The sequence below is a fragment of the Arachis ipaensis genome, chromosome B5 (assembly GCF_059453495.1).
Source record: "Arachis ipaensis isolate K30076 ecotype BB chromosome B5, ASM5945349v1, whole genome shotgun sequence".
NCBI classification, from domain to species: domain Eukaryota; kingdom Viridiplantae; phylum Streptophyta; class Magnoliopsida; order Fabales; family Fabaceae; genus Arachis; species Arachis ipaensis.
In genome coordinates, this window is record NC_142440.1 from 29499425 (window position 1) to 29571513 (window position 72089).

Below are 72089 nucleotides of genomic sequence, written 5' to 3' on the forward strand. Positions count from 1 at the left end.
GCCAAATGCCGTGTTTAAAAGGGAGGTAAACTTCAAAGCATCAATGCCATGCACTTTTTGGTAATGACACTCCTCACTCCAAATCTTGCTACTCTAGCAGGAGTGTGATACAGACCGGTCATACTCGCTCACTTTTTGAAGTTTTAGACATCAAACTAAGTTACTATTCCTTACCATGTAGAACACAATCAACATATTAGTCTGGTGTGTGGAGTGTCACAATCCAATGGTAGAAAAGAGTAGGGAGTTCGACTCAAGTGTCCAACAAGAATGAGAAGTGTCATTTTTCTTGATAAATAAAAGAAATATTGGAGACATTTTAATACACTCCAAACCCATGCTCCATGCAAAACATTTATTTAAGACAGTTAGATATCGATCAACCTTAGCTCAGTATAAATTGATTCCATTTCCTATTTCTTCAAACGAAGAGGAGAGAAAGGACAGAGTATGTCACAGATCAATATTCCCCAACAGACTACAATGTTAACAAATACTTGTTTTTAAATGCAAAAATGGGGCACTCAAACCCCATGTGAGAGAGCGCATGTTGTACAAACTGAGATATGTACTTTACCATCAACCAAAAAAAAAAAGAGAGAAAAAAGATAAAAAAGTCGAAACAAAAACCAATAACCTGGTGATCCAACCATGTGTTAAAGTTTACTTCATGTAGTAATATCAGTATCACTGTTGACGTTTTGCACGAGGCAAGAGAGCGAGAAGAATTTTCTTTCTTGGACCCTGCAACAGAAGCAAGTTCCATCAGACACACATGACACCACCATATTTCCGTCGTTTACTCACAAGATGCAGCAAGCATACATACCAATATGCATTAGTGAATGAGTGCATGCACACACATATAGGAACATCTACACTAGAACAAATAAAGACGAGCAGAATCTTAAACTAGTAAATCTGCATCAGGTTCAGATTGCAAAATGGTAAGGAATGAATTTAGCCTGGACTGAAATGAACTTCCATATGCTTTTTTGGGAAGATTTTTGTCAGATGTGTAAGATCTAAACAGCATATTTCCCTGAAGTGTGAACGAGGGATGTTCACAGCTTCCTGTGAAATAGCAAGGCATAGAGATTTTTTGGGTTACAAGTCAGTGAACGTTTGAGATTTACATTGAACACAACTGTAAACTATAGATAATATGGTGCAAGCGGGAAATAGTGGGTACGGGAAAAAGCATCTTCGTGAAGGTTACATTGGATATGAGATTGTTTATGTTTTATATGGTCAACAACGAAATACTTGGACATCCGATCTGCAGATGGTAGAGAAAGAACAAGAGAACAAATGGAAATCGATGATATTGGATAAGGCAGATTGCACTGAGAAGATGAATCCTCCAAAAATGAAATTGGCAATACTAAACATTCAAATAAATAAATAATTAAAATAAAAAATTAACAATTCCAAAACATTGGGAAATCCAGCAGCACCATTCCCCTAACAAAGCCCATACAATGTTGTCTGAGATACACACAATATAGCAATGTGTGATCGGAACATATTCTAATAAACGGAACTTAAAAAAGGACAATTACCATAGGAATTCCAAGCTCCTTGAGGTCATGTTCTCCCATCTGCTTCAATGCAGTCATATCTACCTGCATGGACACATCAGTGAAATGCCAATTAGAAACACCCTAATTCACAGACAATGCATCAAAATCATGACGATCTTCAATAATTTGATTAATTCGAATATCTGTACTTATAATGTTAAGATACAATCATTTGAGCACACAACCAAACTGCATTAATGAGGAGTCTGACTACATCAATATTAATATAAGTGAATGGAACTCTCTTAATTGTCAGATATGAGTGGAGCTAAAATCTTATTGAATCGTTTTACGAGAATAAAAGTTTCTCAAATTCTTTCGGGGTTTTGAACCTTTGAAGGTCAATCTAAGAGAGAAGGTAATATATGGGCTAAAAAGTGTATATAATTTTGGCATGATCAATTACTTTTTAAGGGCTAAAATTTTCCTGTATGTTTCTTTATATACACACACACAGACCAAAAAGGAAAACAAAGAAAGAAGAAAACCTTATGTTAACACTCCCAATTTACATAAACGGATGCAGGACATTCCTGGTTACCTAGGATCCAGGGAGGGGCTGCACCCCAAATTTACATACCTTTCTATAAATCAGAATACATATACACTAAATAAGATAGCAATTTGCAGAACCCAAATTCTCAGGTGATCCACCATTTAATAAAACATGAAGCATTATACATGTCAGTAATATTTTGAAACTTGTCTCCCAACCCTAGTAGAAAAAAAGCTGGTTGTTACCATGAAAACAAATCAGAGATAGCTCACTATAATTCAATAATGCAGTGAGAATAAAGAATAAATTGAAGAAGCAGAATAGAAATAAAAGAATTAAGCCAAGTTGCAAAATACTGCGTAAAATGATCACTTCAAAAGATCTCGAGATTTGTATTTAGCATTCACCAACAATTTTCTAGAGTATAATTCTTCTAGCAGCCAATTACCAAATGCTATTAACATTCAAGTTGAACAAATAACATACAACAACAACAAAAAACCACACAATTACATTTGAAAAAGGATACATAAACAAATGAGTTACGTACTTCTTCAGCCTTGAAGAGAATGGCATATTTTCCCAGTCCTAGAGCATGTAACAGGCCATCAACAGTTTGGTGAGATTGCTGTTCGTCACCCTATATGATAACCAACAAAGCACGTATCAGGACAGATTTACAGAGAATCTATTCAGATAATTCAACGGGAAAGGTGAACATTTTTCTGCGACTTTCACACCAAAAGCCGCCCCTTCTTTTTTTTTTTTTTTTAAATAAAACACTATCATTACAATTGAAAGAAGGATAAGACCAAAAAATGGGAAGATAAGAGATCCTCCTTACAAGTTCTAAAAACCAAACAAAAGAAAAAGCTATTTATGACGCAAAGCTTTTAAATATCTCAACATGTTTGAGAGGGAAAGTCCTTTGAAAAGATCATGAGCTTTACAACAGACAGAAATAGAGATGTTTAACACTTAATTTTAGAGTCATGTTAGCAGTGTTTTTAAATGGCGGCGCCATAACGGTATGGCGTGGCGGGTTTTGACCCTGCCGCCATTTACTGGGTGCCGCGATGGGTTGTAACGGGGGGCGCCATGGCGGCCGCAATTGCGGTGGCGCCATGGCGGAACGCGATCTGTATGGCGGAAATAGCGGGGGGGTTTCGGGTTTTCCAAAAAAATCTGAAGGTGGTTTGGGTAATTTAAGAAACCTAAGTCAGATCCCACTAACCACTAACCCTAATAATCAGCCCCTCATTCAAAAACTCCCTCCTCTGCCTCTTCTTCAAAAAAAAAACCCTCTCTTCGTCTCTGTTCTCTCATCTCTGCGACCCAGATTTCTGCACCACGCTGCCATCCATCACCGCCGCTCATCTAGCCGCCCGTCTCTGTTCTCTCATCACTGCTGCTCATCACCTGTTCATCATTGCTGGTTCGTACAACGTGTTTCATCTTCTCTGCTCCTATTTTTTTCTTTTCTCTCTTCCCTACTGCCCCTTCTTTATCAATAATCAGTGTTAAACTTCACTTCTTTCATTTTTGTTCCATTCAGTTCACTATGCCCACTTCTAGACAAGCCCTTGATGTTTTATGTCTTCTATTTTATGTTTTATGTCTTCTATTTTATGGTTTGCTTATGACTTTTGAGTTATGATTTGAACTTGATGTTATGTTTATTTGCTAAATTTGCTACTATATTTGCTATGTTAATTGGATATTTTATGACTAGAAAGTTGCTTATATAGATAGATTTTATAGTTTATTATCTTTGTAATTTTTCTGTATGTTTTTTTGTACAAATATGTGTATTTTTTAGGTAATCCGCCATTTCCGCCATTTTCCGCAACGCCATCCGCTATAACTTTATGGCGGATTTTTGGCTCACCGCCATGAGCCGCCATCCGCAATCAAAAACTATGCATGTTAGAGTGTAGGGGCAGTAAATTCCAACTCTTCCTAAATTACAAATGTCAAGGCCAGAAAATAGTAGTAAATTTACCATCTCAGGAGAGATCATTCTCAAGATATACACACAATCCATTTATCCTCCAAATCCAGCCCCTCACTTACATTACAGAGGCATCTATAACTATACCAACAATCAGGCAAGACAATCATGCAGCCCATACAACGAACTGTTTGATTGTCATTTCGTATTTTTCTTTTTCTTTTGGTTCCATGTTATCAGCTTATCATATCTAAGCATCATGTAAGCTTTTAGAGGAGCATATGAAACCGACTGACCAGAAACAGGTCTGATTAGATATAAAATGGAACAATAATAGCAGTGAATCAGCTAAGTGTTTGAATCGTGAATTAATCGTTGAAACAGGTCCAATTAGATATATGATTCAAATCGCACGGTTCCAACAATTCACAAGCAAGATGTGTTTGTTCTTTGTTGTGTATTTTCAGGTATTTTTTGGGGACAAATTAGATATCAACATTAAAAAAAATTAGGAAATTAATTTAAATAGATCAAAAAGCACCCTCCGCTTCTCAAAACTGCTTCTCTGCCTCCCACTTTCTCATCGTTCTACCACTTCTCTTCACGTTCCCTCTACTCTGCAATCATTGTTCTCTAACCTCTCATCTTCACATTCCCTCTACTCTGCTTCATGTTCTGTCCATGTTCTCTTCGTGCTGTTTTCTGCTGCTCGGTTCTGTTGCTTCTGTGTTTTTCCCACTATTAATGGCTCCTAAGGTGGCTACTGCTCAGCCCAAGAAGACAGGTAAAGAGGATGTTGGTACGGTAATATGGTACTAGCGTCTTGATTTATAATGATTTTTGTAATATTTAAGTGCTTTTTTATGCTTTGGATATATATCTGTTATTTATGGTTTTTATGAATATGGTTGTGTCATACAATTCTAAAATTGGTCAAACAATTCATGTCATGATTAACAATTTGACAACTATGATCAGAAACAGCTAACAACCAGCATATCCATAATTTGTGGTCATCATAGACGGACCAATTTTACAACTATGAACTCAAGGTGTTAACCAAAACTACATTTTACAAACATAGATTCGTTCATTCAAATCCTCACAATGCTACTGCAGATTCGGATTGCAACAAGAGGACTTATGCCCTATCACAATATAATATGCAGATTGCAGAGAAATCACATGTACTGAACTAAAAGATCTCATACCCCTAAATCAGTTCCCCAAGCAGAGAATCATGATTAAGCAATTATATTGAGCCATCCTAAAAAATTATTTTTCTGTTATGATTACTATTAATTGGAATGTTTAAAGAATCTTTTAATATACAACAACCAATTTCACCTGCATAAAGCATTTCTGACTATAATAACACTAAAAATCTTGTGCCATTAAGTCCTGTTTTCATAAACAATCTTTCGCATAAGGAGTAGCCAGCAAGGGCATAAAGGAATCAACCATAGCATCTATCAGATGGTCATGGGGAAAAAAATCTCGAAGACCAAAAGCAGTGTTTTAGGAAATGATATCAAGGGACAGAAGGTAGGTATTACTCACCACATATGAAGCTCTTTGTGCAACACTGCTTGATGGAGGAAGTTGGCCAAGATGAGATGTTACAGGCTTAGCAGTTACAGGAGGCAAAGTGGACATTGTTGAGCGTGCCGCAAAAGATGCAGGTGTAGTGCCAGGAGGCCTTGAAGATTCAACATCCCTAGTTACATAAGGTACCGGTGTAACACTTTCATATGTCCTATTTAGTGGCCTCCTCTGTAGGTCTTCCACATTTCTTTGAGGGGAAATCCTCCTGGAACTACTTGGAAACCCATCTGGTGATCTTCGCCTAATATGGTCCAATGTCCAAGGAGAGTATGAGCTTCTCATGGATTCCATACGCATTAAATCATCAGAACTTCTAGCTGAGGGAATTCGCCTAATCATGCTTGTTTCCCTTGGTTCAAGTTCACGCTGCTTTGAATTAAAACTGGTCATTGGAGAACGAACTGCCTTGGTCAGTTTTTCACGGAGATCTATCTGGCTCTTATCACCATTGCTCTCAGCTCGCTTAGATGCACTTTTGCGCATAAGCTTCAACCGAAGATCATCTTTGTCAATACGCCCATCTAAGTAAATTTAGCCAAAAGATATCAGAAATGCAGAAACGATGAAGCTATGTAAAGATGCAAGAGTAAGTTCACTGCTGAGAGAGCCTAAATACCGTCAAACCCATTTTGTATGCTATTATCTCCTCTGTGTCTGCAGGGAATATTAAAAACACAAAAGTAACAAACAAAATCAAATTTCAATTGAAATTGAATTATACAGACGAGACATCCTAATATGCCTCTGTTACTGAAATAAAAAGTTATATACCACAGAAGCAGCAGTAAACACACCGTTTGTTGTTGCTGTGTCCATAACCATCTACATTATTTCCAATTCTGTCTCTTACAGACCGCTTAGTTCCAGCCAAGGAAAGAGAAGAAGCATACGATACGTCAGCTGAAGATAAATCCCTCTTGACAACCTAAAACTCAAATGGCACAATACAAAAATGAACACAATCATTCATAATATCTTGGAATAGGACCCTATTCAGTGCTCAAAAGTCAAACTTAAGTAAATGGAGGCGAAACAACAAAAATCGCATTCCTGCATTCCCCAAAGCAGAAATTTAACAAAATAGCACTTGCAGAAAATCAATCCGAAAATTTTTAGCATGTAAAATTTATTGGAAAGCACAACAGAAACAAGCAAGTAAAAACAAGGAAATCCCAAAACAAAAACATAAATCAAAGCAGCAGAAATCACACAAACAAGTTCCTTTGAACAGAAAATATTAAAATTATAAATAATAAAATGAACAACGTGATTTTGAATTAGAAGACGTATCGAATTACCTGACCACTACGGCCAAGAGTAATGGTAACTCGACCACTATCGGACATGACGAAACCCCAAACTTTAACCTATCAATGGAGCAAAAATTTCGGAATTCACAACATGAATACGCCAGCAACTCGCAAGCCAGGCATCAGAAGAACTGAGCGAGTAGGAGAAGAACGAAGGGTTGCCCTAACCCTAACCCTAGTTCCATTGGCGCGACCCGAAGCAGAGACGGAAAAACAACCAATAACAACACCTTCGTTGGTTCAGAAGCGAAACGCGTTTCGAGATAGAAGTTCAGAGATAATTTAGCTCACAATTTGGAAAGTCTAGAATCAGAATTAGAAAAGACAGGGTAGCGAGGGTTATTGCGCGGTGCTTTTGCGTAGGAGGAGAAGCCGTGGAGCTCCGAGGTGGTGGTAGTGCTGCGGTGCTAGACAGTGGGGGCGCACAGGGGATTATGCTTCATTCCTGATCGAACTGGGGCCGTTGGATCAGATTACCTTTTTTGTTTTAGATCAGATTACCTTAAGAACCCAGTAGCCCACTAAGGAGACAACAAAATATTTTTAACCCAGAAAGAGCCAAGACCCAAAAAAATAAAGAAAGAGGTGTGGGGTCCAGCCCATACTTAAGTACAAAAGAAAACAAGCCGCCACCAAATACAAACTCCAAAGCGAGAAAAAAAAAAAAAAAAAAAAAACCGCTGAAGCTTCGGTGGGAATTTTGATGTTTTTAATGTTTTTAAATGTTATATGAATACTGTGTTTGGAAAGCTTAGAATTATAATTCTTTTGAGAATTGAATTTTTTTTAAATATAAAAAATACTTGAATTTAAATTTTTGCAAGAATTTTAATTTTTATCTTCAAACCAAAAGTAAATCAGATTAAAATATATCTGATTACAAATTCAACCTAGTAAAATTTGTATTTGAAGTTAAAATATCTAAATTAACTCTAATATAATTTAGTTTTTTAAATATAATTTTTCTTTTTTTTTATTGAGAGTAACAAAGTAATATTACATATATTTTAATTATTTTTTTTCTTTTTAATTCTTTTATTCTAAATTTAAAAATTAATGTGAGAATTCATTACAAGACACACGCCGAATAGCGGCGGTTTTTTTATGGATCTGCGGCAGTTTTAAACTACTGCAAAACAAGATATCAGCGGTTTCAAAATCGTTGCGAGTTAAGTAGGTATGGCAACACCTACCCACGGGGCTAGCCTCCGCCACCGCCTCCATATCCAGTCCCCGTCCCCGCCTTGTTCCCGCCACGGATAACGGGGACCCTGTATCCGCCGGGGACCGAGGACTCCATAGATATCTGCAAATTTTTAAAAAATAAAAAAATGGAAAAATTTAGAAAAAAATTGGAAAAAAATGAAAAAACCATATGAATCATCATGTTCCTTATCTCCAAAGACATTAACAACAACAAAGACATTAACATGTTCATAGTCTCCAAAGACATTAACAACAATAAACAATATCAAACATATCCATAACACAACCAAAGTATCAAACATATCCAAAAACTACAAAGCACAATTCATCACATTGTAGAATTCTCAAAGCTTTTTTCATGATATAATAGTAGTGATGGTAGATTCCGATTTGTTTGAATCCTACATCAAAAAGAAGAATGCAATTAAAAGTTAAAATCGTAAAATAAATCAAGAATAAGTCAATAATATAAAAAAAAAGTATTGTATATAACCTAAAATTCAGAAATATAAATTAGAAATAAAAAATTCAGAATCAAAATCTCATTAACCTAACTCCAGATTAACCCAAAATTGACTCAGAAACATAAATCAGAATAAAAAATTAGAATTACATTAACCTAATTCAAAAATATAAATTAGAAATCAAAATCAGAAATTTAGAAATCAGAATCTCATTAACCTAACTCCAGATTAACCCAAAATTGACTCAGAAACATAAATCAGAATAAAAAATTAGAATTACATTAACCTAATTCAAAAATATAAATTAGAAATCAAAATCAGAAATTTAGAAATCAGAATCTCATTAACCTAACTCCAGATTAACCCAAAATTGACTCAGAAACATAAATCAGAATCAGAAATCAGAATCACATTAACCTAACTCAGAAATATAAACTAGAAATCAGAATCTCATTAATCTAACTCCAGATTAACCCAAAATTAATATAGAAATATAAATCAGAATCAGAAATAAGAAATCAAAATCAGCTCAACCTAACTCAGAAATTCAGAAATCAGAATCACATCAGGGTTGACTTACCCGAGGGAAAAGAGGCAAAGACCAGCGATTTGGCGGACGAACATCGAAGATGCGACGACCGGTGACGAGGAGAAGACGCTGCTCTGTCGTGACAAGGAGAAGACGATGACCAGCACGACGTGACGAGGAGAAGATGTTGCTCTGTCACGACGAGGAGAAGATGACGACTGACGACGACGCGACGAGGAGAAGAAGACAACGTGGCCGCGACGGTGAGCTGGAGAGGTGCAATGAGCGACGGTGTGGGAAGTGGTGGTCGGCGGTGTTTAGGAAGGAGATAGGATAGGCTGAGGGTTTGGTGAGGAGAGGAGAGGAGAGGAGAAGAGACTCTGTCTCTGAACTGAAGTAGTGAAGCACCGAAGGGAATATGTAACGGCTAGGATTTTTTTTTGAATGGCTCACATATGTAATATATATTAGGGATATTTTTGTCTTTTCACATAAATGGAGATTTAACGGGTCTCCACGAGGCGAGGACCTCTATCCCCGCCCCGCCCCATTTATTATACGGGGCCCCGCCCTCCATCCCGCGGGTAAAAACCAGTCCCCGTACCTGCCCCCGACGGATAAATCCTCGAGGGTACCAGTCTCGCCGGGGATTTTTGCCATGCCTAGGGTTACGGAGTGAAGATTTAATTTTGCGGCGGTTCTAAGAAACCGTTGGTACAACCACTACAAAACCAAGGATTAGCGTCGTTTGATTTAAACCACCGCTATTTCAGTGATTGGATTTAAAAAATAAATTACATCGGTTACAAAATTGTCATAGAATTATGTATTTTTAAAAAAAATTGCGATGGTTTTGAACCGCCGCAATTTCATAAACTAGCTTAAAAAAAATTGATTAATTACAATAATTTATACCATTTTTCTTTACTATAACCTATTTTCTTTACATCATATTTATTAAACTTGAGATATTAATATAGAAAACACTAAATAAATAATATTAAACTCAGATAAATCCAAAATGTTAACTAAAAAAATACTTCTTTGTAAAGTTAAAAAACATGATATATATATATATATATATATATAAACAAAACTAAGGTGGTAAAAATTTACCTTAGAAAAATTCTAAATATTAAAGCCCCATTGAGAGTCATCACTGACAAATATAAACCATGGGACATATTTCATTTGGATCCTTGTGTAAGTCTTTGCGTCTCATTTTAGTTATTGTTGAGAGTTTCTATGAGAAGGGTTGGAGCATACTGTGCTATCCCATTCTCTTCAAAATTCTGACAATATGAGAGAATGATGGTATTAATTGACATCTTGACAACTCTAAAGAAAGAGTTGCGATAATGTACCCAAGAACCCAGCAAATTTGCAATGCACAGAATCTAAAATGAGGTTTAAATAAACACAGTTGAGAACTTATTTTTTTGGACTCTAAAACTATGTGTTCATAACTGAAAGTTGAATAATCATATCTAATACTTAGTTTTAAATAATAATTCATCTCGGCGTCATACTCGTTTAATTATATATATCATAGAAAATATACCAAAACAAACGAGTTTATGTGCAGCTCTATACTAAATAAATTGCATAGCAGATCCAAGGGAGTAAACTTGATAATAGAATCTACATTCAATAACACATCCACATTCTCAAATATGACTATAATTGCTATTGCAGAATTTTTATTGCGATTGTCATAATTAACTATTAATCAGATGGAAAATATGAGTATTAGCTTACTTTAATCAGATTAATAATAATAATAATAATAATAATAATAATAATAATAATAATAATAATAATAATAATAATAATAATAAACTTACTGCCCGGTTGCATGTAAAACGACAAACCTTTGAGGAGATAAGCAATAAAGGCTAACAAAATGCTAAAGAAAGAAGAATATATCAACAATGTTATTCCCTCCTCTAATGGACTTCCATTCTGAGACTATGATTTAGAGAAATCTTGCAGTGTGATCGAAATGGTTCAATTTCTAAGGTTTATTAAACTATTCTCCATAGTTTCGAAATAGGTACTCATGAGAGGATATCTGAATGTACAACCATTAAAATATTTAACAAGAATAATGAACCAAAAATAAAATGCAGCACTGCTCTACTTATATTGTTTCCGATAAGATGTAGCTCTTCAAGTCATCACATAGATCAAGTAAGAGATTATAAGTTATTTTATTAAAATAATAATATGATCTATATAATTAATGAAACTAATTTTAATTATAGTGAATTAAATATGATGGCTGTTACCTAAAAAAAGAAATAGAATTAATGGGAGCTACTACAAAAAAAAGGGGTCTATGGTCACGGTAAAAAGCTAGTGAAAAGGGTGACCATAGGTCTATGGTCACGGTTTTTGACCTATGGTCACGGTTTTTTTACAGTGGCCTATTCTCTCGTGGCCATAGACCTATGGTCACGGTTTTTTTATCTATGGTCACGGTTTCTATGGTCACGGTTGTAATGTTCAAATTCTGGCACTTTAGGCCACGTTTTTTTACCGTGACCATAGGTTAATCTATGGTCACGCGATAAAACCGTGACCATAGCCTTATCTATGGTCACCCCTTCCCAAAACCGTGACCATAGCCTTATCTATGGTCACAGTTTTGGCCGTGACCAAAGCCTCTATGGTCACCCCACCAAAAACCGTGGCCATAGCCTTAGCTATGGTCACGATTTTAGCCGTGACCATAGCCCCTATGGCCACCCCTCATTAAACCGTGACCATAGCTTTATCTATGGTCACGGTTTTGGTCGTGACCATAGCCTCTATGGTCACCCCTCACCAAAATCGTGACCATAGCCTTATCTATGGTCACGGTTTTGGCCGTGACCATAGCCTCTATGGTCACCCCTAACCAAAACCGTGACCATGGCCTTATCTATGGTCATAGTTTTAACCGTGACCATAGCCCCTATGGTCACCCCTTCCTTAAACCGTAACCATAGCCTTATCTATGGTCACGGTTTTTCGCCGTGACCATAGCCTCTATGGTCACTCCACCTTGACCGTGACCATAGCCTTATCTATGGTCACGGTTTTCACTGTGGCCATAGCTTATCTATGGTCACAGTTTTTACCGTGACCATAGCCTGTTTTATGTTGAGATTTAATTTTTTTAAATCATAATCACATCCCAAAATGATGATAATCACAAAATAAATCTAAAAATGAAAAATTTGATAAATCCAAATCATAAAAGTTTCATTAAAAATTAGATATTCATTACAACACTAATCAAAATAGAGTGTAATTTATCCATTACATATAATATCGGATAAAGTCTCTTATCAAAAAGTAAAGAACACATCAAAATAATACATTTAGATAACCAAACTCATTATAAGACCCATCCCATCTTATACAGGGTGCCACAACAACTAGTCAACTCCTTTTGTCTTTACGAGTCCAAAAAAATTATCCTGTATACAAAATAAAACAAAAAATTCCTCGTAAAGAACATTCAAGAGTAGGTAAACAAAATAATCAATTAATAAATATTAATCCTAAATTAATATAAAATACAAAATAATTTCTATTTTAAACTTCCTATCTTAAAATGAGACATAATCAAGCATGTTCTGAAAAATATTTGCAATTTAGCAATTGAAGATTTTACATATCAATAATTATAAAATATCTTGAAAAACACAGAGCTATTTGAAAAATCAAAGAAAATAGATACAAAAATTTTTAAAATTTTTACACACTAATCACATAAATAAAGTTGATGCATGACCTCTGAAAAATAAATAAAATTAAAATTTCTAATCTATCATTAAGACAAAAAATAGTGATATCATATCATCTACATGACATTTATAAAGTGATGTGTTTTGATTGAGTGAAATCAAAATGATTTAGTAGTCCCCATATATATTTTTTTGGTAAAATTGGAATGAGAAATTTTCATGCAAAAATTTACTCTTAGTGCTTAAATTCATCACTGTTACACCTCATCATATTCACCCTTTTGTTTAGTGTAAAACCTTGCTATTACCAATTTCAGAAGAAACAAGAAATGCTAATCCCTAGGTTAGTTCAAAAAACCCTAAATTCACGGACAGTCCCAACAAATAACCATCCTACAAGCATACCAAACAAGTTGTTTATTGCTGCACTGAAAAATTGAAAACACAAAAATTTTCACTGAGAACTAGCCATAAGGATTCACATTTGAGAACAAGAGAATCTGCTACTTAACTAAATTTAAATCAGAGTGAGGTCAGATGTTTCAGAAAAAGCAACTCTGAAAAACAGAAAAGAGAAAATAAAAATAGCCTAAAAAGATGCATTGAAACCTAGGATATTAAAGATGAAGAGAATAGACTGGCTTTAGAAATATAATCTCATCGAAGCGCCAATTATCATTGGCAAAGCACACAACCAGAAAGCACTACAATGCTCATCTGCATCAGCAATCTAGCCTTTCCGGGTCCCAACAAAACCATTTCTCAAACTCCTTTCAACTCAATTTCAAAATCTGAACAATTTCAATATCTCAAACTATTTTCAATTTAAATTCATTTTTCTACAAATCAAGCTCATCTCCAATATTATAACCCTTTCCAAATTCCAATTCATTTCCAACAAAGTCAACTAACATCTTCTCAAACACTTTCCAGCATTTTCAAACCCAAGTCATTCACAAATCTCAAATCATTTTCCGAAATCAAACTAAATCTAACATCCAATCACTTTCCAATTCTCAAATTATACTTGATAAACATTCAAATCAGAATTTTAAATCAATCCTTCATTCACTACTTCAATATCAAATAAATATTCAGAACTAGCCACAGGCAAGTAAGCAATCACATTTATTCAAAGCAGTTCAGAATTTTTTGCTGACTCTAGCTTCGGGAATATAAGCAAAACCGTGACTGCTCTGCAGTGTTTTAAATTCAGAAGACAACAGCAGCGTACAACATTCGAAATTTCATATAAAATCCAAATTAAATCCAACCACCTTCAAAATTTATGTGGTTAAACATAACTTATTCAAATTTCTTTCTCAATTAGTTCCAGGGTCATACCATTTTTAATGAAGGAGTTACGTAGCTTGGAAGTTAGGTAATTTTCTGCTGAAGTCTGTTTTACAAATCATTGAACATAACCTCTTCCAAGTCCCATAACTCACTTACTAAAACATGGAAAACCCTGAAATTTGAATCATATATACTAAACATACTCAACTTTCACCTCCAATTGGTTGCATCTCAATATCATTCCAGAATTAAAAATTATGAAGCCTCAAAGTTACTGACTTAGAAAACAAAGCTTGACTTTTACTGCATAATACATCTTTCTCTGAAAATCCAAATCTTTAAAACCACAACTCTAACCATTCTAAATTTTTATGAAATTAAAGTATTAGGACCAAAGTTTCATTTAAAATTGGTTCCATTTCAAAATTCAAACTGCAGAATTTCCAATAGAGGAATCAAGTGGCTGCTGTGTTAAACGTTTTGCAGAAAAACTAGATTTGACATCCCCAATTCAAAAATTCACCATAAATCATAAACTTAATAAAAAAGTCTCAAATTTACCAGTTTAGTTCTTTATATCCCCAAGTTTAACCCAGGCTTGGTCTCATGCAATTCCGATCATTACATAAGTAGTTATAGCTTTTCAAAGTTTCTGACTTCGTTTAAAATTATGCAGAAAATCAGATTTTAGAGTTCAACTTTGAAAAATCATAACTAATTCTCTAGTTGATACGAAACCTTAAAAATTGAATTTTCACAATTACACTTAATATAATTTACTTAACATTTAAATTCTTATAATTTCAGTCACTATAGAGTTACTAAATCACTTTCAAAGTTGCCGTTTTATTTCAAGAGAACCTGATTTTCAGCAAACCATTTAGTATTCAAAATCCAACTCTTCAATACCCCTCAAAACCAATTCCAAATCAACCACCAACCAAGTTCATTAACATTACAATATACCAAATAACAGCTCAACGGCAACAAATCCAACATAACCCATTAAAATTCAGAAATTCTCAACAATTAGTCATCAAACAATTTCCAATCCACATAATCAATCAATATCACTAATCAACAATTCCAAATCACAATCTCAACCATTCCAATCACAGTTTCAGCCACAATTCAATATTCACATAATCAATCAATTACTCACAGCTATTAAATCTATTTGCAGTTATTCAATAAACCTTGTAGGCATTCTTAAATTGAAATCGTTTAAACCCCGTACCTCAATTAGTCGAACCGTAGAATTTAAACGCAATGATGCCCTTCTTTTTTTCCAGTTTACAACAGCCAATGCGGCCGGAACAGCAGCAGCAGCCTCACTTCTTCTGGGGCAGCAACAACAATGACAATCGCACCTATCCCAATCACCTCCGTAGCGGTGACATCAGTGGTTCCGGATAAAGATGATAATACTAAACAGAGACATTAACATATGCTATTGTAATCAGAACAAAATATGGTAGAGGAATAGATTCGGGAAACAGAGCATGAGCAAGAGTGTTACAGTTTCAAGAATGGAATTGGGAACGCAGGGGAAGCTGCTGTCGGGTATATCAGTGACGCCTCCCTTCAAACGCGACGATGGCAAGCCCAGCCACTCGACGACCACGGCAACACCGTGACGCTCCCTTTCGTGCCTCTTCTCCCTCCTCCATTCGCGACTCCAATGGCGGCGGCAAGGACGGGTTCGATGACAGAGATCCGACAAAGCTAGTAGCAACGGGCTTCCTCTATACTTGCGAGCACGACGGTGGCGATGGGGTTGACGGGCTTCCTCTCGGCGCTGCTCTCTGCCTCGTTTCTGGCGAGCGCGACGACGATGACGACCAGACAGCGGCTGCGTGGCTATGGCGGCAGCGGCGAGGACCTTCCCAGCGGCAGCTCTGGCCCAGCGGCGCCTCCTCTGGGTCTCCCTTTCTCTTCCGTTCAGCTCGTTCTCTCTCTTTCGGGTCTCACTCTCTCTTTGCTGTGTGTGAGAAAAAATGAAGCTGATGAGTGAAAGGGGGAAACGGCGCTGGGGTGAAGGGTAAGTGGGTTAGGGTTTTCTAAATTAATTTAGGAAATAGGGTTTTTGAGTAAATTGAAATTTAGTAATTTTAATTAAATTAGGGTATAGAGTATTAAATGAAAATTTAATTTATTTTTTTAAAATTACTTTGAAAATATTATTTAATTATCAATTTATTAATTTTCTTTTAAATTAAATATTTTAATTTAAAAATTAGAGATATTATAATTAATTTTCTTTGTCTATAAAAATTAAAATATTAACTTTTAAAATCTCAATTATTCAAACTAAATCATACAAAATCTTTATTCTTTTAAAATTATTAAGTTCTATAATTTAAATATAAAAAATTATTCAATATTATAAGAGTAAGTAAAATTTCTCATTTAATTATCAAAACTTAATTTAATTACTTTTAATAAAATAATTTCTAAAAATAAAGTATTTAATGAATATATAAATTAAAATTAACTCAAATAATATTTTTTTCGAAAATTATGGGTTTTACAAATCACATTTTATAAATATACGATTTTAAATTTAAAATATCGATTACCTAAATTAAATTATATTACATTTCATTATTTTTCTATCACAACTTTAATTTCAATTTCTATAAAGTAACTAATTATAAATCATTTTTTAAATCATTATTAAGTTATTAAATTATTTTTTATGTTATTAAGTTTTAAATCTTTTTTTAATTTAAAATTAATAGTATTCAACTTAATTTTTTATTTATAAAATTAAATTTAAAATTTTAATATTTAAAATAAATCATATAAAATTATTATTAGTTTTTAATTATTAAAATTTTTAAAAGATAAAATATTTAAAATTATAAAAAATACATAAAAATTTTAATTAATTTAAACTCAAATGATTAAAACTGTGACTATAGACCCCTTTAGGTCACCTCCAAAACCGTGACCATAGACCCTTTTAGATCACCCTTTTGAAAAACCGTGACCATAAACCCCTTTAGGTCACCCTCAAAACCGTGACCATAGACCCTTTTAGGTCACCCTTCCGAAAAATCGTGACCATATACCCTTTTTGGTCACTATAAAAAACCGTGACCACAGACCCTTTTAGGCCACCCCCAAAACCGTGACCATAGACCCTTTTAGGTCACCCTTTTTTGAAAAACCGTGACCATAGCCCCTTTTTGGTCACTGTAAAAAACCGTGACCATAGACCCCTTTAGGTCACCCCTAAAACCGTGACCATAGACCCTTTTAGGCCACCCCCAAAACCGTGACCATAGACCCCTTTAGGCCACCCCCCAAAACTGTGACCATAGACACTTTTAGGCCACCCTCAAAACCGTGACCATAGACCCCTTAAGGTCACCCCCCAAAACCGTGACCATAGACCCTTTTAGGTCACCCTTTTTTGTAAAACCGTGACCATAGCCCCTTTTTGGTCACTGTAAAAAATCGTGACCATAGACCCCTTTAGGTCACCCCAAAACCGTGACCATAGACCCTTTTAGGCCACCCCCCAAAACCGTGACCATAGACCCTTTTAGGTCACCCTTTTTTGAAAAACCGTGACCATAGACCCCTTTAGGTCACCCCTCAAAACCGTGACCATAGACCCTTTTAGGCCACCCTTTTTTAAAAAACTGTGACCATAGGTACTCTATGGTCACCCTTTTCAAAAAAACCGTGACTATAGCTTTTTTTTTTGTCACCCTAAAAAACCGTGACCATAGAGGGTCTATGGTCACGGTTTTTTACCGTGACCAAAAAAATCGTGGCCATAGACCCAAAATGTTGTAGTCTTTTAAAATAATAAAAATAAAGGATATCACTCTCTTCCTTCTTCAAAACAGAAATATAGAAGTTATAATTTTTAAAAAAAGAGATGTGACAAGAAAAAAAAATCTTTTTGAAAAATAAAGTTTTTTGGTTTTTCTCTATGCCATCAACAAGAAATTGAAAGGAAAGAAGGTAGAGAGGGAAAAATATCTATAAATATTGGGAGGTTACCCAATAGTTCAGTTGATTAAAGTGTTGTATGTCCAACTGCCTACAACACAAAGGTCATTAGGAGTAGTAAAAGCGTAGTGTGTTCATAACCTATAAGTTCCTGAATTAGAACTAGACTCTGATATATATCAAAGAACAACCATAACTCAAGAACAATCTAACATGGATATGCGTATGTTTTGAATTATGTTTTTATGATGTAATAATCATAAATTTCAAGATCTTATTTATTGTTAGAAATAGTTTCTATATTGGTTGTAGAAACTAAAACTAACAAAAGAATACAGAGATACTAACAAAAGATACAACTTAACTAACTTGAGTTAGTCGAGTAATCGAGTGGTAAGCTCACTCGTCCGCTTAAATAATTGTCGGGGGTTCGAATCCCGCCTTGTGCATGCAGCAACCCATTAGCCAGCGACAGACCCTTAAATTGAGCTCCGATCCGCGACAGATTAGTCCTTAGTTTGTCGGGTTGGAGGATACCGCATGGGCAACCAAAAAAAAAGACATAACTTATTTTTTATTTTTCTTTCATTATTCATATTTTTCATAATTATATTTTTATTATTATATATTTTTTTAAATTTTTTGAATGAAAAAATAAGAATAAATTGGACTCTGTTAATTTGTTCTAGTTTAATTTATTACATACCAAACAAAATATAAGAACACTAATTTTGTATCTCTATCCTTTATGTCTTGTTTTTAATGTTTTATTTTGTCTTGTTCTCAAAACCAAACGCAGCCTTAAAGAACAACGCAAAATAACACAGTAGATGCTTTCTTTGTTACTTTAGTATTTTGTTGTTTTTGGTAGCTTTTTTTTACAAAGATGACTCAATAAAAATAAGGGTTAAGTACGATTTTAGTCCCTAAGGTATAGGTCGAAAATTTTTTTCGTTCCCAACTTTTTTTTGCATATAAAATCATCCCTAATATTTAACTTAGTTTTAAAATCGTCCTTTTCACTTAAATTTTAAATTTTATTACCAAATTATACCTGTCTAAAAAATTATAAAATAAAAAAAAAAAAAGAAGAGAAAGAGAACGGATGAAGGAGAAAGGGAATCACGCGAGGGGGAGGAAAGAAGAAAAATGGGAAGGAAAGAAGAAGGGAAAGAAAGGAAGAGGGGGAAAGGAGGGACGACACCGCGCGAGGCTTGGAGTTGCCGTCGCCGTCGGAAATCAGAACTAGAGGAAGAGAGAGCCACTGCGACTGCGCCGATCTCAGCTCTTCTGCGACAACTTCCGCTCCACCATCTGCGTCACCATTGCCCAACCCCTCAACAAGCGTTGCATCATCGCCGACAATTTCTGCAAGGTCTGGAACCTTCTAGAGTCTTCTAATGAAGACTTGCTCTGCCTCCTCAGCATCTTCGATTCCAAAGGTACCAACTTCTCTCTCACTCCAATTGCTGAAAGACCATGTTAAAGTTGCAATAGAACTTGGTTAATCAGATTGGGAAACCTATCCTCTCTAGGGTTCCAATTCTACTCCTATTTCTAATTTTGTTAATAAGATTGTTAAACCCCCCAATTCTGATTTTGTAAACCCACCAATTCTGATTCTGATTTTGTTAATCCATTGTTAATTACATTATTTTCAATTTTGATTCTATTTTTTATTCTGTTAATCTATTATTCTTCTGTTTTTATTTTTTCTGCTTCTGATTCTGTTCTATTTTTTATGCTTTTGATTCTGCTTATGTTTCTGTTTTTATTTTTGTTTTCAATTCTACTTTTACTTTTGTTTTCAATTTTGCTTATGCTTCTGTTTCTATTTCTATTTTTATTTTTTATGTTTACTACATTGTTTTTGCTTTATTGTTGTTGTTGCTGAAGAAGAAGAAGAAGATAAAAAAAGAGATGTTGTGATGAAGAAGAAGAATAGAAATTGAATATTTTCGTGAGGAAGGAGAAGGGTATTTTAGTCTGAAGGACGATTTTAAAACTAAGTTAAACCTTAGGGACAATTTTATATGTAAAAAAAAGTTGAGGATAAAAAAAAATTGGCTTATATCTTAAGGACTAAAAATCGTATTTAACCCAAAAATAAACTTCAATACATTTATTTTTTCTTTACTTTTGGATGTTTTTATTGTTTGATTCTAAATATTTTTCTCTCTGTATTTTCGGATGTTTTTTATTGTATAATTTCAAATGAGGAGTGCTAGATGACCAGTAGAATTTGTGATGTGTAGTAATTAATTAGCCATCATCAATATTTTTAATAGTGTGAGATGACATCAAATGGTGTAAGATTATTCATTTTTCTTTTGATAGTTAAGTGCTGGCCAAATTTCAATAAAAGTGCTAGTCCATAAACTTCCTCATTTCAAATATTCTCTTTTCTATACTTTTAGATATTCCTTCTAGTATATCAAAAAGTTGGCTCGTTTTTTTGAAAAAAAAAATAATTGAATAAGAGGTTGTTACCTAAGCTTTTTCTTTTACAAAATTATTGTGGAAAAGCTTGGTTCCGCCTTAGAGTTGAGGTTTTGGTTGGGTACGTATTGTTGGAAAGACTAAATACTAGAAATAGGATTTGGAGGTTTGGAATAATTATTCCGAACGGTGAAACTCATTGTGTATTGTGTTGTTCTGACTTCTGAGATTGAGACGGTGCACTATTTGTTTTCTGCATGTATGAAAACATCATCAGTTTGGGATTTTATTCTCGAGTTTGACCAGATGAAGCAAGAGATAATTCTTTGTGCAAGGAAAGAGAGCAGAGAAGGATGCAAGTGAAGGAGTAATGTTTTTTTTTTTTTTCTTTTTACTTTGATTGTATTATGTAATTTAGCTTGTGCCTTATTAGTTCTGTTTTTCTGGAAGTACTTGGTAGTTTGATAGTTGTATATTGTGTTATTGGTTTGTTCTCGAGCAGAGACCAGATGAAGCATATTGCATGAATGTGATTATTGTGAACTTAGAAGAAAACAAACTAGCTTTTCCCTCGCCTAATTTACCATAAAACTGCCAAAATAAATGCATGACGTAATTTCCAGTCTATATGATATTTATGGATTATATATATCATTATTGCTCTCAAGAAACATATACGTCATTTCAAAATCGATAGTTCATTTGTTGGGTGATTCATATCCCCACTGAAAATATGTGTGTTTTGTGATATACATACGTACATGATATGATAAGATCCATGCTTATTACGGACACACAAGTACTTATTTGTTTAGTCTTAGTCACCACCTTCATAGAGCAATAATATTTCAGCAAACATGGTCCTACATCCTTTGTCACTGCATCAGTAGCTACTGTGTTCCAGAGTATAATACTGTGTTCCAGAGTATAATCGTTCAGTTGTCTCTGGGTCGTCATAAAAAAATTACTCTTATTGACAAATTTTTAGTAATAACTACACAATGATCATTATATATTGAGAAAATTTCACTCGTCCCTTTTAAAAGATATTAAAATGACACTCTTCTCTTCTCTAGTTGTAAAATATATATTCTTCTTTTTTAATTCATTTTAAATTTTTTGTGTTAACTATTATTAACTTTATCCAGTTTTCAAAAGAAAATAAATTACTTTTTACAAAAATATCCTCTAGTAAAAATTTTATTTTTTGTCATTAAATTTTGTTTACCAAAATCTCCTTTAATAAATTATTTTTTTATTGATTAAATTATATTTTTATCAAAATATTTTTTTAAAAAATTAATAATTAAATTATTTTTTCTAAGATATCCTTCAATAATTTTTTAATTATTAAATTATGATTTTACCACAATTTTTGTTAACAATTATTTTTATATTTTACTATTAATTTTTTATATCAATATATATTATTTTAATATTAAATAAAAAAAATCTTGATAAGATTATTTTTCGATATCAATTTATATTAATTGTTATACATATTAACAGTGGTAATATTTTTTATTTAATATTAAAATAATATATATTGATATCAAAAAATTAATAATAAAATATAAAAATAATTGTTAACAAAAATTTTGGTAAATCAAAATTTAATAATTAAAAAATTATTAAAGGGTATCTTAAAAAAATAATTTAATTATTAAATTTTTTTAAAAAATATTTTAGTAAAAATACAATTTAATCAATAAAAAAATAATTTATTAAAAAATATTTTGGTAAGCAAAATTTAATGACAAAAAAATAAAATTTTTGTTAAAGGGTATTTTTGTAAAAAATAATTTATTTTTTCTTGAAAAATAGATAAAGTTAATATTAGTTAACACAAAAAAAATTAAAATGGATTAAAGAGAAAGTTTTTTAAAAGTTACAAGAGAGGCGAATGTACATTTTACAAATAGAGGAGAGAGGAGTGTCATTTTAGCATCTCTATGGACAGAGGAGTGAAATTTTCTCTTATATATTTTATTAAACTTATATTTTTATAGCAACTGTATATTTACCGTTATTACTAAATGTTATAATGACAATTATATATTTTTTGTCGCTATTAAATTTTTTTTTACTAATAATTGTATAATTACTGCAAAAAATTTTTAACAATAAAGTATAAGACGACTATTATCTAATTATCGCTAAATATATTAGCAGTTATTTTTATTGTTAATAAAAACAAAACAAATGACTACTAAAAATTAATTTTTCTGTGAGTTTAGAATTTGATTCTTATTGGTTTAAAAAAGAATTTTAGTATAAAATTAATTAAAAGATAAAACTTTTATACAATAAGATAAATTAAAAATATAATTATCTATATATCTTTACTGTTTATTTAAATTTTTCAGTTAAATTATTTCGTTACATTAGCTAACATGTTAGCTGGTGGTTTGTTATAATATAATAGGAATATTATAGGGTAATTTAATATAACTAGAGTATAATTTGATATATATCTCATCGGTATTTATTTAGATTCTATCATCAACAATTCAGCTATGTTATAGTTCAAAGAAATATAGGAATACTAGGCCAGCAACTTTTGTGATTTGTAGTCATTGAGATTGGTGTCAAATTTCATTTAATGACTCATTTTTTTTACTGGTTATATACTGGCCAAAATTTAATAAAATTGCTGTCCCCTAGATTTTTCCAAAGAGATATATAACCGCCATCAGACTCGCGCGATGAAAGGGTTTCGGTCAGAGGCAGAGCTACATACTGCGAAAGGGGGGCAACGGCCCCCCTAATTTTAATATTTTACATGTAAACTATATGTAAATTTCAGTTTAGCCTCCCTCAAAAATTTATTTTAATATTATTTTATTGTATAAATATTTTTAGTCTCTCTAATATATATTTTTTTTTAGCTCCGCCCTGGTTTCGGTGGTCTCTAAATTAAGGTAGGTAATTTTGAACATAAGCTTCAGAGAGATTTTATATGTCTCAGAGCAGATTATTGTTTGCGCACTGATAATTGAGATTGCTCGCATCACAATGTACTTTTTCAAACTTTAATTATTGGGAAATGGAATTTCTCCATTTTTTTTAACACTTGAAAAAATAAAGTGTGATTTTTTATCTTTAATTTTATAAGTGAGACTAAAATTAAATAGAAGAGAGAGAACAATGAAAGATTAGATCCTACATTGAACACCATCCAATTTTTTTTCCACTGAAAAAGATCCGCTCCCTAATTATTGTTGTTGAATCAAAGGACGCGCGGATAACGTGTACAACCGAAACAGAACTAGATGAACTGATGAAGTATTAGAGGAGACTAAAAATATTTACACAATAAAATAAAACTAAAATAAAATCTTATAAAAAATTAAATTAAAATTTACATATAATTTATATATAAAAAATTAAAAATAGAAAAGATTATTACTCTTTTTTCTATTACGTAACTTCGTTACCGATGTACAGGCTAAGAAATAATTAGAAAAGAATATTGAAATCCTGTTTGGATAGAGTATTTTAAAATTTAAAAAATTTATTTTTGTGAAAATATTTTAGATTCTTTATTTAAAATAAATAAAATATTTCATAAAAATACTTGAAATTTATAAAAAAATTTATTAGTATTTAAATAAAACATTTTAACAGAAAAATTTAAATTAAAAAATATATTTCTGTCGTCTAAATATCTTATCCAAACACAATCTAATAGCTTATCAATCTATGATTAACTCTAACTAACTAGAGAGACATAATCAAGCATCCAATCTTAGCTAGCTGAATTACAAAGAACAAAAGACACATTTGAAAGCTAGCCATCAATTAAAGATAGGACAAGAACATATATAGCAGACTAAGGGTCTAAGGTGAGAAACACATGCATGCTTGGACAAATAATGATATGCTGGCAAACAATAATTTTGAATTAACACAACAGAGTTTAGCGTCTGAAAAAAAAAAAAGTAATTACTCCAATATGGTTTCAACCTCCCTTGATTTCTGATTGGAACAATAACAAAAAATTAATTTGCACTAAACTCCCTCCATATTGCCTCGTTTTTATATGTATTAATTTTGTTCCCTACTTCCCTTATCAATATCTTAAAAATGTCAAAAGGATTGTAAAATATGAAAATGAAGACAATAATAATATGAAGCAATAATGTGCAATAGGAGAAAAACACCCTAGCTATATTCAAAACTCTAATTAAATATATGTCATGAGAAATTTAGAATTTATTATTAGTTGTAATTACTATAATACAATGAGGAAGATAATATTTCTTTGGATTTGCATGCTAAACAAACTAAAATGGCGGAAGCAATTATTCTTGATCTGTTGTTGGAATTTAAATGCAAAAGAAAAAAAAAAAAAGAAAGCATCACAATAAGTGGCTTCATGGAGTGATTTTTAAGCTGTATGGACTTCAGCGACTGAAATGATTTACTTATATGTAATAAGAAATAATCTAATGTTTAATTAATTTTACTGTGTTTTTTCCAATATAAAAAAGAAAAGAAGAAGGCATGTCATATTATTTGTTAATGATATGCATTGCAGTAGTGTACAAATTAATAAGAGCCTATTTATTTGAAGAAAAAAAAGGAATAAAATTGCAGGAATAATTAAAGACACATACATGATGATGGGTATGGGTTGGGGTCATGAAGCATTAAATAGTTATAATAGTACAAAGAAAATAGTAACATGGTTTGGAACAAACAAAGAGTTATTCATTGATGTGCAACATTTATTATGATACATAGATGTAGAAATCCAGGTCCAACTGTAATCATCAGAAAGCTACAAATTGAAGCAATAAATTCCTGTCCGCAAAATCAAATTAAATTTACAAGAAATTAAAAAAAAACTTACAAGCAGAGAGTAATAAGAGGGAGAGAGAACTCACCAATTTCACCATGTTCTTGACGAGTACATATATATCTCTAGAAAAACACCAAACTTCAAAATTAATCACTACATACACAACCCATGCTTCATAATATTAGATATAGTTCATCATAAGATAAGTCACCTACATACTTAAATCAAACCAAAGCTAACAAATCAATATGAGAAAGATACATATATATAATATAATTGGCTTGCTTGATGAAGCAAACAATATACATATCGGACCAAAACGCTTCAATTCCCCGAGAAGAGAGATCGAGATAGAGTAGCATGAAAAGAAGAAGATATGAAAGCACACCCTAGCTAGCTTGCTAGAGCTATAGCTGCTTTGATTTGATTCCTAATAATAATGGAAGGTGTGTAATAAGAGGGGTAGGGTTTCTTCTTCTTAAGTGGAGGCATAGAGTTGTTGTTGTTCTAACCGTTATCATTGGCGGAAGAGGAAGAGGAAGATGGTGGTGCGGTTGGTGGGGGGTAAGAGATGCGGTGAGAATGATGATAAAAGTAAGAGTGATGAAGAGAGAGTAATGATGATGATGATGAGGGTAACAACATTATCATTGCTGCCTGTTGCCCTTCTTTTTATTTTTATCAGATTCACCCAACCTATTCTATCTTCTATTGGCCTTCTTATATTACTTCCCATAATATACATGTATATATATAGAGAGAAAGAGAGAGAGAGAGAGAGTGAGAGAGATTTCTTTTTCTATATCTCTTATCATATTTTTCCTTCTTTCACATGGAGGAGCTTGTTATCCTTTAGAAGCCACCATGTTTTTATATATAATTTTATTTTGAAAAATTAATTTTTTAAGTAGTTAATATTTTATTATAAAATTATCTTTTAAACTTTTATTTTTGGAGAATTTAGAGTTTATGATTAGAATTTAAAATATAAAATATAAAATTTAAAATTTAAAACTAAAAGAAATTTATTAATGTTGACTTAAAAAAATTGACTCTGACTTTAATTTAACTCTTTTAGTTTTTAGAAAATGACATTCTTCTTTCATTTATTTATAAAATATATATTTTTTTAAGATTTAAATAATATACATTTTAATTTATATTAGACTAAAATATTTTTTAATAATTATTATAATAATCATATATAAATTAATGATAATTTACTTGGTTGATTTAAATAATATATTAATTTAATAAAATTTATTAATTTATAATATTTTATTATTAATTATGAAATATATAAAAAAATTTTAAATTAAGTATTTTTAAACAAATTATAGTATTTTATATTATTATTTAAATCAACTAAATAATTATTACTAATTTGTTTATATAATTATAATAATTATTGAATAATATTTTAGTTATTAAATAAATTAAAATGTTTGTTATTTTAATTTTGTAGGAGAGAAAAGTATATATTTTTCATAAATAGAGAGGAGAGAATCAAAGTGTTATTCAGAGATCTCACAGAAAAATAAAAAATATCATTTTTCTTATATTTTTTGTTAATTTATTGTGTTAAACATTAATAAATCAAAGTAATATAATAATATGTTTAAGTAAATGTTTAAATGATAAGTTTTTTTAATTATTACAAAAATTTAAATTTTAAAACAAAAAAAATTTGTAATTAAAAAAAGATAATTATAGTATGTCCGTTATAAAAAATTTTTTTAATTAAAAATAAAATAATTACAATATAAAGTAATATTTTATAATAATTTTTTTTAATATAAAAACTAAAATTTGTTATAAAAGTGATAAAAATTTTTAACCTTCAAAATATTTTTTGTAATAATATATTTTTTCTATCATAAAATTTTATTACAAAATATAACTTAATTTTGTATATTTTTTTAATTACAAAAGTACCATATTTATTTTGTAATATTTTTTTAATATAAATTACATATATAATTTATTAAATTATTTTTTTAATTAACTGATATATTAATTAATTTATTGAACAAATCAACTTTTATATAATATGTAATAACATAGATAATTTAAACATGCATCATTTAACTAAGATTAGTTTAAAACAAAATAATATTAATGTCTATATTGATTAGTTTCATAAGTTATATTTCTTCCACAAATTCAACTAAAAGTTAAAAATTTAACATAAATTAGTGTCTCTATGAATAAAAATATTTTTGAGTCCTTTAAATAGCATGTTGTCATCATTTTAGCACTCATGTAAATAAAAAAACTAAAACAAAAATTAGAAACAAGATATAATACTAATTACAATTTTTTTCATTCACTTTTATTCAAAGTTTTAGAAATATTTTGGCAGATCCTCTCCTAAAATTTGAATATTTTCACCATCTACGATTCTATAAAAAACAACTAATTTATCACGTATTTCTCAATCAATACACAACTAAATTTATCAAACCAAATAACAGAATATTTATCATTTCTCAATCATGACACAACTAAAATGTAATAAATAGATTCATATACAATTAAACTAAATTAATAATATATCAATTATATATTAATTTTTTAAAAGAATATAAAATAATATCTACAATTTTTAAAAATTAATAAATATAAATAATATTTAAAAAATTTTAATTTTTGAAACAAAATAAAACTATTCTAAAAAAATTATATAAAGAAATTTTTTTACTCTTAAATATTTTAACATTTAAAAATAATTTTATTAGTTACAAAAAAGTAGTTATATTTTGTAACAAATAAATAAATTGTTATAAATAATATTAAATTTCGAGACAAATTAATTTTTTTGTTATAAAATAAGTTGAATTTTTATAATTATTTTATTTATTCTTTGTTACAAAATATAATAAAATAGAGAGAGATTTGAATGGATGTCAGCTATGTTTACCTTTTGTTACGAAAACTTAGGGAGGAGATTATTGTCAACTAGCACTTGTATACATAGTAAAATAAAATGACTATGATACCAATTGTATCTAGAATCTCATGGAAAAGGAACAGCTATGAGATCTAAAGTCTATATCCTTGACAAATGACAACTAAGCCAACATTCATATATAGATACGTTGAAATTGTATATGATAGTATCACCAAGGTCTTGAAATATTACTTTCTTTTCACATTATTTTTATGTCTTAATACTCCATGCTTAGCTTACAATCTCTGTTAATACTTAATATTGTTGTCTTCCCTAATTAATTTTAAAATCATCAAGCTTATTTCCACTATATATTATTACGATAAGATAAAGGGTGTGTGTACTAGTTTAAGTTTATTTATTTAAAAAATATTATTCCAAAAAAAAATAAATTTCACAAATATACGTATTAAAAATATAACTTTAAGCTTTTTGAAGTAATATAAAAAAATCTGAACAAAAAATAGCTTCTTTTCAAAAAGATATATATAAACAAAAGAAGTTAATTTTGATGCACTGTCAGTGTAAATGTCAGTGTAAAGTAGTTTTACACTGTGCATTTAATTACGTAACGTCACATCAGTAAAAACGACTATTTTTTACGTTAAACGCGTGAATGATCATCTAAAAGAACAAATACAATTACACTACTATATAAAATATTTATATTGTTAATATATCAAAATTAAACTTATAAACAAAGTGCAGGGTGGGAATTTGTTGAATCTGACGGTGCGTCGGATGGATTGTTGATTATGTGGGATGAAACAGTCTTTAAAATGAGTAATTGTTACAAAGGAGAGAGGTGGTTGTGTGTGGTAGGAACTATTTTGAAGAATAACTTCAACTGCGCTTTTTTCCTGATTTATGGTGCTCATACTAGAAACAAAAAACTTGTGGTGTGGGAGGAGTTGAGCTATATGGCAGGTTTATGCCAGGTTTCTTGTTGCTTCATGGGAGACTTTAATGAGATTGTTCAAGTAGAAGAAAGGAAAGGTACTACTGATTTAACAGCCTCTGCTGAAGATTTCAAGAATTGGATCTAAGATATGCAACTGGTGGACTTGCCACTTAATGACCGAAAGTTTACCTGGTTCAGAGGCCGTTCTTGTAGTCGGATTGACAGAGTTTTGCTCAGTCTGGAATGGGTGGAGGAGTTCCCAGAGATTTGCCTAAGAGGGGGACCAAGGGGGTTGTTTGATCACTGTCCGATGATAGTGAAAGATACTAGATTGAGATGCGGACCGAGACCTTTCCGAAGCCTTGACTCATGGTTCACACATGAAGGTTTTCTCAAACTGATCAAAGAGGAATGGAGAGAGTTAGGGGAGAGACAGTTCACAGATAAATTAAAAGCCTTGACTATTCCATTGGGGAGGTGGCACAGGGACAACTTTGGTGGCATGGATAAAAAAATAATGAAGTTTGAAGAAGAGATTAAGAAGGTAGATGACATGATTAGCAATGAGGTGTATGATGGAACGATGGAGGAAAGAAGGAAAGCATTAGTGATTTGTTGTCAGAAGTGGTATGTGAGAAAAGAAGTGCATTGGAAACAGATGTCACGGTCTCGACTCGCAAAGGATATGGACAGAAATACCAGGTACTTCCACAACATAGCTTAAAATAGAAGGAGGAATAACAGGATTGATACATTGGTAATTAATGGAAGGTTAGTGAGAAACCAAGCGAGAATAAAGGTAGCTATTAGTGAATTTTATAAGAATTTATATCATCAGGAGGAGTCTCCCTTAATTGGCTTTAGGGATGGATTGGTTGAGATTATACCTGAAGACGAAGCTGCTAGTTTAGAGGTGCTGCCATCGGCTGATGAGATCAAAGATGCAGTGTGGGACTGTGAATCCTCTCGAGCTCCTGGTTGCGACGGATACAATATGAATTTTATTAAGAAATGTTGGGATGTGATTGGAGTTGAGTTCACAACTGCAGTATTGGGATTCTTCCAGACATCTAAGTTACCGGCGGATTCTAATATCACATGGGTTGCACTAGCACCTAAGTTCATTGGCGCTAAAAAAATCAAGGACTCTCGACCAATCAGTATGGTTGGCTGCGTGTACAAGATGATTTATAAGGTCTTGGTTAAGAGGATGCGAATAGTTATGCCAGGCCTAGTTGGAGAGACTCAGAGTGCTTTTGTCAAAGGTCGGAAGATACATGACAGAGCTCTTATTGCGTGTGAAACAGTACATTGGCTTAAAACTCGAAAAAAGAAAGCAGCAATCATCAAACTGGACTTCTAAAAGGCATACGATAGGGTCAAGTGGAGCTTCGTGGACATTGTTTTACAGAAGATGGGGTTCGGGCGACAATGGAGGGAGTGGGTGATGGAGTGTATAGGCACGACTTCTATGTTAGTATAGATAAATGGTTCACCAACAAAACCGTTCAAGATGGAAAGAGGTCTGAGACAAGGTGATCCACTATCTCTATTCCTGTTTGTACTTGTGGTGGATGTACTACATAGAATGATTGGAGAGGCAGTTCGAAATGGCCGGATTTCCCCTTTATGGGTTGGGAGAGATAATATAGAATTGTCTCATCTTCAGTTTGCCGATAACACGGTATTGTTCTGTCCGCTAGAGGAGGAAATGATAAAGAACTATAAGAGACTCCTACGATGTTCTGAGCTGTTGTCGGGATTAAGCATCAACTTTGATAAGTCTAACTTGATTCCAATCAACTGCGAACATCAGTGAGTGCGAAGTATGTGTAGCTTATTATTGGGGTGCAAGGAAGCTTCTTTGCCAGCTAGATATCTTGGAATTCCGCTAGGAGCGAACCCGAGGTTGGTCAAGACTTGGAAGCCAGTTATAGACAAAGTAGAGAAGAAGCTCAGTTTATAGAAATCAAAGATTCTAAACAAAGCCGAAAAGTTAGTGCTCATCAAAGCAGTCCTAAATAGCTTACCGGTTTACTATTTAAACTTGTACAAAATGCCGAGGGCCGTGGCGGAGAAGCTGATTTCGCTACAGAGAAGGTTCTTGTGGAGTAAGGAGGATGGTCGGGAGGGTATGGCTTTGGTGAGGTGGGAAGTGGTCCAAGCTCCGAAGAAGTTAGGGGGCTGGGAGTCGGAGATGCAATGCTCCGCAACACCGCACTCTTGTTTAAGTGGTGGTGGAGGTTCTCAAAAGAGGAATGTCCACTTTGGAAGAAGGTGGTATGATCTTGTAATAAGCTGTCCCCCTATGAGTTGTTGTCCACACAAGCTGTGCCTAGCCGAGGGGGTCCATGGAAAGACATTTGCCAACTACAAATTAAGGAGCAGCATATAAGAGAAAAGATCATAACAGGCTTGTCCATGGAGGTTGGTGATGGGAGAAGAACTCACTTTTGGGAAGATGTTTGGCTAAGTTGTGGTCCTCTAAAGGATAGGTTTCCAAGGCTCTTCTCAGTTTCAATTCAGAAAGGATCTGTCATAGGGGATTGTGGGTTTTGGGATGGGCTACAATGGATATGGAACTTCCAATGGAGGCGTGAGCTCTTCCAATGGGAGTTGGAACTTGTTAACCAATTACATAATACCTTAAGTCCGGTTAATTTAGTTTTTGATAGAGAGGATAGAGTTGTATGGAAGTTTGACAGGCAATGTGTTTTTTCTACTAACTCCTTTGTGCAGGTGCTACAGGCAGAAACGATCTCGGCTGACGTTACTAGCTATAGCTTTACGAAGACTCTTTGGAAAGGACTTGTCCCTCCAAGAGTAGAGCTGTTTACATGGTTTGTCTTGATAGGCAGGGTGAATACAAATGAAAGATTATGTAGGCTAGGAATTGTTAATCAGGGTGGTAATTTGTGTGTATTATGTAATAAGGATGTTGAATACGTTCACCACTTATTCCTTGGCTGTGAATTTACTTGGCAGGTGTGGTGTGCTTGGTTATCTGAGTTTGGTAGACTATGGTCTTGTCCAGGTAATTTGAAGGAACATTTCCAAAGCTGGACAGGTACAACGAGTAGGAAAGTGGAGTGCAACAGGTGGTTCATTAGCTACTTCGCGGTTGTTTGGAACATCTGGCTGGAGAGGAACAGGAGGTTGTTTCAGAACATAGGAAAAGGTGTTGAAGAAATATTCAACATATCCATGGTTCACTACAAGGAGTGGGGGATGCGACCATCCCTTTTGTTGTTGATGGCAATGCCGGAGATGACAATGGGATAATTATTGGTGTGTCGTTTACTAGGTGTATTTATAATGTGTTGGTTTTTGTCCATGTAATTTCTATGTTACTAGCTCCACTTGTGTGTTGAGCTTTCTTCTTTTTAAAAAAAAAGTTTTTTCTTTTGGTTTCTCACAATATCCCCTAACGCGGCAGGTCAAGGACTAATCCGCTGCGGTACTGAGTTCCATTTAAGGGTTTGTCGCTGGCCAATGGGTTACTACATGCACAAGGCGAGATTCGAACCCCCGACACTTATTTAAGCGAACTAGTAAACTAATTACTAGACCAACCCAACTTGATTAGAGCAGCGTATTAGTTAGTTATGAAAATATACACACATGCATTACCATTTTTTTTAAAACAAAAAGGATGATTTCCGTATGAAGCCAATTAAGGTAATCTTAGCCAATTTCTATAACTGATATTTTATTTGAAATTTTAATTTTAAATTATAAATTTTAGAGTAATACTACACATTCAAGTTTTTTTATGAACTAAATCTAACCAAATTAAACAATAAGACTTAAAGTAATGTTACTTATAATTGATTTTTATTGATGTTAGACCAACTTAGTTAGACTTAGTTAACAAAAATACTTGGATGTATAACATTATACTAAATGTTAACCCTAAATCCTTAACATCTAAAAAATAAGGGTTAAAAAATAATTTTACAATAAAAAATTAATATTAACTAATTAAGAGTTAATTTTCCATCTTTATTCTTCAACTAAGTAGATAACTTCTTTCGTTTAATATCAACTAACTTTTGAAATTATTTTTTATTCTAAATTTAAAATTTCAAATGTGAAATTCTAATTCTAAATCTTAATTTTAAATTTTAAAACTTTATATTCTAATTTTAAACTTTAATTTTTTCAAAAATAAAAAAATTAATTCTATAAAAAAATTAATTTATAAAAATTAATTCTTTATACTTATTCAAAAGTGAATTGTTAATGATTGTTTGTCAGAAATTCATATTTAGAACTAAGTTTTGCCATATATATGACAGGTGCGTTGTGATGGATATATTCGAACAATTATATCGACCAACTTCAAAATTATCAAAAGATAAAAAGGACGAAATTAAAAAACTTAAAAGAAAAATTTGCGTGCACTTTACTAGATATTATATTATTGTCTGTTCATAATTCCTATATATCATTGAAATTTAGCATGAAAAAATGGTGATTAGAGTGAAACAACCAAGTGTAATTATTAAGAAAATGACTCAATTACAAATATGATTACATTCATGAAATTAATAAAGCCCTTGCTGTTTTGATTAATTGGCTGAATTAAAACCATGATGATTAGTACGACTAATATATGTCACATTATTCTCCGGTAGTTACACCAGCCATTTTTATGCGAAAGAAAGCCCATTTCACTATCGAGTAACACTGTATATTCAAGTTTTTTTTGTTAATCAAATCTAATTAAATAGGTTTAATATAATAAAAATTAGTTATAACTGATACGAAATAAAAAGATAAATAAAACAAAAATTTAAAAGGATGGGAGAGCGAGAGCGAGAGAGAGCGAGAGAGGGTTGGGGAAACACCGGGAAGGGTAGGTTCAGGATTTTAGTGCGACAAGAAAAGGATTCCAGGATTTGGAATCGGGAGGAGTACGTTCGTTTGGAACGAGATTCATTCAGCATCTTTGTGGACAGATTACCAGAGGACATTTCGAAAAAGGAATTGTTTGGACTATTTTCTTGGACGGAAAGAATTAACGACATCTATCTCTCAAGGAAGCTGCGAAATGGAATGATCTGCCTATTCACATTCATACGATATACTACGAAAGGAGGAGTATTGAAAGAAATTGCAGAAATGAACCGTATGCAGTTAAGGGGGAAGGAGATGTTTGTAGGGGAGGCTAAGTACAGAAGAGAGGATTCTAAGGAAAGGAGGACAATGGATGGTGCCGTTGCACGGAGAGGTACAATTGCGGTGGAGGCTGATCGAGGGATCGAGTACCATCAGGAGGACGTTTGTGCCAACGATAGGAAATGCGCAGATGAAATCAATCCAGATTCGACCACGGTTCCAGAGAAGGAGCTGATTAAAGTGAGAGTGAAGGGTCTGGAGGTCTCTGTGGATACGACTAACATGAATTGGCTACAGAGGAGTGTTGTTGGGAGCACCACGAGAGAAATTGACTTCCGATTGTTGAACGATTTAGCCCGGAAGGCCTGGCCTCACATTGTTAAAATTTGTGACGTGGGGAAATACAAGGCCTTGTTGATTTTTGATACTACTGAGAGTGCGGAAGAAGCGTTGGGGCTGTCTGAGGATGCCTACTGCAGTTCTTTCAGAGTGTGTGCCTATGGACTGAGCAGGAACGGTGTGATATGAGAAGGGTGTGGATTGAGTGTTATGGAGTTCCGTTACATGTTTGGTCAGAGGATACATTCCGGGCGATTGGTGGCCAGTGGGGTGAGGTGGTTGCTTGTGAGGACGAAACAAACTTTCTCACGTCATTCTGGGTTGGCCGGGTGCTGATCGATACATGTCAGTTTGATGCTATCCATGAAAGGCTCCGCTTATCTGTAGGGTCGTCTAGCTTCGATGTGTGTGTCAAGGAGATGGAAAGCGGTTCGCATGGCTATGCGGGTGGCGTGATGCAAGTTGTTGTGAACGGGCATGAGGGGAATGTTGAGAGTAACGCTGGTGGTCCTGGAAGTCCCATGCAGTGGAAGGGTTGGGACACGACGGCTGAGATGGTGGCACTGACGCTTAGGATGGAAGAAAGGCCGGAGGGCAGAGGCATAATTACTCCTGAGATATTGAACGAATACGAATGGAGTAACAGTTTTTTGAATTTGAAAATTTCAACGGCAATGGATACGGATTTAGCTCCGAAAGAGAGAAGGGCTGACCATGCAGTAGTTACGTCAGAAAGAACTCAATCTTGGGATTATGATGGATATCGGGTGGTTGCGGGTGAGGTTACAAGCAGGTTTGGGGTGGGTTTGAATGCTAGACGGGCCAGAGACATGAGACCTAGATACAGGGCCCAAATGGAGATGCCTAAGGAATCTGAAGCCGGATTGGGCCTAACCAACCAAGGCCTACACGATACTCCTAATGCTGGATCTGAGTTGGTGCTTCTTGGGCCTGGAGTGGAGCGGGTTAGAGGCAACACGATGCAGGTTCCTCGCTTGATGCGACCTGGGTGCAGGGATGCTGCGGATCTGCGCTGCGACGTCGAAGAGGGGGAACAAGGCGGCGCAGTCTTGGTCGTCGCGGACAAGTATAGGGAGGCATGCAGGAACCTTAACCCGGAGAGCGCGACGCGCCTCCCAGTCACGGGTGGTTACCACTTGACGTCCTCCACGATGGTGTATGAGACTGGGGCGATAGCAAGTCGGGCGGCTGTCGGTGAGGGGTGCCCGGGTCGGCTGGCGTCCCATGCGGGGGCTAGTGGGCCGCGACAGAGGCCACATGAATCTCGGCCTTGTGCTGCGGGTAGGGAGTCTGAGCAGGTTGCGTGGGAAGGAAATTCACCGGGAAGGAGGAACGAGGAGATGACTCTGGGGGGTTTGGGGCGCAGGAGACACCGTCAGTGAGCGGTGGGTTGGAGGCGGACCTCTCTGGTGGGGACAAGGGATATGCGGTGGCATGTGATGGCAATGTTGATGGATGCCATAAGGGAGGGTGGCGCCGTCAGTTGGAAGGAGATGGAACAAGGTTGGGAGACATATATGTGAAGATGCCATGGAAGGGGGGTGGCAAGGGAGAGCAGTGTAATGATCCGGAAGGTGAGGGTCTTGTAGAGGATAGTGACATAGGTGACCATCCAGGGTTGGTGGATCTTCCGCCGGAGCTACATACCGGTGGTTCGAGGGGAGCCTTGAAGGACCAGTGTAATGCCACCTGTGACGTAGGAAGCGAAGCTGAATCGGAAACGGCCGAGAACAGATGGGCAGCTGAAATACAAGAAAACCGGAAAGCCTAGAAACTTGCAGTGGAATCTGGGGCAGTGCAATATGATGAGGAAGATGACATTATCGCAATACTACAAGCACAGAACAAGGCAATCGCACAGAAGAAAAAGCAAGCAAAGCAGAAGGAGAAAGTTTCAGAAGAAGCAAGCAAAGCAAGCACAGAAGAAGGAGAAGTCGACCGAAAAATCGGAAAAGGTGTGTATAAATGCGTTAAAATGATATTTAGCTCTTGGAATATCCGGGGATTGGCAGGAGTTGGTAAACTGAGCATGGTAAAGAATTTTCGGAGAAAGTTTAAATTGCATATGTTAGGATTGATAGAGACAAAGAAAGAGGTCATGAACAACCTTGATATAGTGCAACTGTGGGGTAACAGTGCAGTTAAATGGGAGTTCGTGGGGTCCTCTGGTGCTTCAGGTGGTCTGTGTTTGATGTGGGATGAAACAATATTTCAGATGAACAACTGCTATAAAGGAGTTAGATGGTTATGTGTGGAGGGTGTCTTACTAAAAAATAATTTTTCTTGTGCTTTCTGTTTAGTTTATGGTCCGCATGATAGGGAGGGAAAGCTTGTTTTGTGGGAAGAGCTGAGCTTCTTGTATGGGTTATGTCAGGTCCCGTTTTGTTACATGGGAAATTTTAATGAGATAACTCATGTGGAAGAGAGAAAGGGAGCTACTTCATTGGCGGTGTCTGCAGAAGAGTTTAGATCATGGATTCAGGATATGTAGTTAGTGGACTTGGCACTCAATGATCGCCTGTTCACTTGGTTCAGGGGGCAATCTTGTAGCCGCATTGATAGAGTTCTAGTTAGTTTGGAATGGTTAGAAGAGTTTTCTGAAACAAGGCTGCGAGGTGGCCCAAGAGGATTATCAGACCATTGTCCAATGATTATAGAGGTCACTCGGATTAGAGGGGGGCCAAGACCTTTTCGGAGTCTGGACTCATGGTTTACTCATGATGGGTTCTTAAGGATGGTAAAGGAGGAATGGAGGAGCTTAGGCGAGGTACAGTTCATGGATAAGTTAAAGGCACTGACGACCCCGCTGAGAAGATGGCATAGAAAAAATTTTGGGGACATGGACACAAGGATTACACAGCTTGAGGATGAAATAAAGAAAGTAGATGACATGGTAAGCACCGGAGCGGCTTATGGGACGGTTGAAGCAAGGAGAAAGGCGCTCGTGAGCTTCTGTAGGAAATGGTATATCAAAAAGGAGCTACATTGGAAGCAGATGTCCCGGTCTCGGCATGCAAAGGAGATGGATAAAAACACTCGTTACTTCCACAATTTAGCCTCAGCCCGAAGAAGGTCAAATCGGGTTGATACCTTGATGGTTAATTATAAGGGGCTATACCACCAGGAGGCAGCGCCGGATATTGGTTTCAGGGATGGGCTGGTAAAGCAGATTCATGCGGATGAGGCAACAGAGTTAGAGGTGATGCCAACTATTGAAGAAATAAAGGATGTAGTTTGGGATTGCGAGTCTTCAAAGGCACCAGGCAGTGATGGGTATAATATGAATTTCATAAAGAAGTGCTGGGGAGAAATAGGAAGGGAGTTCACTAGAGCGGTGATAGGGTTCTTCCAATCAGCTAAGCTACCTAGCGAGTCAAATGTCACTTGGGTGGCACTGGCGCCGAAGGTTACTAGAGCTAGAGAAATAAAGGATCTCCGGCCGATTAGTATGGTGGATTGTGTCTATAAGGTTATATCTAAGGTGTTGGTTCGGAGGATGCTGAAAGTAATGCCGAGTTTGGTAGGAGAGACACAGAGCACCTTCGTAAAGGGAAGGAAAATACATGACGGGGCTCTGATTGCTTGTGAAACTGTGCATTGGCTAAAGTCTCGGAAAAAGAGCTCAGTGATAATAAAGCTTGATTTCCAAAAGGCTTATGATAGGGTCTGGTAGAGCTTTATGGATATTGTATTGCAGAAGATGGGGTTCGGTCAGAGGTGGAGAGGGTGGATCAAGGAGTGTGTCTGCTCTGCATCTATGTCGATACTTGTAAATGGATCACCTTCGAAGCCTTTCAAAATGGAAAGGGGTTTGCGGCAACGCGACCCACTGTCTCCCTTTTTATTTGTGTTGGTTGTTGATGTCCTCCATCGGATGATTGGAGAGGCGGTAAGAAACAGACGTATTTCGCCACTCATGGTTGGAAGGGATAATATTGAGCTGTCCCACTTGTAATTTGCGGATGATACTATTCTTTTCTGCCCGACTGAAGATGAGACCATCAGGAATTATAAATGGCTGCTCCGATGCTTTGAACTGATGTCCGGGTTGAGCATTAACTTTGAGAAGTTCAGCTTTATCCCGGTCAATTGTGATAGGCTATGGGTCCGTAGAATGTGTCTTCTATTGGGTTGTAAGGAGGCATCACTACCAGTCAGATATATGGGCATTCCACTGGGAGCAAACCCGAGACTGGTGAAGACATGGCAACCGGTAATTGACAAGGTGGAAGAAAAGCTGAGTTTGTGGAAAGTAAAGACCCTTAACAAAGCAGGCAAGCTGGTCCTCATTAAGTCTGTCTTGAATAGCCTGCCTATTTACTATCTCAGCTTATATAAGATGCCAAAGACAATGGCAGAGAAGTTGATTTTCCTACAACGGCAATTCTTGTGGAGTACAGAAGATGGGAGGCACGGGATACCGCTCGTGAAATGGGAAGTGGTAATGGCTCCTAAGAAGGCAGGTGGATTGGGAGTTGGTGATGCAGTAATTCAAAATATAGCATTGCTTTTTAAATGGTGGTGGAGATTCTTAAAAGAAGACTGTCCGTTATCGAAGAAAGTCGTTTGCTCCTGTAACAGCATGGATACTGCTGTGATGCTGGGCGCCCAGCTTGTACCCACAAGAGGGGGTCCTTGGAAGAATATCTGTCAGCTACAAATAAGCCATCCGCAGGTGCGGCAAAAGATGATCAGAGGTATGGCTATGGACCTCGGGAATGGCAAAACAATCCGTTTCTGGGAGGATAGCTGGCTACCTAATGGGGTGTTGAAAGACTTGTTCCCTAGGCTTTTCTCGGTTTCCAACCTTCACGGATCTGTTATAGGTGATTGTGGATTTTGGGATGGGTTAGAGTGGATTTGTAGTTTCCAATGGAGGAGAGATTTGTTCCAATGGGAGTTAGATTTGGTAAACCAACTTCATGAGATTTTACATTCAGTCAAGCCCACAATTGAGAGAGAGGATAGAGTGGTATGAAAATTTGATAACACAGGTGTTTATTCAACTAATTCCTTTGTGCGAGTGTTGCAGACAGAAACTCTACCGGAGGAAATCACAAGCTATAGCTTTACTAGTGCAGTTTGGAAAGGATTCGTCCCTCCAAGGATTGAACTTTTTTCTTGGTTTGTGTTGGTCGGCAGGGTGAATACCAAGGACTTCGGGTTATTGATCCGAATGACAATATGTGTTTGTTATGTTGTAAGTCTGTGGAAACTGATTTTCATCTATTCCTTGGTTGTGAGATCACTTGGCAGGTGTGGTGCGCTTGGCTGCTTGCCTTTGGAAAGAGGTGGAGCTTTCCAGGTGCATTAAAGCACCACTTTGAAAGCTGGAAGAATTCATCACCAAGAAAGGCGGACAGAAAAAGGTGGTTTATTGGATTCTTTGCTGTTATATGGACGATTTGGCTAGAAAGGAATAGTAGGCTATTCCGAAATCGGGCTTCAAGTATGGTGAAAATTATAAACAGGTCGTTTACGTATCCCGAAGAATGGGTTGGTGGTGAGCCCTTTGGTTGTTGATGGCCATGCCGAAGATGACTAGGGGTTGTTGTATTTGGATTTTCGATGTTGCTTTTAGCTACTTTTATTGCTCCACTCTGTTGTGTTGAGCTCGCTTTACTTCAAAAAAAATTTGAAATTGAATAGAAAAGATACATTAAAATTGAAATAAAAACAAAAAGGATAGGTTGAAATTGAATACGAAGAGAATCACTCTACTTTCTACCAAATTTCTTGATGCAACAAGAAAGGAACTCCTCAACCTAACTTGTCAACGCCATAGTTTGGAAATTGAATCTAAAGGACTCCTCAACCTTCTACCCAATTCCCTGATGCAACAAGAGAGGGACTCCTCAACCTCAATTGTCCACATCATGATTTCATCACAAAACCAAAAAAGGGATTTTTAAACCTCTAAATCATTCTATACTACGACTACAATAACTAAGGAGGTATTTATAACCTCTTATTAGGTTAAAATAAAGAAAAATCCTAAAGCCCATAAACATAAGACCCAATCTAGTAATTAAATAAACAAAATCAAAATACATTAAATTAAAATAATCTAAAAATATAAACTAATATTTTCTAAATAACACTTGAACTCTTCATATCACGAACATTTAAAGCACGAATATTTTTAGATTATTTTAATTTAATGTATTTTGATTTTGTTTATTTAATTACTAAATTGGGCCTTATGTTTATGGGTTTTAGGATTTTTCTTTATTTTAACCTAATAAGAGGTTATAAATACCTCCTTAGTTATTGTAGTCGTAGTATAGAATGATTTAGAGGTTTGAAAACCCCTTTTTGGTTTCATGATGGAACCATAATGTGGACAATTAAGGTTGAAGAGTCCCTCTCTTGTTATATTGGAAAATTGGGTAGAAGGTTGAGGAGTCCCTTCGATTCAATTTCCAAACTATGGCGTTGACAAGTTAGGTTGAGGAGTCCCTTTCTTGTTGCGTCAAGAAATTGGATAGAAAGTAGAGTGATTCTCTTTGTATTCAATTTCAACCTATCCTTTTTGTTTTTATTTCAATTTCAATGTATCTTTTCTATTCAATTTCAATTCTTGTCTTGTTTATCTTTTTATTTCTTTATCATTTGGTATCAGAGTTCAAGTATTAGATTAATTCTTATTAATCTATATTCATTCTTCTTTTATCATAAAAAAAGAGTCCAGCGTCTGTCGCGTCTTTCTTTTTATTCTTGTGTTCTTGTTTTCGTTTGCGTTTTATTATTGTTTAAAAAAAGAAGCATAAAGTGAAAAAAAAAACAAAAAAAAGGAAGAAAAAAAAAACAAAAAAAAAAGAAATTATCTTCCTTGTAATTATTGTCCTTTTCATATATTATTTTTTTTCCACCTATAAGATTCGAGGACGAATCTTTTTTGAAGAGGAGGAGAATGATACGTGCTTCAAATGTTCGTGATATGAAGAGTTCAAGTGTTATTTAGAAGATATTAGTTTATTTTTTTAGAATATTTTAATTTAATGTATTTTGATTTTGTTTATTTAATTACTAGATTGGGCCTTATGTTTATGGGTTTTAGGGTTTTTCTTTGTTTTAACCAAATAAGAGGTTATAAATACCTCCTTAACTATTGTAATCGTAGCAGAGAATGATTTAGAGGTTTGAAAACTCCTTTTTGGTTTCATGATGGAACCATGATGTGGACAATTAAGGTTGAAGAGTCCCTCTCTTGTTACATCGGAAAATTGGATAGAAGGTTGAGAAGTCTCTTCGATTCAATTTCCAAACTATGGTGTTGACAAGTTAGGTTGAGGAGTCTCTTTTTTGTTGCGTCAAGAAATTAGGTAAAAAGTATAGTGATTCTCTTTGTATTCAATTTTAACCTATCCTTTTTGTTTTTATTTCAATTTCAATGTATCTTTTCTATTCAATTTCAATTCTTATCTTGTTTATCTTTTTATTTCTTTATCAATAACTAACATTATTTTAAATCTTATTATTTAATTTGATTAAACTTAATTTATAAAAACACCTAAATATGTAACATTACAATCACTATATATAAGCGCTTATTACTTATTTTTATTTAGAAAAAGTATAAGGACTAATAAGCAAAGCAGCCAACTTAAATAATTCTTTTCATAATTAATTTTAAATTTTTAAAAATTAAAATTTGAATAATTAAGATTGGACAAATAACTTACACACAAATCCTAATCCATCCCTTTCTTCCAAGTTTCATCGTTGCTTCTAACTACACGTTGTACCGTTTCATCACACCTCCCCACCGCAATACTGACTAGAGTTTGTGTGCCCCTGTCGTTGTTGTAGACCGCTGCATCCTCCATCATTAACGCAGGACTCTTTGCGAACCAGAGTAACATGCCATCGCGCCACTGTTTCATCATCCGACAATCACTATTGGGCCCTCTTCGGTGACGAAACCATCTCTAGCCATCACGCTCCCCCATTGAGCTGTAGCATTGTCGCCGACTCGCCGTCTTCGCACGAGTTGCGCCCATTGTAGGGAAAAACCGTGCGAGTGACGCGATCGCTCTCCCTCTATCCTCCATCACGCTACAGTGGGCCCGTTTTCCCTCGCGTCACCGTCCTCCTTCCACCTTCTTCTTCTTCTTTCGCCGTTGTGATTTGGATTTTTTCGATGTAATTTGAATGTTTTTTTGATATAATTTAAATATTTTTTTGTATATTGTGGATATTTTTTTCTCCCTTATAGTAAGAAATGTATTAAGATTTAAAATGTAAAAGAAACATTAAATTAAAAGAAACATCCACAATCCCTTGAGAAAGAATTTAATGTGATTTGGATTTTTTTCCATGCAAAGTTGATCTTTTTTCAATAAAATTTGGATATTTTTTGGGTATAATTTGGATGTATTTCCGTCCCTAAGTAAGAAATGTATTGGAGTTTAGAATGTGAATAACCTTTTTTAAAAAAACATCTAATTACAAAAAAAAATATTAACTACCCTTATAATGAATTTAATATGATTTTTTGAATTTTTTCAATATGATTTAAATATTTTTTTCATGTAATTTAAATGTATAATTTAAATATTTTTTTAGTACATTGCAGATTTTTTTCATGGGCTTTGGAGTACTGTCTAAATAAAAATTGACTGAAGTTGATTATTTTTTATGGAGTTAATACTCAAAATGACTCCTGAAATTTGACCTCCGATGCAATTTAACCCTTAAACTTTCAATTGACTCAAATTGTACTCTGAAATTTTGACCCGTGCCTCAATTTGGCCCTTTCGACATTTTTCATTACCGGAAAGCTGACATGGCAATTTTAAATGACACGTGGCACTGTACGGTTAGATGATGTGGCCAAAATTTTCAAGGTATGAATTTAACCCCTCACAATTTGAACATAAAATCTAGCGCAGCCCCAATTCTCCCAAATTGTAGTAGTTTCTCCAATCTTGAAGTATGATGTTGAATTCAAAGTGGCATCCAATGATAATTCTGATTAATGAATTAGTGCAAACTCCCCTTCAAGCTACACGCATGCACACACACACACCAAAAAGGAAATGGTTAAATAAGGTACTTCTGCTTCTCCTTGCTTTAATAAGACAATGAAGTGTGTGTTTGGATTACCGTTTGTAAACAGAAGTTTTTATAAAATTAATTTTGTAAAATTGATTTTGATCAAAAGTGAGTTAATATTAACGTAGTTTATGTTTGATAATTTTTATTTAAAATGGATTATAGTAAACTAAATATTGTTTAGATTACATTATTCAAAATCACTTTTAGATGAAAAATTACAGAAAGAAACATAAATTTAAATAATTATTTTATGTTATTTTATAATTTTATTTTAAATATTTAAATAAATTTTAATATTTTTTTAGTACTCTCAGTATTCTTTAATACTCTAATAGGATTAATAGAATCATAATACAAAATAAAAAAAATATTCCATACAAAAAGGAAATAACAATAACAGTAAAAAAACTCATATAAAAAAAAAAAAACAGAAATTTTATAAAAAATAATAATATACATAAAAAAATATTAGAAAAAAATATTATAAAAAAAATAAACATATGAATAATGAAGGATATAATTGGCACACAGAACATAAATTTTAATCCAACTTAAAAAGGTGAATGGAAAAGCTAGAATTTGTAACTTTTAGTAAACGTGGGTTGAAGATAGAAATCACTTCTACGTTTAAAGGATAAAAACGTTGCCAAACATAAAAATGAAGTGTTCAAAGAACTCAAACGCACTTCTCTCTTCTCCAACGCAAATCCAAACACACCCGAAATAAGATTGTCAAAAATATACAATTATAATGGTAATTTCACATACCTTTACGACTTTCCCTGCAGTGCAACTTGCATAGACAAGTCCACTTTACCTTTGTTGGCTTTTTCAGAATACTTTTATTGACATTCTCTGCATTACTCTCTTGTTGGCTCAGTTTCTTAATCTCCAATGGAACTTTGTTATCACTAGATTAGAAGGTTGCCCCTTTAGCAGAATAGGCCTTACCAAACCCAAACCATCCAATTTACTCAATAACTTCCTTTCCTTAGAACTTTCAAATGGAACTTCCTCCACCTCAACGTGTTTTTTCTTCTTATAATACGATATCTCAATATCAAGAAAAGTAGCATCAGGATTAACTTTTCTTCCCATTATCTGAAACAGCAAATACCACACTGAATATAATTCATCAATAAGCATATACAGAGTAAAATCAATGAATATAATTCTCTATACAAATCGTTTTCTTCACCCATGCCACCATGCGAACGAGCTCTGTTAGAATTACCTAAGCCTTCACTGCTGCTCCCCAATTCTTGGAGAGACTACTACGATTTGGGGAATTGGGACTGCATTAGGTTTTATATTCAAATTGTGAGGGTTTAAATTGATGCCTTGAAAATTTTGGCCACATCATCTAACTGTACAGCCACGTGTCATTTAAAATTGCCATGTCAGCTTTCCGGTAACGAAAAACGTCGAAAGGGCCAAATTGAGGTACGAGTCAAAATTTCAAGGTACAATTTGAGTCAATCGAAAGTTTAAGGGCTAAATTGCGTTAGAGATCAAATTTCAGAGATCATTTTAAGTATTAACTCATTTTAAGTATTAACTCATTTTTTATGGTTATCCAACTCAAATTAAATTCGATTTTTATTCTAAAATTCTCTCTCACTAGCCAAACTTTCTAAAATTAATTAATGACATGAATAACATTGTTAACTAACGTTTTCTAAAGTAATGTTATATGATATGAATACCATTGTTAATTAATGTTTCATATTATTATTATTATTCAATCACATGCTATTAAAACTAAAATATTAGAACAAAAGCATAGGATTCAGGAAGTATGATTTAGGATTTGTTATTTTTGTTTAGATTATATTTTATTTTAAATTTAAATTTACTAATTTTTAGGAAGACTGATTTGTATTTTAATTGTAGCTAGGAGAGAAATTAAAGGATTGGATATTAAACATGAAATTTAAAGATGCGTTTCTTGCATTCATTTAAATGAGTCTTAATATTTAATAGTCATTGACGGAGCAAAGAACAATGTTATATAGCCAGTAAATATTATTATTTTTTATTTAGCATTTGGCCAACAATAATTAGCTTCTATATTTATAGGAATTTCACAGCAAAAAATATATAATTTGTACCTATATTTATCATAGTTTGCAGTATGAATCAATATAGTTTGCACTCATATTTTTCAGAATTTACAGACATAAAATAGTAAAATTTATTTGTTAAAGATAATTTAGTATTTGTGTGGGTCAAATAATAGACAAAAATATAAAAAATTGCTACACTACAAGAAAAACACTAAGTTTTGTCGAATTTACAGTTAAAAAAAAACGAATAAAATCTGACAGTATAAACCTCGCCGGTAACGAGTTACCGTATGATTTTTTTGTCTGACGGCAATTACCGTCGGATTTTGAGACAGATCATCTACCTGAAAATCATTTGGTTACTGGCGGATTTTTTCAATGGTAATATTGGCGCCACAATATCCTGTTTTCGCACTATTACCGTCAGATTATACCCTCGGTAAATCCAACGATAATGTCAATTTTATTTTTTTAAAAAATATTGTGATGCAATTTTTTTAAAATTTTTTATTTAAATTTGTTTAACACAATTAGTGGTTAAATTATAAATAATAGAAACCAATTATATGATATTAAATATCAAATGTTCAAATAAATTAATATTCAAATAAATCAAATACAATGAAGCAGTAAAAAATAAAGCCCTAATCACTAAAGATACTGGAAGTCGTCATCGTCATTCCCGTGGTCCTGCTGAGGCGACAGAGAAAGCGGTGATGTTTGTGTCCCACCAGTAACACCGCTGCCACCGGCACGCATTTGATCTTGGTATACCGCCATCTGCTGCTCCATTCACTGAAGTCGCTCCAGTTGCTCCCTCCCCTCCAGCCTGAGCTCATCCGTGTCCGTCATGCATGTCAAGATCTCTTGATACCTCGCCCGAGTCTCATTCAGCTCTTGAGCCTGTTCGTGAAGGCTCCGGGTGAGCATCAGTAAAAAACAAAGCCCTAATCACTAAAGATCCTGCTAGTCGTTGTCGTCATTTCTGTGGTCCTGCTTAGGCGGTGGAGAAGGCAGTGATGTCTATGTTGCACCAACAGCACCGCTGCCATTAGCGTACATCTGAGCCTGGTACACCGCCATCTGCTGCTCCATCCGTTGAAGCTGCGCGCTCCAGATGCTTCCTCCACTCCAGCCTGAGCTCATCCATGTCTGTCACGCGTGTCAAGATCTTCTGATAGCTCTCCCGAGTCTTGTTCAGCTTTTGAGCCTATTCATGAAGGCTCTGAGTGAGCTCCTGCACCTCTAACCTCAAATTAACGCCTTCTACGGGATCGACGGCTCGACTGGTGTCCTCCCCACTTTGCTGAGATTGCTAAGCTGCGACCTCCAGTCTCTGCATGTAGGACTTTTGTGTAATACATGTTATTATGATTAGGACAACAACTATACAGTTCTGATCAGCAAATCTCTCTTTGTTCTCCTTTAAAGTGTGGGTATACTTGAAGGTCTCCGCCAATGTCGCATCTCGATCCAACGACTTTGACTCCACATATTGCATTGAAACAATATGTTAGGATGCCTACTAATGATATGTCAAAGAACATAACTAAGTTAATAACAAAATTAGAGAAGCTACATACCAGTCTGACCTTAGTCTTCATGAAGATTGCAGAGCCACCGGTATACTTGGATGACCTGGTCGATGTCCTATTAGCTCTATTTGTGAGACGCTGATGCCTGAACCCCTCATCAGTCTCCTAATGAATGTACAAAGCCTTCTTGATTTTCCAACAGAGCCAGGAAGTGAGGTGGTCGCGCCTCTCATGTACATCCTGCAGCTGCCTACCCATTCGATGGTTGTATATCTTTTTTATGAGGGTATCGTTCTCCTTGTCCCATATAAAGTTCAACTTCACAAAGAAACTTTAAGATTAGTTAATCAAAATATATCGTATTAAACAAAATAGAAGATATAAACTAGCTAATAAGGGTTGACTATATTAAGTTTTTATTGCCCACTTCTAAAACCATCGCTCTCTGGTCTCAGTAGGGATCTTCTTATAGCTAGGCCATGGATGGTCGTACATAAGCTCGATGACGTTGGTCATCTCTTGAGTATATCCATTTTTGTTTGGCGCAAACCTATCAACAATTCACAAACAAACCAATATGGCAATATAAATTAAAACTTCAGAAGCAAATAACTATAATATATAAAGATTTTTTTTTTAGAAATTTTGACAGAGTTTCATTTATAAATGGAATGCGCCACAAACTCTATCTATCAACAATTAACTTAAATAGCACCAATTGTCAACAATTAATGAACAGCAGTCAATAATCAATAAGCAACATCCATAAATTTATTAAATCCACTAAACTAAAATCAATAATCAAGAATCAATAGTCAGGATATATCAAATACTTTTAGTAATTTAAACCTACAACCCTAAATTCACTAAAACTAGAATCAATAATCAAGAATTAATAATTAGGATGTATCAAATACTTTTAACATTTCAAACCTACAACCGTAAATCTACTAAATCTAGAATCAATAATCAGGATATATCAAATACTTTTAGCAGTTCAAATCTACAACCCTAAATTTACTAAAACTAGAACCAATAATCAAGAATCACTAATCATGAATTATCAAACACTTTCAGCATATAAAAGACTTAAAGTAGTACTTACGCCGTTTCGCCATCAGGCCAAATCGTCATCCGTACGATAGGAGGTGGTGGAGGGGCATCAGCTAGCTGGCTTCCGTGAGAGGATTCCAGCACTGCGGTGTTCGTCGCCGGAGGCGGTGTCGTCAAGACAGTGTGTTGCTGAGCGGATGGAGGTGTCGTCGTCGCTGTAGACACAGGGACGTAATTGGGGTTAGGCACCATGATAAATGGCTGTTTTGATGCACCCGTAACTTGTGACGTCACCGGGGTAGTCGGAGTAGAGGGAGAGGATCCAAAACTCCCAGAGGTACTGGCAGAAACTCTTCCTCTACGACGATCACGACCACGACCACGACCACTAGGCTGATCCATAACACTTCTATCTACCGTAATGTCTGTAAAGAGTATACCAATTAAAAATGTGCTAAACATATTCACAACATCATTCAAGATGCTTAATCAACATACGTTAAACTTAGTTAAAGAAATACATCCATTGAAATCAAATAAAACAAAAGAGGTAAGTGCACATTTCAACTTCACAAACATTTAGCAATATATATTACTACATGTATAATTTTGTCCGTATGAAAATAAAAAGTCATTCATAAGTCATTTAAAATGATTTTATATTTATTTTTTTTATTTACAACTATTTTCACTTTTAAAACATATTGAAAATCAATGTAACTTATTATTAGAGTCTTTAATCAACTTGTTGACTATTGACTCGTGCAAGAAATAATAATAATAATAATAATAATAATAATAATAATAATAATAATAATAATAATAATAATAATAATAATAATAATAATAATAATAATAATTGGTGCACAAAATTGTGATCTCAGGTAACGGCGCCAGAAACTCTGTACGCACGTCTTAATAAATCGTTTTTCATTCACAACTTCGATACAACTAACCAGCAAGTGCACTGGGTCGTCCAAGTAATAAACCTTACGTGAGTAAGGGTCGATCCCACGGAGATTGTTGGTATGAAGCAAGCTATGGTCACCTTATAAATCTCAGTCAGGCGGATATAAAATAGTTATGGAGTTTTCGAACATAAATAATAGAATAAGGATAGAAATACTTATGTAAATCATTGGTGAGAATTTCAGATAAACGCATAGAGATGCTTTCGTTCCTCTGAACCTCTGCTTTCCTGCTGTCTTCATCCAATCAGTCTTACTCCTTTCTATGGCTGGCTTTATGTAAGGACATCACCGTTGTCAATGGCTACTTTTAATCCTCTCTGGAAAATGGTCCGATGCGCTGTCACTGCATGGCTAATCGTCTGGAGGAATCACCCTTGTCAATGGCTGCATCCTATCCTCTTGTGAAAATGGTCCAAATGCTCTGTCATAGCACGGCTAATCATCTGAGGTTCTCGATCATACTGGAATAGGATTCACCCTCCTTTTGTGTCTGTCACTACGCCCAGCACTCGCGAGTTTGAAGTTTGTCACAGTCATTCAATCCCAGAGTCCTACTCGGAATACCACATACAAGGTTTAGACTTTCCGGACTCTCATGAATGCCGCCATCAATCTAGCTTATACCACGAAGATTCTGATTAAGAGATCCAAGAGATACTCATTCAATCTAAGGTAGAACGGAAGTGGTTGTCAGGGATGCGTTTATAGGAAATGATGATGATTGTCACGTTCATCACATTCAGGTTGAAGTGCGAATGAATATCTTAGAAGCGGAATAAGTTGAATTGAATAGAAAAACAGTAGTACTTTGCATTAATCTTTGAGGAACAGCAGAGCTCCACACCTTAATCTATGGAGTGTAGAAACTCTACCGTTTGAAAATACATAAGTGAAAGGTTCAGGCATGGCCGAGAGGCCAGCCCCCAAAACGAGATCACATGATCAAAAATACAATCCAGGATGTCTAATACAATAGTAAAAAGTCCTATTTATACTAAACTAGTTACTAGGGTTTACAGAAGTAAGTAATTGATGCATAAATTCACTTCCGGGGCCCACTTGGTGTGTGCTTGGGCTGAGCTTGAATGTTACACGTGCAGAGGTCCTTCTTGGAGTTGAACGCCAGTTTATAACGTATTTCTGGCGTTCAACTCTGGTTTGTGACGTGTTTCTGGCGTTTAACTCTAGACAGCAGCGTAGAACTGGTATTCAACGCCCTTTTACATCGTCTAAACTTGGCCAAAGTATGGACTATTATCTATTGCTGAAAAGCCCTGGATGTCTACTTTCCAACGCAATTGGAAGCGCGCCATTTTGAGTTCTGTAGCTCCAGAAAATCCACTTTGAGTGCAGGGAGGTCAGAATCCAACAGCATCAGCAGTCCTTCTTCAACCTCTGAATCTGATTTTTGCTCAAGTCCCTTAATTTCAGCCAAAAAATACCTGAAATCACAGAAAAACACACAAACTCATAGTAAAGTCCAGAAATGTGAATTTAACATAAAAACTAATAAAAACATCCCTAAAAGTAACTAGATCCTACTAAAAACATACTAAAAATAATGCCAAAAAGCGATAAATTATCCGCTCATCACAACACCAAACTTAAATTGTTGCTTGTCCCCAAGCAACTGAAAATCAAATAGGATAAAAAGAAGAGAATATACTATAAATTCCAAACTATCAATGAAACATAGCTCCAATCAGATGAGCGGGACTTGTAGCTTTTTGCCTCTTGAATAGTTTTGGCATCTCACTTTATCCATTGAGGTTAAGAATGATTGGCATCTATAGGAACTCAGAGTTCAGATAGTGTTATTGATTCTCCTAGTTCAGTATGATGATTCTTGAACACAGCTATTTTATGAGTCTTGGCCGTGGCCCTAAGCACTTTGTTTTCCAGTATTACCACCGGATACATAAATGCCACAGACACATAATTGGGTGAACCTTTTCAGATTGTGACTCAGCTTTGCTAAAGTCCCCAATTAGAGGTGTCCAGGGTTCTTAAGCACACTCTATTTTTGCTTTGGACCTTGACTTTAACCGCTCAGTCTCAAGTTTTCACTTGACACCTTCACGCCACAAGCACATGGTTAGGGACAGCTTGGTTTAGCCGCTTAGGCCAGGATTTTATTCCTTTAGGCCCTCCTATCCACTGATGCTCAAAGCCTTGGGATCCTTTTTATTTACCCTTGCCTTTTGGTTTTAAGGGTTATTGGCTTTTTGCTCTTGCCTCTTGGTTTTAAGAGCTTTGGCTTTTTCTGCTTGCTTTTTTTTTCTCTCTATTTTTTTTTCACTATTTTTTTTCTGCAAGTTTTGTTCTTTACTGCTTTTTCTTGCTTCAAGAATCATTTTTATGATTTTTCAGATTATCAAATAACATGTCTCCTTGTCATCATTCTTTCAAGAGCCAATATATTTAACATTCTTAAACAACAACTTCAAAAGACATATGCACTGTTCAAGCATTCATTCAGAAAACAAGAAGCATTGTCACCACATCAATATAATTAAACTAAGTTCAAGGATAAATTCGAAACTCATGTACTTCTTGTTCTTTTGAATTAAAACAGTTTTCATTTAAGAGAGGTGGTGGATTCATAGGACATTCATAACTTTAAGACAAAGTTACTAAATACTAATGATCATGTAATGAAGACACAAACATAGATAAGCACTTAACATAGAAAACGAAAAACAGAGAATGTAAGAACAAGGAATGAGTCCACCTTAGTGATGGTGGCGTTTCCTTCTTGAGGAACCAATGATGTCCTTGAGCTCTTCTATGTCTCTTCCTTGTCTTTGTTGCTCCTCCCTCATTGCTTTTTGATCTTCTCTTATTTCATGAAGGATGATGGAGTGCTCTTGATGTTCCACCCTTAAGTGTCCCATGTTGAAACTTAATTCTCCTAGGGAGGTGTTAATTTGCTCCCAATAGTTTTGTGGAGGAAAATGCATTTGAGTCATCTCCGGGATCTCATGGTGATATGTCGGATCTCCGGATACTCATTCTTCTTGAGCTTGAAAGGGACCTCGGGGATCACCTTCTTCTTGACCACAACATCATAGAAGTGGTCTTGATGAGCTTTGGAGATGAATCTTTCCATCTCCCATGACTCGGAGGTGGAAGCTTTTATCTTCCCTTTCCCTTTTCTAGAGGATTCTCCGGTCTTGGGTGCCATCAATGGTAATGGAAAAATAAAAAGCTTATGCTTTTACCACACCAAACTTAGAATATTGCTCGCCCTCGAGTAAGAAAAGAAAGAATAGATGAAGAAGAAGAAGAAATGGAGGAGAGGGAGAAGGGTTTGTGTTTCGGCCATAAGGGTGGGTTTTGGGTGGGAAAGTGATTTTGAATTTTGAAGGTAGGTGGAGTTTATGAAGTAGGTTTATGGGGAAAAGTGGATGGATGTGAGTGGTGGAGTGGTGATAGGGAAGAGAGATTGAGGTGATTGGTGAAGAGTTTTGGGGAAGAGTGTTTATGGGATTGTGTGAAAGAGGGGTGAGAAGAAGCGAGTGGAGGTAGGTGGGGATCCTGTGGGGTCCACAGATCCTGAGGTGTTCAAGGATTTACAACCTTGCACCAAATTAGGCATGCAAAATGCCCTTGCACACAACTCTGGGCGTTCAGCGCCTGATTGGTGCTTGTTCTGGGCGTTGAACACCCATTTGTTGCCCATTTCTGGCGTTGAACGCCAGAACCATGCTTGTTCTGGGCGTTCAGCGCCAGCTCTTCTCCAGGATGCAATTCTGGCGTTCAAACGCCCAGATGTTGCCCATTTTGGGCGTTCAGCGCCAGAACCATGCTCTGTTCTGGCGTTGAACGCCAGCCAGATGCTTCTTACTGGCGTTTAAACGCCAGTAAGGTCTTCCTCCATGGTGTGATTTTTCTTCTACTATTTTTGATTCTGTTTTCAATTTTTATATTTATTTTGTGACTCCACATGATCATGAACCTAATAAAACATGAAAGAACAAGAAAAATAAAATTAGATAAATAAAAATTGGGTTGCCTCCCAACAAGCGCTTCTTTAATGTCAATAGCTTGACAGTGGGCTCTCATGGAGCCTCACAGATGTTCAGAGCATTGTTGAGACTTCCCAACACCAAACTTAGAGTTTGGATATGGGAGTTCAACACCAAACTTAGAGTTTGGTTATGGCCTCCCAACACCAAACTTAGAGTTTGACTGTGGGGGCTCTGGTTGACTCTGTTTTGAGAGAAGCTTTTTATGCTTCCTCTCCATGTTTACAAAAGGATGACCTCGAGTTTTAAACACAAGGGAGTCCTCATTCAATTGAAGGACTAGTTCACCTCTGTCAACATCAATCACAGCTCTTGCTGTGGCTAGGAAGGGTCTTCCAAGGATGATGGATTCATCCTCATCCTTCCCAGTATTCAGGATTATGAAATTAGTAGGGATGTAAAGGCCTTCAACCTTTACTAACACGTCCTCTACTTGTCCATAAGCCTCTTTTCTTGAATTGTCTGCCATCTCTAATGAGATTCTAGCAGCTTGCACCCCATAGATTCTCAGTTTCTCTATTACAGAGAGGGGCATGAGGTTTATCCCTGACCCAAGGTCACATAGAGCCTTCTCAAAGGTCATGGTACATATGGTACAAGGTATTAAGAACTTTCCAGGATCCTGTTTCTTCTGAGGCAATGTCAGTTGATCCAGATCACTTAGTTCATTGGTGAACAAGGGAGGTTCATCTTCCCAAGTCTCAATACCAAATAATTTGGCATTCAGCTTCATGATTGCACCAAGGTACTTGGTGACTTGCTCTTCAGTAACATCCTCATTCTCTTCAGAAGATGAATACTCGTCAGAGCTCATGAAGGGCATAAGGAGGTTCAATGGAATCTCTATGGTCTCTAGATGAGTCTCAGATTCCTTTGGTTCCTCAAAGGGAAACTCCTTATTGATCACTGGACGTCCCAGGAGGTCTTCCTCACTGGGATTTACGTCCTCCTCCTCTTTTACAGGTTCGGCCATGGTAATTAATTCAATGGCCTTGCACTCTCCTTTTGGATTTTCTTCTGTATTGCTTGGGAGAGTACTAGGAGGGATTTCAGTGATCCTTTTACTCAGCTGGCCCACTTGTGCTTCCAAATTTCTAATGGAGGACCTTGTTTCATTCATGAAACTCACAGTGGCCTTAGATAGATCAGAGACTAAGTTTGCTAGATTAGAGGTGTTTTGTTCAAAGTTCTCTGTCTGTTGCTGAGTGGATGATGGAAAAGGCTTGCTATTGCTAAACCTGTTTCTTCCACCATTATTAAAGCCTTGTTGAGGCTTTTGATCCTTCCATGAGAGATTTGGGTGATTTCTCCATGAGGGGTTATAGGTGTTTCCATATGGTTCAACCATGTAATTCACCTCTGCTATTGCAGGGTTCTTAGGATCATAAGCTTCTTCTTCAGAAGATGCCTCTTGAGTACTGTTGGATGCAGCTTGCATTCCATTCAGACTCTGAGAAATCATATTGACTTGCTGAGTTAATATTTTGTTCTGAGCCAATATGGCATTCAGAGTATCAATTTCAAGAACTCCCTTCTTCTAAGGCGTCCCATTACTCACAGGATTCCTCTCAGAAGTATACATGAACTGGTTGTTAGCAACCATGTCAATGAGTTCTTGAGCTTCTGCAGGCGTTTTCTTTAGGTGAATGGATCCACCTGCAGAAGTATCCAATGACATTTTAGCTAATTCAGACAGACCATCATAGAATATGTCCAGGATGGTCCATTCTGAAAGCATGTCAGAAGGACACTTTTTGGTCAGTTCTTTGTATCTCTCCCAAGCTTCATAGAGGAATTCACCTTCTTTCTGTCTGAATGTTTGAACATCCACTCTAAGCTTGCTCAGCTTTTGAGGAGGAAAGAACTTGGCTAAGAAAGCCTTGACCAGCTTATCCCAAGAGTTCAGGCTATCCTTAGGTTGAGAGTCCAACCATACTCTAGCTCTGTCTCTTACAACAAAAGGGAAAAGCATGAGCCTGTAGACTTCAGGATCTACTCCATTAGTCTTAACAGTATCACAGATCTGCAAAAATTCAGTTAAGAACTGAAAAGGATCTTCAGATGGAAGTCCATGAAACTTGTAGTTCTGCTGCATCAGAGAAACTAATTGAGGTTTAAGCTCAAAATTGTTTGCTCCAATGGTAGGGATGGAGATGCTTCTTCCATGTAAATTGGAATTAGGTGCAGTAAAGTCACCAAGCATCCTCCTTGCATTATTATTATTTTCGGCTGCCATCTCCTCTTCCTGTTCGAAAATTTCTGAAAGGTGCTTGCTGGATTGTTGTAATTTAGCTTCTCTTAGTTTCCTCTTCAGAGTTCTTTCAGGTTCTGGATCTGCTTCAACAAGAATATTCTTGTCCTTGCTCCTGCTCATATGAAAAAGAGGGAACAGAAAAATAATAATAATAGGGATCCTTTTTTACCACAGTATAGAGGTCCCTGTGTGAGTAGAAGAAAGGAAGAAGAAAAGAATGTAATGTAAAGAAAGAAACACAAGGGTGAGGAGAGCAGAGATGTGAGATGAAGAGAAGTGTTAGTAGATGAATAAAGATATAGAAGGAGATGAGAGGGAAAGGGAATTTTCGAAAATTATTTTTGAAAAAGAGTTAGTGATTTTCGAAAATAGTTTTTGAAAAAGGTTAGTAATTTTCGAAAATTAAAATCAAAAATTAAAATAATTAGTTAATTAAAAAGAAATTTTGAAAAAGAGGGAAGATATTTTCGAAAATTAGAGAGAGAGGGTTAGTTAGGTGGTTTTGAAAAAGATAAGAAACAAACAAAAAGTTAGTTAGTTAGTTGAAACAGATTTTGAAAATCAATTTTGAAAAGATAAGAAGATAAGAAGTTAGAAAAGATATTTTAAAATCAAATTTTGAAAAAGATAATATAAAGAGATATTTTTGAAAAGATATGATTGAAATTAGTTTTGAAAAAGATTTGATTTTTAAATTCACAATTAATGACTTGATTCACAAGAAATCACAAGATATGATTCTAGAACTCAAAGTTTGAATCTTTCTTAACAAGCAAGTAACAAACTTGAAATTTTTGAATCAAAACATTAATTGATGAAGTTATTTTTGAAAATTAGGAGATAAAGATAAGAAAAAGATTTTTGAAAAATATTTTTATAATTTTCAAAAATAGCTAAGAAAAATGAAAAAGATTTGATTTTTGAAAAAGATTTTAAAAAAGATAGAATTTTTAAATTGAAAATTTGATTTGACTCATAAGAAACAACTAAATTTTAAAAAATTTTGAAAAAGTCAACTCAAATTTTCGAATTTCATGAGAGGAAAAAGGGAAAGATATTTTTTTGATATTTTTGAATTTTTATGATGAGAGAGAAAAACATGAAAAAGACTCAATGCATGAAAATTTTGGATCAAAGTATGTGATGAATGCAAGAACACTATGAATGTCAAGATGAACACCAAGAACACTTTGAATGTCAAGATGAACATCAAGAACTTATTTTTGAAAATTTTATATGCAAAGAAAACATGCAAGACACCAAACTTAGAAATCTTTCATGTTTAGACTCTATGGATGCAAGAATACATATGAAAAACAAGAAAAGACACAAAACAAGAAAACATCAAGATCAAACAAGAAGACTTACCAAGAACAACTTGAAGATCATGAAGAACACTATGAATGCATGAATTTTCGAAAAATGCAAGATGATTATGCAATTGACACCAAACTTATAACATGACACATGACTCAAACAAGAAACACAAAAAATATTTTTTTGATTTTTATGATTTTATTAATTTTTTTTGGATTTTTCGAAAATTATTTGAAAAAGAAAAATAAGGATTCCAAAATTTTTAATATGAATTCCAGGAATCTTACCATGTTAGTCTAAAGCTCTAATCTGAGGGTTAGACATGGCTTAATAGCCAGTCAAGCTTTAGCATGTAACATCAGAATATACTGCTCATTACTTATCAAATTAACTTGCCTCTATGCTGATGGCTGGAAGCCCCTATCCAAAAGAATTTAGACATGGCTTTACAGCCAGCCAGGCTTCAACATGCTTCATGAAACTCTAGAATTCATTCTTAAAAATTTTAGAATAATTTTCGAAAACAGATGAGAAATTTTTGAAAGATTTTGTTGAAAATTTTTTTGAAAAGAAAACAAAAAAAGAAAATTACCTAATCTGAGCAACAAGATGAACCGTCAGTTGTCCAAACTCGAACAATCCCCGGCAACGGTGTCAAAAACTTGGTGCACGAAATTGTGATCTCAGGCAACGGCGCCAGAAACTCTGTACGCACGTCTTAATAAATCGTTTTTCATTCACAACTTCGATACAACTAACCAGCAAGTGCACTGGGTCGTCCAAGTAATAAACCTTACGTGAGTAAGGGTCGATCCCACGGAGATTGTTGGTATGAAGCAAGCTATGGTCACCTTATAAATCTCAGTCAGGCGGATATAAAATAGTTATGGAGTTTTCGAACATAAATAATAGAATAAGGATAGAAATACTTATGTAAATCATTGGTGAGAATTTCAGATAAACGCATAGAGATGCTTTCGTTCCTCTGAACCTCTGCTTTCCTGCTGTCTTCATCCAATCAGTCTTACTCCTTTCTAAGGCTGGCTTTATGTAAGGACATCACCGTTGTCAATGGCTACTTTTAATCCTCTCTGGAAAATGGTCCGATGCGCTGTCACTGCATGGCTAATTGTCTGGAGGCATCGCCCTTGTCAATGGCTACATCCTATCCTCTTGTGAAAATGGTCCAAATGCTCTATCATAGCACGGCTAATCATCTGAGGTTCTCGATCATACTGGAATAGGATTCACCCTCCTTTTGTGTTTGTCACTACGCCCAGCACTTGCGAGTTTGAAGTTCGTCACAGTCATTCAATCCCAGAGTCCTACTCGGAATACCACAGACAAGGTTTAGACTTTTCGGACTCTCATGAATGCCGCCATCAATCTAGCTTATACCACGAAGATTCTGATTAAGAGATCCAAGAGATACTCATTCAATATAAGGTAGAACGGAAGTGGTTGTCAGGCACGCGTTCATAGGGAATGATGATGATTGTCACGTTCATCACATTCAGGTTGAAGTGCGAATGAATATCTTAGAAGCGGAATAAGTTGAATTGAATAGAAAAACAGTAGTACTTTGCATTAATCTTTGAGGAACAGCAGAGCTCCACACCTTAATCTATGGAGTGAAGAAACTCTACCGTTTGAAAATACATAAGTGAAAGGTTCAGGTATGGCCGAGAGGCCAGCCCCCAAAACGAGATCACAGGATCAAAAATACAATCCAGGATGTCTAATACAATAGTAAAAAGTCCTATTTATACTAAACTAGTTACTAGGGTTTACAGAAGTAAGTAATTGATGCATAAATCCACTTCTGGAGCCCACTTGGTGTGTGCTTGGGCTGAGCTTGAATGTTACACGTGCAGAGGTCCTTCTTGGAGTTCGCCAGTTTATAACGTATTTCTGGCGTTCAACTCTGGTTTGTGACGTGTTTCTGGCGTTTAACTCTAGACAGCAGCGTAGAACTGGCGTTCAACGCCTTTTTACGTCGTCTAAACTTGGCCAAAGTATGGACTATTATATATTGCTGGAAAGCCCTGGATGTCTACTTTCCAACGCAATTGGAAGCGCGGCATTTTGAGTTCTGTAGCTCCAAAAAATCTACTTTGAGTGCAGGGAGGTCAGAATCCAACAGCATCAGCAGTCCTTCTTCAACCTCTGAATCTGATTTTTGCTCAAGTCCTTCAATTTCAGCCAGAAAATACCTGAAATCACAGAAAAACACACAAACTCATAGTAAAGTCCAGAAATATGAATTTAACATAAAAACTAATAAAAACATCCCTAAAAGTAACTAGATCCTACTAAAAACATACTAAAAATAATGCCAAAAAGCGTATAAATTATCCGCTCATCAATAATAATAAGGTGATTTCTTCCATACCCAACTAGTTTAAGGGTATTACATACCCTTCCTACATGTTTCAATTAAGTGTTGACAAATGTATTCATTAATTCCAGTCAGCAAAGGATTTTTTAATTTTTAAAAATTAAAAAAATTGAATTTAATACATGTATTATACACTTTATATATACATAACTTAATACACTCTACATACGTTTTAACTCTGGTTAAATCAAATCACCATACATGGTAAACTTTAAATAAATTAAAAAAAAAAAGAAAAAGAAAAAATTGGTTTTCCTCTTCTTCCCTAATCCCAATCCTTTCAACGGCACCAATTCCCCCTAACCCTAATCTCCTCAACGGCACCGAGGCAGCAAGCCAACAACCCCTCCAGGCTCCAACTCCGCCGGCCGTCTCGTCGTCTTCATCTCGCCGGACACGGTGCGGCTCCAACGACCTCCCTGCACGTCGCGTTTTGGCTCGCAGCCTCGCAGGTCGTCTTCTTCATCGCAGCTCCTTGCTCTGTCGGTGCTTCCTCTCCGTCACTGCTGCCTCCCCTTCGCCAGAGTCTGCTTCGCCGTGCTCGAACGGGTTGGTATCTCCTCACTTCTCTGCGTTGGTGAAATGAAAGTGTGAAACCCATTATCTCTGTGTTTTTTGTTATTCAAGTGGATTTTAATTTAATTAAGCGAGTGAGTAACTGATTAATAATGTTGAATTGTTGATTATAAATCTGTTTATGTTATGTTGTTAATGGCAGATTGATGATGTTTATGTTATATCTGTTTATGAATCTGATTAATGATGTTGGATTGTTGATTCTTGGCTGTGTAACATACATAGGTTAATGGCAGATTGATGTTTGTTTTCTGATTATCAGTGTTTATGGTTGTTTTGTTGGCATACCAAACTTTATGCCATATTCATCCCAGCCACTCTTCACTGCTACACAGTCATCTCCAGAAACTATACGGCAATCTTCAATTCTGGTGTTTGTGCAAGAATCTAAGAAAAGGAAAAAAATCAACAAAATGTAAGAAAAAATTTATTAATCTATATTCTATATGATGTGTTTAGGCACTCTTAGTTTGTTGTTTGGAGACGGAGTAATATAGTCTCAAACTTAGCTGGGATGACTTAGGGTGTGTTTGTGAAACACGTTGAAGAGGATAAAAGTGCGTTTCAACATTATCCCAAAAGCTCGTTCACTATAAGCAAGAAATTATAGCTTCTTCGTTTACTTTACTCAACGCACGTTTAGGTTTGTTGCTAGTTATTATTGGTTTTCCAAAATTTTTTCTAAATAAATACTGAGAATATTAAAACAATTATTCTAATTTTTGTGCATTATTTACTATTTTAATTTTTTATAATATGTATTATTATTCCAATTAGAAATGATAAATTAAATAAAAAATTAATTATAAATAATAATCAAAATATAAGTTGTAAAAAATTAGAATCTAAAATAATAATAAAAATAAAATTAAGAGTACTTAAAGAGAGTACTAAAATATTTTATTTTAAATATTTTTTAATTTAATAAATAAATATTATATTTTACTATAAAAAATATTTAAAAAGTTGTCAATTTTTATGTGATTTTTAATTTCATAAATAAATATTCATTTTTGTTATAACATAATAAAAAATTATAACATAATAAAATAGAGTACAATAAAAAATTATTATATAAAAAATACAAAAAAAAGAATTAAATACACTTAAAAAAATAATATTAATGATGTTTATGTTATATCTGTTTATGAATCTGATTAATGATGTTGAATTGTTGATTCTTGGCTGTGTAACATACATAGATTAATGGCAGATTGATGTTTGTTTTCTGATTATCAGTGTTTATGGTTGTTTTGTTGGCATACCAAACTTTATGCCATATTCATCCCAGCCACTCTTCACTGCTACACAGTCATCTCCAGAAACTATACGGCAATCTTCAATTCTGGTGTTTGTGCAAGAATCTAAGAATAGGAAAAAAATCAACAAAATGTAAGAAAAAAAATTTATTAATCTATATTCTATATGATTTGTTTAGGCACTCTTAGTTTGTTGTTTGGAGACGGAGTAATATAGTCTCAAACTCAGCTGGGATGACTTAGGGTGTGTTTGTGAAACACGTTGAAGAGGATAAAAGTGCGTTTCAACATTATCCCAAAAGCTCGTTCACTAGAAGCAAGAAATTATAGCTTCTGCATTTACTTTACTCAACGCACGTTTAGGTTTGTTGCTAGTTATTATTGGTTTTTCCAAAATTTTTTCTAAATAAATACTGAGAATATTAAAACAATTATTCTAATTTTTGTGCATTATTTACTATTTTAATTTTTTATAATATGTATTATTATTCCAATTAGAAATGATAAATTAAATAAAAAATTAATTATAAATAATAATCAAAATATAAGTTGTAAAAAATTAGAATCTAAAATAATAATAAAAATAAAATTAAGAGTACTTAAAGAGAGTACTAAAATATTTTATTTTAAATATTTTTTAATTTAATAAATAAATATTATATTTTACTATAAAAAATATTTAAAAAGTTGTCAATTTTTATTTGATTTTTAATTTCATAAATAAATATTTATTTTTGTTATATCATAATTAAAAATTATAATATATTAAAATAGAGTACAATAAAAAATTATTATATAAAAAATACCCAAAAAAAAAAGAATTAAATACACTTAAAAAAATAATATTAAATTTTTTTAGTAGTTAATTAATTATTTATCTAAAAGTAATTTTAACTAATATTATTCAAATAATATTTATTTTATCAAAATAAATTTTAGGAAAAATTACCAAACATAAATCATGTTAGTATAAAGTCACTTCTACCCAAAATTAATTTTACAAAATCACTTTTATTCAAACTCCAATTTACCCAACGTAAATCCAAACACACACTTAATCGATAGTCATATAAAAGGTTGTAACGTTAAAAAAAAATTAAACATACTTGCTGTGTTTTAAAGATGCTAAAGCAAACACTCCCTGAATGGATAAATGCATAATATTGAATCTGTCATGTGATTTGCTTCCGGCGTTGAAGCATAAGAGAATCAAGTGCCTCATAACTTGACCCACCTTTGGCCAACGATTTCAACGTACTCTCTTTGACCTCTTTGACTCTCTTTCACCGCCTTCCTTTCTTCATCCTCCATTACACACCCTCACCACTCTCCCTATTAATAGTACCTGTTATTTTGCTGGTGTCACAAAAGTAAAAAACTCAAATGTGATTTTGAAATGCTTTTAAGACTCTACTTTGAATAATGTGAACATATATATGAACTAATAACTATATCACAAGAATAGGATTATTATTATTATTATTATTACCTGCTGTAAGTTGGATGAACATGCCATGATCGTGAATTCAGGAGTGTTAGATTTGAGATTTGAATATTGTTCGAGAACATGAATTCAATTGTAGTAGTAAATTAATGGGAAGTTTTGAAAAATCTAAGCTGCTGTTTTATAATTTTGAAAACTAAATATTGCTTAAAACTATCATCATAAACTTATAAACTTAAAATTAATTCATACATAAGTGCGTTTATCACAAATTTTTCTTATGTATATCTACATTTGTTTACTATTTTTTGATTACATTGATTGATTGTGTATTATTATTTATTGTGATAATATTTTTTTTTACTATTCAAAGTTCCTTAGATGCAATTGAATAGTAGTGTGCTCATACATTTTTTTTACATTTTATGTTAATAATAGACTTACAACACAAGTATGGGGAGCGTTCACAAAAATTCAACAAAGAGTTCTGTTGAATTTAATGATTTGAGTTTTGAGTATAGTGGTTCTAGTGAAGAAAATGATATAAATATATCTCAAAAGAAGGGTACAATTGATGAAGCTATGAAAATGGTCGATCGTGGAGATGGATTTGGTGAAGTTGAGAAGAAGTTAACTGAGTTGACCAGGGATGACATTTGGGGTATTGAGCATGATAGTGTAGAGTAGTGTGTTCAATTCTACAAAAATTATGCCAAAGTACATGGTTTTGTTGCAAGGTGTGATGAAAAAGGTTATGATTTCAACGGCAACCTTAACATGAGACAAATGGTTTGTAATAGAGAGGGTACACGGAGAAAGAAGTATCTGGAGATGGAGAATAGGAAAAGAGACCACAGGCCGATAACACGTGTAATGTGTCAAGCGAGAATTGGATTTCACTATGATATGAAATTGAGGAAGTGGAAAGTCACTGCATTTGAAGAGACTCACAATCATGACCTCATCCCACCTAAATATATACAATTTGTCCCCGCATATCGCGTAATGACCGAGGCCGACAAAGCGCAAGCCAACAGTCTGCATGATTATGGTGTGAGAACTTGCCATATAATGGGGTTCATGTTAAAGCAAAAGGGAGGACCTGGAAAAATTGGTTTTACAAAGAAGGATTTGTATAATCATTTCGACAAATCAAAGCGTGCTAAAGTGAAAGATGGTGATGCATATGCAGCATTGAGTTACTTGATTTCTAAGGCCGATGAGGATCCATTGTTGCAAGGGAAATTTACTCTGAAAGATAATAAACTTGAAAATTTAGTATGGGCTGACGGAGCTAGCATAATCGATTATCAATGTTTTAGTGATGTACTAGCATTTGACACAACATACCAGAAGAATAAATATAACAAGCCATTGGTTGTCTTCTCAGGAACTAACCATCACGGGCAGACATGCATATTTGGTTGTGGCTTGCTAGCAGATGAGAAGCATGAGACATATGTATTAGTTTTGAAGATGTTTCTTGAAATAATGGGTAATAAACATCCAACAGCAGCGGTGACAGATGGTGATCTTGCAATGAGAGGAGCAATTAGAGAGGTGATGCCAAATGCAACGCACCGACTTTGTGCATGGTATTTACATCGCAACGCGTGTGAAGCTATCAAAAATTCTGAGTTTCTTCATGGATTGAAGCACCTCATGTACACGGGAATTTTTTTCCGAATGAGTTTGAAGATAAATGGCATCGCTTGGTATCAAAATTCAAGCTTTCTGAAAATGAATGGGTGAAAAAAACATACGAGATCAAAAGGATGTGGGCTTCCGCATATTTGAACGACATGTTTTTTGGTCGAATTAGGACTACGTCACAATGTGAAGGAATTCATTCGTTGATAAAGCACTATATTGGTAAAAAATGTTATCTTTTGGATTTGATGCATAATCTTAACGAGGCAGTGAGGCAATATCGGACAAATGAGCTATTATCTGATTTTAAGTCATTGTTCTCAAGTCCAGTTTTAACTACATGTTTCGAAGACATCGAAAAGGAAGCAGCCAATATTTTTACCCACAATATGTTTAAAGAGGTAAGAAATGAGATACTAGAAGCGAGTAAACAAAACGTTGTCGGCCATTCAATTGACGGTAACAAAATTGAGGTGAGAATGAACAAATATCAAGAGCCGGCTATTGAATATAAGGTTCGGTATGATAGAAGCACTAACAACTTTGCTTGTGATTGTCGATTATTTGAGAGCCGTGGTATCCCTTGTTCCCATATTTTTTGTACTATGAGACATGACCATATTAGCACTATTTCTAATACTCTTATTCACAAGAGGTGGACGAAAGATGCTAAAAAAGAATACATTAGTTCACTTACTGCCGAGGATATTGAATCTGAAAAGATTGCTGGTGTTAGGTACGGTGCTCTAGCGACGCTTTTTTTTTCACTATGTGATAAAGCATCGAAACATCGAGATGACTTCATAGAAATCAGAGAAGACATTTTTGGATTGATTATGAAACTCCATAAAAGACACAATCCAAATAACAAGCTTCCTTCTACCGCCAACTTGGTAGGTGACCCAAGTGTTGTGAAGACAAAAGGAGCCCCACGACAAACAACCAAGACTGCTAAGGCCCGTAAGTGTTCGCATTGTAAACGGATTGGTCATACGGTTCGTAGGTGTCCAAAACTATATGGTGGAGAATGCTCACTAAGTTCGAACGAAGATAAATTGAATACTGACATTGACCAATCAAGTACAGAATCAAATGGTGTTACGGTAATATCTATTATTGATTTTTCTTTGTTTAGGGTACATTCTTTTCTGTACTACTTATTACTTTTAAAATTTATGTGTTGTTGGAATATATTGTATTACAGGATATGTCTGATGAGGAAACAATACACCAATGTAACGAAAAACGTAGTGATTTATTTGAAAATATCCAGAAAAAAGTGAACAGGCCTCATGTCCAATCTACAAAAGTTCAAAGCAACCAGTACAACGATAACAGAACAGAAAAGCCTACTGCACAAACAAAAATAAATGCACCTGAAGCTGCTTTTGCGGTATATAACTGTGTATTATAATATAATTTGAACTGCTAGAGATTTTTTAATAGTTTTTATAATTTTTCATGTAGGACACAAAGAAGGATAAAATTTCAAGTGTCGAAAAGAGTAAGAAAAGAAAGCGGTTAGATAATAATCGCATCGAAAAGGTTAGTTTGCCATGTTGTATTATCGTGTATTGATTCAATAATGTATAAAAAATGTTTTTAATAATTTATTTTTTTATATGTATTTAACAGGGTCGAAAACCAAATGATGCAGATCATCAAGAAGTTCCCCCCAAAATTGGAACTTATGGTGCTATATCCTCTACAAAGGGTATTGAGAATTTTCAATGGATGAATGGATTACCTATGTACCCCAATTTTAATGGATATCCCATGCCACCTTTTTATTCATACAGTGGAGGTGGAACACCCATGTTTCAGATAAATCCATCACAAGCTAATGTACCAAATTACTACTATTATTGGAATGCAAGAGTTCAAGATTTGAAGAAGAAGAAGAATTAATGCATTCGTCATGGATTATAAGTTGTGACTTGTGTTCGCTATGGAAGTGTATTACTGTATTCCAAACAAATTTTATGTGTAAGATTCTGGATTTACGAAAATTAAATAATACATTATTTTACGATTTATTCTATTTAATCAAGAATATATTTTCGGAGATTTTTACATAAAATGCGAGTAATTTCTTAATTATAATTTAAAGTTCTAGTAATTTAGAAATAATGAATATTTGATATAACGTATTTTGAATATTTAGTTTCGAACTTATTTTATAAACAAAGAAAAATTTATTTATTTATCTATAATTTTAAAATAGACTATTTAATTAAAAATAATTTGTAAAAAAAAAATATATAATATCCTTAAAATTAATTTTATTGACTGAGTTTAGTTTTCAATTCATATTCCAATTCAATCTGTAAATTCCCAATTCAAACCCTAATTTCACCAACCTTAACCCCTATTACTCAACTCACACACACGTAACCCCCAGCTGCCACTCACTCACCACCGCTATTCCCCTTTCCCTCTTACCCACACCCATACAAGACACACACATACACTAACAGTGGAAAGATGAAAGAAAGAGAGGGGAAGTCTGAGAAAAGGAAAACAGAGGAAGAGAGCTTTCGAAAAAGAAGGAGGAGGAGGGTGAAGCTGCTGCTGTGCCGTCGCGTCCAGCTCGCCATCGCCCGTCGCCGCACCGCGTCACCGTCGAGAGTAGAAACGCGAGCCCATGGCCGAGGAGGGAAGCCCACTGCTGCGACGCCGGAGATTCGGGTCAGGGCCGAGAAGGGGGACAACGCCGCTAAGGTAAGGAGCTCGACGCCATCGCCAAGGCTCTGTCATCGCCGCCACGCCGTGACCCCGTCGCCACTACCGAAGGCTCTAGTGATAGCCGCCGTTGTCTGTTGCATGTGAGAAAAGGAGAGAGGGGACTTGAGTACAAGGAAAGGAGTCGTGTAAGGCTGGTGCCGAGAGACAGAGGGCTGTTTAGCCGCCACCGCTGCTGCATCGTCAACGTTGCGGTTTCAGTAAAAAAAGGGGATGCCGTCGACGTACCTCTGATATGGTCTAGGTCCCTTCCTCTAATTTGCTCTTTTTCAATTCTTGCTCTGCTGCTATTTTATTTGTTACCCTATTCTCGTTTTATTTCGTTTCAGCCCATATAGCTATGATTTTTGATAATGTTACTGCTGTTGCTACTGCTAGTTCTAAGCAGCTGCAGCTGTGAATTTAGAGAAAGTGGGTTTGTCGCGTTTAAATTCTGCGGTTTCGCCTAACTGAGGTACGGGATTTTTTTTAAAAATAAAGGTTTTAAATTATGAATGCCAATAAAATTAAATGAGTAATTGTAAATAGTTTATGGTTGCTTATGTGAATAATTCTTGGAATTGAGTTGAATCATAGCTGTGATTGATGATGTTGTGTATTTTGAAGTTATACTTGCTGTTAGTACTTGTTGATGATGATTTTGAGTATGGAATATTGAGATGGCTGCTGGAAATATATTTGATGAATCATAACTTGAGATGCTAAAGAATGGATGAGGTGATAATATGGTTATGTTGCACCTATGATGTGAAATTGTGATATATTGAATTAAGAGTTCTTGGGCAACTTCGTTAAGTCAAAAGAAGGTTAGAAATGTGGTTTTAGATGATTCCTAGGCTTAAATATATGATTTGGTATGTGAGGTTGTTGGAAATATTTTGTGTAGAATTTAGCAGAAAGCTGCTTAACTGGCAGCAGAACGAATGACTTTTTGGGAGCAGTCCAGACCTAATTTTTAGATGAAAGTATTTTTCTATAAAATTTTAGTGTGTCTTGGATATTTCATAAAAATTTCAGGGAATTTGGCCAAGTGGTTTGAAAGATATGATTTTTTGAATTTTAGTGGTCGCTGCAGATTTTTCTGCTTTTCTGGTTCTGCAGTACCAACTTCCAGACGCTATAACTTTTAATTTAAATAGAATTTTGAGTTCATTTCAAAATAATTTTAAAGATCTATCACTCTATTTTAAGTGAGTACAAATTTCATGTTCATATCAATTTTGAGGACTTAGATAAATCCCTTGGAAGGTCGGTTGTTTGCTGGAAACTTTGAACTGGTTTATGAAAACAGGGTTCCACTTCCAATTGATAGTTACAAGATTTTTAAAAAACCTTTTCAGAGATACAGACAGGATGGCTAATCAAAAAGCTATGGACGAATAGAGGGCTTGTTTGGCTAGTTGCTTCTGGGTTTATTTTCCCTCGCCCTTGATGTTGTAAAGTGTTGTTTTTTTACAGAGGGGTAGGTTGTATTTAAGTCTTGTATGAATAATTATTATGTAATCAAAAAGCCCTTTGCATATGGCAGCTAGTGCAATTGCATGTTGAAAAACATGTTCAATGAAAATTTTTTGGACATAAATAATAGATTTTTATGATTGAATCCATATCATATCTATCAATACGATAATTTTTATTTTGATTTGTGGTTTACCACTAAAAATAAAGTTGTTTATTTTCATAATATAAGTGAAATAGTAAAAACTTAGAGATGGTCATATGAAGAAGACAAAGAAATGCTTAAAAAATGTGATTAATCCCATGGCGAGAAAGCCTTCAATAATTAATTCACAATAAACTAAAAACATGAAAAAGAATCATTACAGTTTACAAATTCCTAACAAATAATATATTTTATTAGTGAGGATTAAAAATACAACTTTGTATGATATAACATAAAAGTAATAAAACCAGGAATGTTCGCCATGTGGGTAAAGTTTTAAAGAGGATTGATGTAAATTATATTACAAATTTTATGTGCTTAATATCTTTTATTATTGCTGTAATTATTAATTATTGTTTTAAAATACTATGATACTTAGACTTCTGGCCGTTTAAACGTAAAGTAAAATTATTTCTTAATCATGTAATTATATTTAATAGACTATTATTTTTTAATTAGACGGTATAAAAAATGTATGCTGAATACCTTATTCACAATTAAATGAAGAGGATGCAGAAGTAACTTTTGGACGCCTCTTCTCATCCTATAGTATGTTTTCTATCTTTAACTCATTCTTTTCATCTTCCGTCTTTCACCCCATAGTAAATTTTCCATCTTGTAATCACTCCTTTCATCTTCCGTCTTTCCTTTTTCTTGTTACAGAAATATGAGAAGTCAGGCTTTATGAAAAATTACTTCAGAAATAATTAATGTGAAATCCATATACATGATGACCTTTGATGTATCCAGTTTCCAAATTTCCTATAAATGGATAAAATTATTTCCAGTTATCACCGTAGAATTCGAATGTCTTACAGTCATATATGCGTGTTGCTTTTTCTACTTGTAATTATGTCTTCAAGAGGAACTAACAACTCCATTTCAAAAATAGTCATAGCCGAAAGCAATCACACACCTCAATCACCATCTGATGACATTGGAGAAAACCTTGGCAGCGCTCAACAAAAATCAAATGTAACAAAAGCACAAGTGAAGAACACTCTGATGGAGGCCATCGAAATTTCGTCTAGGTTGGAATACACTTCAATTGATTCTATGAATTTTAAATTTTTTGTTCCGTATTTTTCTTAAGAATTTTGATATTTACTTATTTATTCATAATGGTTTTCAGTCTCAATGAGGGCGTCAATATGGTAGAAAATAAGGAGGAATTAAAATCTAAAGTAGTGGATGTGCCAGGTGAAACCATCTTTAACAAGGTGATCTTCAATCTCTTCTGAGATTGTTATGTTGAATCCACTAAGTATTGGTCGGTCTTCAATTAATTCATCGGACAATTAGTTGATTAAACGTCTATAGCATTTCGTGGAATACTAATGTAATCATTTTCTTATGACTTTCCAAATATTTTGTAGGAGAATAAAGGTGAAAAATATGATGCGCTCAACTCACAAATCATAAAGATGCAAGAAGTTGTCACTAACTTGCAAAACATGGCCTCTGTCAATCAATCTATGATGCCAATGATGCCTTACTTTCACCCCATGCCGTCACAATTTTATAATCATTTGGGAGGATTTAACCCAAGCTCACCTCCTTATCCATCGCTTTCAATGCCAATGACCATGTCTCCATATGCAAGTCCCTTTGAAAACCTTTCTTCTGAGCAAGCCATGATAGACACGATAATAAACAAGTTGGCCACTCCCCCCGGTTAAAAAACCTTCTTTTGAGAGAAAAAAATCTTTTCTCGGTGTGAAGAAGACTAATCCTAAAATTTCTAGAGCCCAGTCATCCAACAAAATACATGGTAAACAATTTTGTGTAGCAGATACTCCATCAACTGATGTTGTCAAATCATTGCTGAGTAACGCATCTTCTACTGGTTATCATATAAATCAGAGGATGCCAGGGTTTACAAAACTCCAACCGAGAAATCTTGGGGTTGAAGCTCCATTTGTGAGTGTCAATTGCTTAAGTTTTATTCGTCCAAACACTTTTGAAGATTTTCTAATTCTTGAGTTATTTTAAATTTCGAGGCTTAATTTTTGTTACCTTTTATTTTTCTTAATAGTGGCTACCAGTATTGTTTGCACCGCCAACTACCATGGAATTAGATGACACTGAAATCATGGTTGCAACCTACGTATTTGGAACAAATAAAGATAATGAGTTTGGGAGGTAACTTATTTTGAAAAAATATTATCTTTATACTTTGTCATCTTACGATCGTATTAGAAGAACAATGCTAAATTATTTTTTTTTTTATATTTAATCAAATTGTAGGCAAGAGATATTAGCAAAAGGATGCAAATTTGATGCAACCAGAGATTCTTTTTTTAACTTAATTCCAAAGGGTTGGATTGACCAAACTGTAAGTTATTTTAGTTGATTTAATTTTGGATATCAATTCAATATCATGATTATTATCATTATCTAACCATGTCTAATATGCATTTAGATACTGGACGTATATGCTCATATGCTAAATGATGAGGAGAAGACTACTTCTGGAGTTTTAAGACATTGGTATATGCCCACAGTCTTTTCGGTAAGCCACGTGTAATTTATAATAAATTTTTTTAATCAACATTTCAGTAATTGTTAATATTTGTCACACTTGCTTGTATAACGTAATATAAGTGCTCCAAATGCTTATATTATATAAATAAATTGAAATTTTTGCACCAAAAGAAATATATAATTTTCATCCTCATTCTGTGCAATATTTATATGTAATATTAGTTTGGCAATTTAACATTGACAAAATTATATTCTTCTCATTGTATAGCAAATGGCATTGTCGGGAACTATCCCAAGTAGTCAAGTTCGAGAGGATTATAAAGAGGCATTTATGGGTAAAGTGAAAGTCCTTAGAAAGGCAGGGGCGGAGCTAGAAGAAATATTAGAAGGGGGCAAAAAATATTTATACAATAAAATAAGACTAAAATAAAATTTTAAGGGGGGGCTAAACTGAAATTTACATATAATTTACATGTAAAAAATTAAAATTAGGGGGGGCCATTGCCCCCCTTTCCTTGTACCTAGCTCCGCCCTTGTAGAAAGGTAAAATCATATGATATAATTTCATCTCTACTAAATAAAAATCTGTTCCTTTATTTGTTATGCATGCTTAATAAAGAAAATAATTATCTTTGGTTTGACAACTTTTTTCATCAACATATAAAGTGTTGAATCTTGTGATAATAAGTTTGTTTTGGATTATAAGTATTATGACTATATGAGACTTCACATTGAAGTCACTCCCGTGATAGAAACTTTAATACTCTTCATAAATAGAATTATATTTTTAAACCATCACACTCAAAACATAATAATTATTTCTTGTATATATGTACAGATTTATGTGCCTGTTAATGAAGATAATCTTCATTGG

General features: G+C 34.4%; 3 protein-coding genes, 1 long non-coding RNA gene and 1 other non-coding gene across 6 annotated transcripts; 3 read left to right on the forward strand and 2 right to left on the reverse strand.

Annotated features, from left to right (window-relative positions):
• Positions 1–393: 393 nt before the first annotated feature.
• LOC107643492 (uncharacterized) lies at positions 394–7460 on the reverse strand. 2 transcript variants are annotated; one of them, XR_015883546.1, is made up of 7 exons: positions 6934–7351; positions 6430–6560; positions 6252–6289; positions 5591–6156; positions 2609–2719; positions 1563–1731; positions 394–744 (listed from the first exon to the last, which is right to left on the reverse strand). XR_015883546.1 is itself a non-coding variant. In XM_016347161.3 (7 exons), exons 1-7 carry the CDS (start codon positions 6979–6981, stop codon positions 688–690), a joined length of 993 nt encoding a protein of 330 aa, XP_016202647.1. In that variant the 5' UTR covers positions 6982–7460; the 3' UTR covers positions 394–687. The 2 variants fall into 2 exon arrangements, 1 of the variants encoding a protein (XP_016202647.1); XM_016347161.3 differs by having other exon boundaries at positions 1563–1625; positions 2630–2719; positions 6934–7460.
• An 8093-nt stretch (positions 7461–15553) lies between these two features.
• On the reverse strand, positions 15554–26034 carry LOC107643491 (uncharacterized). Its single transcript, XM_088486916.1, has 4 exons — positions 25896–26034; positions 19464–19609; positions 15694–16155; positions 15554–15601 (listed from the first exon to the last, which is right to left on the reverse strand). Exons 1-4 carry the CDS (start codon positions 26032–26034, stop codon positions 15554–15556), a joined length of 795 nt encoding a protein of 264 aa, XP_088343042.1.
• A 3348-nt stretch (positions 26035–29382) lies between these two features.
• LOC107640492 (uncharacterized) lies at positions 29383–30597 on the forward strand. The gene is made up of 2 exons (XM_016344009.1): positions 29383–29936; positions 30099–30597. Exons 1-2 carry the CDS (start codon positions 29383–29385, stop codon positions 30595–30597), a joined length of 1053 nt encoding a protein of 350 aa, XP_016199495.1.
• A 24563-nt stretch (positions 30598–55160) lies between these two features.
• LOC148563725 (small nucleolar RNA R71) lies at positions 55161–55268 on the forward strand. Its single transcript, XR_015885515.1, has one exon. It is a non-coding gene; the product is annotated as a small nucleolar RNA R71 (small nucleolar RNA).
• A 14359-nt stretch (positions 55269–69627) lies between these two features.
• LOC148563726 (uncharacterized) lies at positions 69628–70305 on the forward strand. The gene is made up of 3 exons (XR_015883327.1): positions 69628–69762; positions 69864–69951; positions 70108–70305. It is a non-coding gene; the product is annotated as an uncharacterized LOC148563726 (long non-coding RNA).
• Positions 70306–72089: the final 1784 nt, after the last annotated feature.

Coding starts and splice junctions, on each gene's coding strand:
- LOC107643492 (XM_016347161.3), bottom strand. CDS start 6,981: ATGTCCGATAGTGGTCGAGTTACCATTACTCTTGGCCGTAGTGGTCAG. Junction 6,290..6,429: donor GGACACAGCAACAACAAACG/GTGTGTTTACTG, acceptor TATTCCCTGCAG/ACACAGAGGAGATAATAGCA. Junction 745..1,562: donor AGGAGCTTGGAATTCCTATG/GTAATTGTCCTT, acceptor CTTCTGTTGCAG/GGTCCAAGAAAGAAAATTCT.
- LOC107643491 (XM_088486916.1), bottom strand. CDS start 26,034: ATGATAATGTTGTTACCCTCATCATCATCATCATTACTCTCTCTTCAT. Junction 16,156..19,463: donor TGTTGAGGGGTTGGGCAATG/GTGACGCAGATG, acceptor TCTCACACACAG/CAAAGAGAGAGTGAGACCCG. Junction 15,602..15,693: donor CCAATTCCATTCTTGAAACT/GTAACACTCTTG, acceptor GTCTCTGTTTAG/TATTATCATCTTTATCCGGA.
- LOC107640492 (XM_016344009.1), top strand. CDS start 29,383: ATGCAACTGGTGGACTTGCCACTTAATGACCGAAAGTTTACCTGGTTC. Junction 29,937..30,098: donor GATATGGACAGAAATACCAG/GTACTTCCACAA, acceptor AATTGGCTTTAG/GGATGGATTGGTTGAGATTA.